General features: G+C 39.4%; 2 protein-coding genes across 8 annotated transcripts; one reads left to right on the top strand and one right to left on the bottom strand.

Annotated features, from left to right (window-relative positions):
• Positions 1-12,498: 12,498 nt before the first annotated feature.
• On the top strand, positions 12,499-57,653 carry Znf317 (zinc finger protein 317). Of its 7 annotated transcripts, XR_013052629.1 has the most exons (13): positions 12,499-12,729; positions 14,643-14,709; positions 15,445-15,525; positions 23,130-23,219; positions 28,131-28,191; positions 32,716-32,934; positions 33,767-33,906; positions 34,412-34,538; positions 35,440-35,535; positions 38,198-38,280; positions 39,714-41,463; positions 48,576-48,642; positions 56,763-57,653. XR_013052629.1 is itself a non-coding variant. In XM_042280474.2 (11 exons), exons 6-11 carry the CDS (start codon positions 32,904-32,906, stop codon positions 41,031-41,033), a joined length of 1,797 nt encoding a protein of 598 aa, XP_042136408.1. In that variant the 5' UTR covers positions 12,499-12,729; positions 14,643-14,709; positions 15,445-15,525; positions 23,130-23,296; positions 28,131-28,191; positions 32,716-32,903; the 3' UTR covers positions 41,034-42,714. The 7 variants fall into 7 exon arrangements, 3 of the variants coding, with proteins under 3 accessions (XP_042136408.1, XP_076431841.1, XP_076431842.1); XR_013052628.1 differs by lacking the exon at positions 48,576-48,642; XR_013052627.1 differs by lacking the exon at positions 48,576-48,642 and having other exon boundaries at positions 23,130-23,296; positions 57,124-57,399.
• Positions 48,720-54,496, bottom strand: LOC102925923 (olfactory receptor 7D4-like). Its single transcript, XM_076575728.1, has one exon. The coding sequence runs from the start codon at positions 53,843-53,845 to the stop codon at positions 52,808-52,810; it is 1,038 nt and encodes a 345-aa protein (XP_076431843.1). The 5' UTR covers positions 53,846-54,496; the 3' UTR covers positions 48,720-52,807.
• Positions 57,654-68,040: the final 10,387 nt, after the last annotated feature.

A 68,040-nucleotide genomic window follows, 5' to 3' on the forward strand; every position in this document is an offset into this window, starting at 1 on the left:
AATGAAACAAGAAGACTAAGTACAAAAATTAAACAGAACATTACACTATACTAAAAAAAAATAGTATCACTGAGAACACAGACCACAACATGGAAAATGAACAACATAATGACCACAGTTAACACATATATTCAATAATAACTTTAAATATTAAGGAACTAAATTCTCCAATCAACAGACACAGGCTTATGGAATAGATGAAGAAATAACATCCATCTATCTATGGTCTACAAGAAATACATCTTCATTTTAAAGATAGGTGCCACCTTGGAGTATAAAGGTTAACAAAATATTCCCACTAAATGGGACCAGGATCAAGCAGGGATTACTATCCTAGTAATATGGTAAAGTAGACTTCAAAAGAAAATTAATCAGAAGAAATAGAGACATCTCATCCTAATCAAGAAAATAATTAACCTAGAAAATATTACTGTCCTAAACATATATGCACCAAACTCTAAAGCAACCAATTTTATTAAAATGAACTGCTAGATTTAAGACAGATTAATATCAATCGATTAATAGTAGGTGATTTCAAAACCCCATTTCCTCTAATAGATATGTCATCTGGAATAAATAGTGAGACATCAGAATTAATAAGCACCATATATTAAATGGACTTAATAGGTATCTAGAGAACATAACATTCAAATATCAAAGAATGCTCATTGTACCTACCAACACATGAAAACTTTTCTAAAACAGGCTATATCTTAGGAAACAAAACAAATCTCTAAATCAGCATGATCGATGCAGTATTAACTCACAGAGACTGAGGCACCATGCACAGGGCATACATGGTTCTTTACCTGCTAGGCTCTTCGGGCTGAAAGAAGTGGACATATGCTCCCATCCCTAACCCAGAAGCATTTCCAATTGATAGCCACATACAAATGCAAATTCAGTTTCCTCCAAGGAGTTTCACAGAAGAAACAAACTATTCTTAAGGGTAGGCCCCAAGCCCAGCAGTAGATGGCCAAGAGAAAATGAATTTAATGATATCTTGAAAGGTTCCTTGTCTCATAATAGCATGTCAGATTTTCTTTTAAATCTTATTTTTTTATTTTATTTGTATATATTTGCTGTGGGATGTCCTTATGTATGCTGTGAATGTGTTGCTCTCATTGGTTGATAATAATAATAATAATAATAATAATAATAATAATAGTTTTGGCCAATAGTGAGACAAGATAAGGTTAGGTGATACAATCAAACTGAGGAAGGACATGAAGAAGTGCAGAGTTGGGGCAGATACCAGCCAGCCACTGAGGTAGCAAGCCATGAACCACATGTCAAAGTATAGATAAGAATGATGGGTTAATTTAAATGTAAGAGCTAGCTAGTTATAACCCTAAGCCATCAGCTAAATATTAATAATTAATATAAGCCCTGGTTGGTTATTTGGGACTGGTGAAAGGGAAAGTGCCATCTGTTTACATATTTTTTTCTTTTTTACCCTACAGGTCCTTTGCATATGTATTATGACTTCTGGCTTTGTATTTTTATGGGATTTCTGAGTGTGTGAATGAGTGGATCTCTGCATCTATACCTGCTTTATGTGCCTTTTCTTGGGCTCTTTTTTCCTTCTACATTTTTATTGTCCTATTCTGATGTGTTAGCTTTTGTTTTATCCTACTTCAGTTTACTTTGTTTTGTTATTATCCCTGACAATAATAATACTAATTAAAAATAATAAATAATGATAAGGATATAGACCAAGAACTGTTCTCAGACAGTGCTTACAGAAGTATAGGCTGATAGAAGCACTTTGAAAAACTATTTAGCAATGTCTGCTAAAATCAAACATATGCACCCATGGTACAGAAATTCACTCACAGGTACTTTCCCAGTAGAAACACATACATATATTCAAAATCAATAAGAAATGTAAAATGGTCTTATAGCCATTTAATTTCAGAATAGAAATTACCCCAATTCCCCATAACACTGTAATAGGTAAAGTGCAGTCTATTCTTGTAGTAACACTACACAGCAAAGAAAATTAAAAATCAATTACCACAATGTGGATACCACAGATAGCACTAAGGAAATCAAAACATAACATCATTGGATGAATCAAACTTAGATATGTATTAAAACAGGCAATTTGGTTCATGTTTTTAAGAAATAGTATAAGATGGTAGGTAGTGTGAGAACATCAGTAAACATATCAGTGTTGGGATCACAGCTGATGTAGAGAGGGATGGATGCAGAAATGATAGGCGCTCTGTCTTGTCCAGTGATAGATATAAGAAAAGCACAGACTCCAAGACTTCTACTCTACAGTGTATCATCTATTACAGTCTGCCTTCTGGTATAATCACTCACCACTCACAACAATAAGAAACCAGCAATTTCTAGGGCAGACAGTTTTTTGGTTAAAACAAACTAAAGAAATCTGATTTGAGGTTTGTGAGATGGCTCAGTGGGTAAAGGGACTTTCAACCAAGCCTGGAGTTAATCCCCAGAACCCATATGTCGGAAGGATGGAACCAATTACTGCAAACTGTCTTCTGACATTCACATTGCAGCATCATGTGCCCACAAATATGCGCACAATCATTAAACAATAAATGTAATTTTAATCTAACAAAAATACTCAAAATGTAAACAAGTGAATGAAGCAGCTAAAAAAGTTAGAAAAACAAGAGCAAATCCAATACACATCTAGTCAACAAAAAAATAATAAAAATCAAAGTAGAAATCAATGAAATTAAAACTAAAAGAACAAAAGTTAACAAATCTAACAGCTACATATTTGAGAAGATAAACAAGAAAAGAAGACCCTGGACCAATTAACCAAAAAAAAGAGAGTGCCCAAATTAACAGAATTCAAAATGATCAGGGGAACATGACATAGATACCAAAGAATTTCAAAATATTATAAGAGAATACTATAAAACCTGTTCCCTAGTAAGATAGAAAACAGGGAAACCAATGACTTCTGAATTCAGCCAAACTACCAGCTTGCCAAGAAGAAGTTCTCAATCTAAACAGATGCACAACCAATGAGGATATTGAAATAGTAATTAAAAGATGTCCAGCTAGACCTTAAGAAGTTCAGGGCCAGATGAATTCACAGCAGAATCCAGCCAGGATATCAAAGATTTATAGCCAACCCTTCTTCAACTGTTCTTGAAAACAGAAACAGAAGAATGCTCCCAAACTCCTTCAACAAAGCCAGAATCACTCTAGCACCAAAACCAGCTAAAGACACATCAAAAACAGAAAACTGCAGCCCAATATCACTGATAAGTGTAAGACTAAAAAATATTCAGTAAAATACTTGTGAACAGAATAAAGGCATATATAAAAACAGATCCATCTCTTGTATGGTTGGCGAGGGGGTGGGGCTCACAGACTCTGGACTGACAGCTGAGGAGCCTACATGGGACCAAACTAGGCCCTCTGAATGTGAGTGACAGCTGTGTGGCTTGATCTGTTTGTGGTGTCCCTGGCAATGGGACCAGGACAACATATCCCGGGTACATGAACTGATTTTTTAGAACCCATTCCCTCTGGTGGGATGCCTTACTCAACCTTGATGCAGGGGCAAGGGGCTTAGTCCTGCCCCAACTTGGTATGCCAGCCTGTGTTGACTACCCAAGAGAGGCCTTACCCACTATGAGGAGTGAATGGAGGGGTGATGAGGGAGGTGAGGGGAGGATGGGAGAAGTGAAGGGAGGGGGAACAGTGGTTGGTATGTAAAATAAAAGAAATTTAAATAAAAAAAGACATCTAAAAAATATGACCCAACATGACCAAGTTTGTTTATTCCTAAAATATAAGAATGATTCAACTTATGTAAGTAATGTATAGAAATATAATATAGTACATTTGTAGCCTGAGTACACATGAAATGAAATTGGCAACAGCTCCATGATGTGTCTTGGGCAGGTAGGTTACAACCACAAGCCCACAGGGAACCATTATAGGGAGTGAGTGCAGCTGGGAAATGGGAGAGAGAGAAATGCAAAATGGTTCATGGATTGGGGAGAAAAGCAAATCTAAAGAGGCAAGGTTGGTGAGAGGAACAGGCTGATATGAAGGCTGCTTGTCATCTGAGTCCAAGGTGGTCTCTGGGTCTGGGCTGTTGCCAAGGACCAAGTCATGGTCTGAGGCATTGACATGCCTCAGCAGGCCTATGGTGATGTCTGTGGCTCTTTTTTGCCACTAAGGACCATGCAGAGGCCTGTAGTATGGGCCAACACCTGAGGCCATGTTGATATCTGATGGTCAGGCTGCCCCTGGGGCCATACGAAACTGGATGACCTGTGACTGCCACCCAGGGCCATAGAATACTCTGGATCCAAACTGCAGTCATGGTCCATGTCTGGTTCCATTGCCCTACCGCAGACAGAGTCTGTGTTGATATCTGTGACTCCTGTCACCATTGAAGGTGGAGAAAATGCCTAGGGTTTGGGTTGCCACCTGGGGACATGTTGGCATTAAGAGGCCACACTGCCACTAAGGCCATGCCTATCTGGGTGACCTGTGATGCCAATTAAGGCCACAATGATATGTGGGCCCGGGCCTGGGCTGCTACCAAGGACCATATCTGGATCCATGGTCCTACCACAGCCTGAGTCTATGTTGATGTCTGTGGCCAGTGTTGCCACCAAAGGCTATAGAGATATCTGGGATCTGAGCAACCACTTGTAGCCTTGTTGGTGTCCAAAGGCTGTGCCGCTGCTGAACCCATACAGACCTGGGTGAAATGTGCTGCTACCAGGGCCATGGCATTGTCCAGACCTGGGCTGCAACCAAGGCCCATGTCTGGGTCCATGGCTTTGTGATAGCCATGGTCTATGTTGATGTCCATGGCTCCTGTTACCACTGAAGACAGGGAGGATAAGGATGAACAGAGTTGGCCCCACCCATCACTGACTGTGGCACTATGGAGAACTGGCCCTGTACCTTGCCTGAGCATCACAGTAGAGCTGTCCTCTGTGGTGGGAGCACAGGAAAACCATCCCTGAGGGTATGAGAGTGGGAGAGCTAGCTCCACTGTCTGTCATGCTGTGGCAAGAGAGAGGAAATGGATACCATCCTCACCTCTCATCCCTTGCCACCTACTGCAGGTGAGAAAACATGGTCCCAGGGTCACAAGAGTGGGAGAGCTGGTCCCGCCCCTCATCAGCCACAGTACTTGGGAGAGCAGAACCTGCACCTCACCTTGGTAGCACAGCAGGGCTTACCCCTATTGATGGGGGTTAGGCTAGAGTGGCATGGGTGATCTGGCCCAGAGAACATGCATGGGAGATTTGGCCCTACCTCTCATCTACCATACGGTGTAGTGGGTGAAGAGGGAATACTCCTCCCCCCCCACACACACACACCCCTCATCGCCTCTGATGGGTGGGAAAGCTGACACTGCCCTTCAGTGGCTGCAACATTTGGGAGAGCAAGCCCTGCACATCTCTGGGAAGCACACCAGAGCCGACCCTGTTGGTGGGGATGCAGGTGAGTCAGCCCTAAGAGTATAAGACCAGGAGAACTGATCCAGCGCCCCCCCACACACACCCTGTTATGCCACCTACAGCAATTGGAAAAGAGGGCCTTACAACTTGCCTGGGCAAAATAGCAGAGCTGGTCCTGGCTATGTGGCTGCGGATGAGCCAGACCCAAAGGCCTGAGAGCAGGAGAACTGTCCTGGCTTCTTACTGCAGGCTGCATTGGGTGAGTTAGCGAGGCAGTGCTAGAGAGCTCACCCAGGAAATGATCATGAAGTAAAGCTGGCAGGCTGAACAACCCAGCTATTAACCGGGGCTATGAGTTAGCCCACCTCCTCTATGAACTGCTGGCACGTGGAAGGGGACAAACCTTCAGATTCAAAACTTTATGATCTCCACAACACAGGACAACAGGGTATCCACCAAGAAGTCCCAGTGAGATCGCATTATCAATAGCATAGCAGAAGCCAGAGGCCTCGAACCAGACCAATGACTCATAGCAATGTACACTTACCAGTAAAGATATATGTTCTAAAGGGTAAAGCATGTGACTCGCCAGGCCACACTACAGCTTCCACAAAGAGATTCTTTTCCTTTTGTGGTTTTTGTTTCATTGGTTGGTTTGGATTTTCATTTTTCTTCTAAATCTTCTTTTGTTTTGGGAGGGTTGCAAGAGCAGAGGGTGGATGCAAGGGGGCAGAGAGATAAGTGAGATGCATGATGTGAAATCCACAAAGAATCAACTAAAGTAAAAAATATATAATAAACCACATAAATGGACTTGAGGACCAAAATCTCATGATCATTACACAAATTCTGACATTCTTCAATGATAAAAGTCCTAGAGAATGTAGGACTAGAAGGAACATACCTAAACATAATAAATAAGAACTGTTTATGAGAAACCCAAGACAACAGTGTCATAAATAGAGAAAAGTTTGCAGAGGTCCTACTGAAATCAACAGCGACATGGTGATGTCCACTATCCTCACTCCTTTTCTATAATCTGCTCAAAGTACTAGCAGATTACTAGTACTGAAGCAGAGACATAAAGAAGTAAACTGAATTGATAAAAATGGGAAAGAAAGATTTCAAAATATCTTTAATGGCAGATGATAGGGTATTATCCATTGGCTACTCCAAGAATCCCACCTGAAAACTTCTAACAATGATAAAGAAATTTGGCAACATGGCAGGATACAGAATCCACATGCACAAATCAATAACTTTTCTTAGACAACCAACAAACACACAGAGAATATGATTGTAGACACATTGTATTCATAATACCCTCAAAGAAAATAAAATATCTAGGAATAAACCTAACCAAGGAAGTAAAGACCTTCTATAACAAAAACTTTAAATATCTGAAGGAAGACATAGAGAAAAGCATAAGAAAATGGAAAGATACTTCATATCCATAGATTGGTGGAATTAACCTTGCAAAAATGACCATTTTACCAAAAGCTATGTATAGATTCAATGCAATAATGATCAGATCAAAATCCTCATCTCATTCTTCATAAAAATTGAAAAAAAAAACTATCCTAAATTCATCCACTTAATTTTTGACAAATATGTCAAAAACATAACCTGGAGAAAAGAATTTCTTTTTAACAGATAGTGAAGGGTAAAGCAAATGTCCACACAGAGAAAAATGAAATTAGACCTATGTCTATCAGATTTCACAAAAACTAACTCTGACTGAACCACAAAACTAAATTCAAAACCTGAAATGTAGAAAATGCTAGAAGAAAACAAAGGCAGAGCACTGCATGACATAGGCATAGGAAAGGTCTTTATGACTAGGATTTCATTTGTGCAAGAATGAAGTCTGACAGTTGAGAAGTGGGACTTCATAAAACTAAAAATATTCTGCACAGATAAAGGAACTGTCATTAGGGTGAAGAAAAAGCCCCTAGAATAGAAAAGACTCTTTTCTGACATCTGACAGAGTATTCATATCTAAAATATATAAAGAATTAAATAAACAGATTTGGTTAAAAAAAAGCCTATTCAAAAAAATGGGCCTTGTACCTGAATAGTGAGTTCTGAAAAGAAGAAAAATGGCTTAAAAAATATTCTCAAAAAATGTTCATTGACACTAGCATTTAGGGGAATACAAATCAAAACAACATTAAGATTTCTTCTTAGGGAGGGCTTTGGGGGAGGTAGGGCTTGTGGGTTACAGGGTCTGGTGGGGGATGAAGGATGATCCTACCTTAGATTACTAGCAATAGTTGAGAGGGTGCCTGAACTAGTCTACTCCAGTAATCAGATTAGTGAATACCCTAACTGTCATCATAGAGCCTTCATCCAATTACTGATGGAAGCAGATGCAGAGATCCATGACCGGGTACCAGGCTGAGCTCCAGGAGTTCAATCAATGAGAGAGAGCAAGGTCACACTAAGCAAGGGACATCGAGATCATGATGGGAAAATGTACAGAGACAACCAGACACACTAGTGGAAACCATGAACTGTGGCCCAATAGCTGTGGACCCCCATAGGACTCGACTAGGCCCTCTGGATAGTAAAAGACATTGAATTTTTAGGTGCTGGAATTTTAAGAACTATGAGATTTTTAAAGTGATACTATATATTTTTCTCTTTTTTTCATGAAATATATTCTGGTTTTCATTCTCCAACTCCTCCCAGATCCTCCGTCCCTCCTCTCCCATCCAAATTCCTACCCGTTTGTTCTCTTGTTAGAAAACAAACAGACTTCTAAACAATACCAATAAAATAAGATAAAACAAAACAAATAAACCAGAACAGGAAAAAACAACCATCAGAAGGAAAAGAGTCCAAGAAAAAGCAAAAGGAATGCACATAGACATGAGACGAACATGTTTGCTCACATAGAAATCCCATAAAAATACAAAACCAGAAAACATAACATATGAACAAAAGACTTACAAGATTAAAAAACTCTCCTGAGCCGGGCGGTGGTGGCGCACGCCTTTAATCCCAGCACTCGGGAGGCAGAGGCAGGCGGATCTCTGTGAGTTCGAGGCCAGCCTGGTCTACCAAGTGAGTTCCAGGAGAGGCGCAAAGCTACACAAGAGAAACCCTGTCTCGAAAAACCAAAAAAAAAAAAAAAAAAAAAAAAAAAAACTCTCCTGAAAAATCATCATGAGACAAAGAACCTCCAAAAATACTACAGGGTTTGTTTAGTGTTGCACATCAACTGACAGACTTGGGGCCTGCCCTTTAGAGTGGTTTGTCTCTCAGGTGAAAATCACTTGGAGAAAGCTAAGATTTCATTTGTAAATCATTATCAACAAGAGATAGCTTCTGGGTTATAAATTGCAGCTTGTGTCCACTTGTTCTCTCAGTGCTGGGACCTCGTCTGGCTCAGACCCATGTGGACACTGTACATGCTCCCACAGTCCCAGTGAATTCGTATGTGCCTCAGTCCACTGTGTTCAGAAGGCTTTGTTTCCATGGTGTCTTTCATCAACTCTGGCTCTTACATTCTCCTCTTCCATGGTGTTCTGTGAGCCCTAAAGGGAAGGACTTGATAGAGCAATACCATTTAGCACTGAGTGTTCCAAGGTCTCTAACTTTATGCTCATTGTTTGTCTGTGGTTCACTGTATTTGTTCCCATATACTGCAGGAGGAAGCTTTTCTGATGATGGCTGAGCAAGGCACTGATCTATAAGTATACCAGAATGTCTTTAGGAGTCATTTTATACTCTGTTCCTTCAACAGAACAGTTGTATTTGGTTTTCCCCCAGGTCGCTGGCCTATCTTGTCCCCCAAGTTCTTGGTCACTCAAGCAGTGTTGAGACTGATTTCATCTTATAGAGTGGGCATTCAATCTAATAGGATATTAGTTGGTTACTCCCACAAGCTTTGTGCCACTACTTCACTAGCACATCTTGCAGGCCTTCTACAAAGGATTTATAGCTGGGTTGGTGTTTGTCTTTCTCCTTTGATAGTATGCAGAGTACTTTCCAGTACCAAGAGCACTAGTCAGTAGAGATGAAGGTTCTGGGTAGGTACAAACTTGACTTTTCCATGTTCAATGAGTTGTATAGGTATTATCTTAAGCAATAGAGCCTTATCATTAGTTCATAGGTACCAACCAATAGCTTTTTTTTTAAGGGATTCCCATGGGGCTCCTATGGCCAAAAGCCACATTAAATATAATCCATACCCAGAACTGGAGACTTTGTTTGATGAAAAATGTCTAGTTGGGGCTCTGTCTCCTCCAATATTTGGCTATTTTATTTACATTGCCTTCATATATGTATATGTTTTAGGAAGACTCTACTGTGTTACAGTTCCTTATGAACCCTCTAATGGTCCTTGGTTTTAATTGTTCCTCTCTGTTTTTCCAAACTCACCCTTCCCCCTCCCTCCCAGATCGAATCTCCTTTCCATGTCCATTTATAACATTGTATTGTGTTTCTCCTTATGAGGGATGTCCATCCCACTATATCTTACTCTATCTTGAATCTCTTTGGTTATATGAATGTATTCTAACATCCACATAATTGAATATGTACTGTATTTGTCTCTTTGGTTCTGGGTTTCCTGCACCAAGTTTTGCATAGCCCTTTGATCCTTGGGGGACTCTCTGATCCTTGACTCTCAAACAAGATTCACATAGGGTGATAAAAGAAACAAAAGGAAAGAGAAACAAAAGGTGTGTGCTTCAACAAAGGAAGGATTAGGGCTAGGTTCTGCTCTCTGGAGCCAAGCCAGGAGCTCAGCAGGAATGCCACCACAATGGTTCTTTTGCCATACACAAGCATTTCTGTTTCATGAGGTCCATTTATTAATTATTCTTATTTCTTATGCTATTGCTGTTCTGCTCAGAAAGTTTTCCAGTTACAGTGAGTTCAAGAATATTCTCCAGTCTCTCTTATCAGATTTGGTATATCTGGCCTTATGTTGAGGTCTTTTTTCATTTGGAGTTGAATTTCATGGAGAGTTATAAGTATGGATAAATTTGGATTCTTCCATAAGATGCTGTCTTTTCTTCCAGTATGTGGGGTTTTTTTCTGCTTTGTAAAAAAATCAGTTTTCCATAATCACATGGACTTAGGTATCATCTTCAAGTGTATTTCATTCATCAGTGTGTCTATTTTTGTGCCAGTTTCATACTGTTTGTGTTAATATAGCTCAATAGTACAATTTGAGATCAGTGAGCATGATACCACCAGAAGTTCTTTCATTTCTCAGGATTATTTTAGCTATACTGGACTTTTTGTTTTCATATGAATCTGAAAGTTGTCCTTTCAAGTTTTGTGAAGAATTTTGATGATAATTGCACTAAATCTTTAGTTTTCTTTTGATTGGCTGGTCATTTTTACACAACTCTATTAGTAACTTTCCTTGTAACAACATAAGGAACAAGAAGTAACAGAGTTGAAGAGCCATTTGGCTTACAGTTTGAGAGGATACAGCATATTTGGTTGGGAAATCCCGGCAGCAAGGTGATCTAATTTGCATCTGCACCAAAGAAGTGAACAACTTGGAGATGGTGACGCACACCTTCAATCCCAGCACTCGGAAGGCAGAAGCAGGTGGATCTCTGTGAGTTCAAGGCCAGCCTGATCTACAGAGCGAATTCCAGAACAGCCAGGGCTACACAGAGAAACCCTGTTTTTGAAAGAAACAAAAAGACAGAGAACAAACAGAATTGGAATTAGACTATCAAACCTCAAGCCCCACCCACTCTAGTGACTCTCAAAGTTTCACTTCCCAAAGATTACACCTTCCTGTATTGTTCAATCATGTGAGCTTGTGGCTGTCATTTCTCATTCAAACAGTGACAGGGTTCTAAGCAAGGGCCAGGAAATAACTACTGCAGGCTTCAGATGCCACCTGGTGACATTTTCAGCTTCCAGTGTTTTAGATGCTAATGGTGAATATACATACTCATGGTAAAATGAGTGATGTTTTGTGTATTATTGAATGCAGGTAGACAGGTAAAATTATGAAAAAATGCTGACTGTCATAAATGAAGGTTACCTACTGACAAAAAGAAAGAAATAATTCAAATGTATACCTACTTTGCAGATTTTTCAGTCTTGAATGACTTCATGATTTTCAGTTTGGTGTCATGGCCCATGCCAGGAGGATATGTTGAAAATGAAGAGATACTAGGGTCATAAGAGTTTCAAAATTTATGCGGAGTTAGAATATTGATCAAAAACTAAAATACTTTGGGCAACTTTCAATATCCTTATTTTATATCATTGCCCACCCCTGTGTTTGGTTGAACAACCTTTTATAAAATTCTTCAGTGTGTATTATTAACGGGTGAATATTCTCAACCAATCCAAAAAACTAAGAATGCTATTGGATAGCAGCCCAGACGTATAGCAGTTTTCTCCACTTTTCTGCAGATATTAATCTATGCAACTTCTTGATGTTCCACTTTCTTCGTTCTTCAACTAATGAAATCTCATGTGTGCCGTCCTGTGGTGAAACACATCTTTTGTGACATCCTCAGTTGGTGTTTCTAGGTCATGGTCACTGGTATTTGGTTCAGAACAAATTTATCTGAGGCAAGAGCTATTTTGTGTTAACACTGATTTTGAAATAGACAAGTAAATAGAGTTGCTATTATTTTATGTTGGGCATCTATTTTCAGTATTTTAACATGTTTATAAAATATCTTCTAGCTAAAATAATCTGGCTTTGGGGGTAGAGGTACGGGTTTTGAGTGAAAATTTGAACTTAGTGATTGCATATAGAATATTTAAAGTGGAAAGAGTCACTGCTGACAGATTGATGATTGTATAAAGAAGAACAAGCTGAATACAGGCGCATATGATGCTGTGGGGCAATTAGAACTTGGGAAAATATGCCTGATATACACAATAGACTTAACCGTCCTTTTCACAGCTGCCAAACTTAAGAACTACATTTCCCATAAACCATTTCGATTGTAATTCTTCTTAGAAGCCATTGATTGGTTTCCCCGAGATTTCTCAGTTCCTCAAGACTGCAGGGTTCATCGAAGCTGTCAAACTTCATTTCCCAAAATGCACACCGTGAATGTTCCCCGTTATAAACAGCCAATGAACTTCCGCGAGATTTCGGAAGAGGAAGTGAAATTGAAGCCATTAGCCTAAGAAAGGAATTGAAGTGAGACACATGTGTGAAATAATGTTTAGGGGCTTCTCCCCTGTATCTATCCGGACCCATTTGTTCGCTCAAGCGTTGGGGACCTTTTACATGAACTTTTACTAAGAACTTCGGTCTTAGCTGCGGAGACTTCCGCTTCCTGGATTCCACCCTCAGTCCCTCAGTCCGGTAAGCAGCGGTCTCATCCCTTAACCCTTTAGCTCCAGGAAGCAGAGGGAGGTAGTTGGCAGGGATGAGGACACCAGAAACCGCAGGAGGAGCGCCTTTCGGTCCCCATAGCTGGACCAAGGAGAACTGGGGTTAGAACACTTCATAGGTGACAAAGGGAGGTTCTGCCGACCTGGTTTTAAAATTCGTACAGCAGGGTGTTCATGGGTGACCGGATGACAGGAATTGTTCTTTCTAAAACCGTCGTTGATATGAGCACACTGTTTTTGTTACTGTTAAACTTGCATAATACCTTTTCTATTTTAAGTTAAATCTTCAGTTACTTTATGCGTTTGTTAGCTGACAGTCCTCATGCGAATAAATCACTTGTAAAAAATAGTTGTGATTTAGTTTTACATACTGCCAATTTAACTCGAAAGTTAGTTCATTTAATACTTTATTCGCTAATGTTTTGTCTTGAATTTTTCCCGTTATGTCTGTCCTTTATCCTTTTACAATAGACATGCAAAAAAGGTCATAACTTTCATACTCAAAATTATAATTAAAGATACAGCAACAGGTATATTCTCTGCAGAGGCCAAATTTTTGTTTGCAGTCTAGCAGATGACAACAGTATCTGTAAACAATCAGCATGATTATAGAGATCAGTGATAATGGTTACACAATGATGGACGTACTAGGTGCCAGTGAATTGTACACTTCAATTGAAATAAAATGGTTATTTTTATATTATGAAAAAATTTAAAAAGTAACCATTGAGCAAATTTACAAACTAGACTATGATGGAGATCATTAAACCTTAAAAGCTTGTATGCTCTTCTTATAGTGCATATTTCTCTCTCTCCTATAACTAACTATGTGGATTTTACTGTTCCCCAAATAAGCACTATTATGTATTTTCATAAAAATCGTGTTGTTCGTAACAATGCAAGCATGCCATTCTTGTGATGTAGAGATTTCTAAGTATCTTGTACTCAACAGGTAGTCGTCATTTTTCAGCGATGTCATACCTTATATTTTCAAATGAGATTATGAAATCCAGATATGGGATTTCTGTTCCCAAAGTTTGTTGAATCTGTTTGTAAGTCTGTAGAATGTTGGCATTTTTGTGCCATTGAGTTTTATAGTTAATCTGTTACTATTTATAACTAAGAACTTTGACTTTGGGTGTCCAATTACATTTTCTTCAAATTGTACTCACTGAATTTGAGATCAACATTCTTGATAAAAAAAATTTCTACTAATTTAGTATAATATTTTGGATGTTATTCAAAAGTAGTTTTATCACCTGACAAAAATAAGTAAATATGTATGCTTCCCTTGAATTATACTTGCTGTATTCTGATTTGGCTGGAGACTTGGAATACATTAATGAATTTGTCTAGCAAAATCATAGATGGTCCTGTTTCCCTTCTGACTATAAGTGAAATGAACTTCCCATGTGCTTGAATTTTTTTCTTTCTATGTTTATTTAGGTCAAGGAACTTGTCTTTTTCTGGAGGTGTTTATTGAATTTTATTTATCTATTTATTTATTTATTTATTTTGCCCATTTGCTTGCTTTTTCTTCTTCTCTTTTTCTGGTTTATTGCTGTGGTCTTTTACCAAGTATTTTCTTTTTTTCTGTTCTTTTTTCCCACTGTCTTTCTAGTGTTGATAAATTCAAGTACCTTGTCTCAGCCAATATAATGATGATATAGTGAATGAATAGACAAATAACTGTTTGTTCATTTTCTTTTGTTGTTGTTGTTGTTCAAAGAATAGTGGAATTAAGACAAATGACTTCAGTGGTACACTGAATTCATATAAGTAACTAACTTATTTAGAAAGGACACATTCTCTTGATATTTGGAACTTCAGTTTGCTATTTTTTTGTGTGCATGATTTATGATAAGTTTTCCTTTTCTATTTCAGGCTTATGCCAGCCATCCTCCTAAAATGAGGCAGAGGCTTTTCCTGCTCTAAATCTGGAATATTTGGGGTAAGAATATCACCATTTATTGGACATGTTGATGCACCACTATGATTTCAGCACTTAGGAAGCAGAGGTATGAGGATCAGGAGATCAGGGCCAAGGTAGACTGTGTGCATCTCTGTAGTCCAACCTGGGCTGCATGAGACCCTGTCTGGTGGCTCGAAGAGTGGAATCACTTGCAGAGCAGGTCTGACTGACAACCTGAGTACACATGCCAAATCCCAGCACCCCTTAAAGGAAAATGGAAGGCTAAGACAGTAAAATGGGCTAGAAGTATGTGGGTGTGGGAGGGGGGTGTAAGTGTCCTAGCAAACACAGCACTGCAGAACTAACAGAGAGCCCGTGACTCAGCAAGGTGGAAGGAGAGGACTGATCCCCAGTAGTTGTCCTCTGGCCTTCGTGTGTGTGCCTAGACATGCTTACACGCACTTTTTTGTCTTAAAGGTACAGTCTTCTTTTGTAGCCTCCCAATCTTCCTGCTTCAGAGGCCTGAGTTCTGTAAGGGGTTTTGCCATCATGCCCAGCTCGGGAAAACTTTATTTAAATCTGTACTTGAGTTTCTGAAAGACTATGTTGTATCCATGTTTTCTATTTTGTTACAATAATTTCTTTAGCAAGTTTTTATTTCCACATAATGTTTAAGTTATGTAATCAAAGTTTGTTCACAATCACTTATATTTTATTGTGTTCTACATATTCCTAATATTTATAATTAATCTTTTTTTTTTATTATTTAAACAGGCTCTCACAATGTAGTCCAGACTGGCTTCTCAAACTTATAATCTTCATGTTTCAACTTTCCTCTGTGCTGGAATTATACAGGTGTGTACCACTCCTGTTTAGATACTTATTTATTTTATTTAAAAAAAAAAAAAAAAAAAAAAAAACATTAGAACTTTACTTGACTTAGACAATCCAATTTATTAAATGTAATTTCTGTTTCATACGTTTCTGGCTTTTTATCTAATTTTGTGTGGCAGGGATAGGGTCTTTGAAGCCCAAGCTGGCCTTGAACTTCTTGAATTTCTAAATATGCTTATTGTATATTATGAATCCTTTGATATATGGATTAATGTAGCAGTTTCTTTTGAATTTCATTTCTTGACATTTTGTTGGAAACATATCTCACACTATTTGTGCAAAAAACTATTGCTGACAATATATTGTCAAAACTAGACCAGTAGGACACAAATAAGAAGTGACTGCTGAACATTGCCAAGACAAGGTAAGACAGTCCTTGAAAATTCCCTGCTTCTCAGAAAAGTCTCTGTCAGTTATTCTAGGCCTGTAAGCCAAAGATGGATGCCCCAACGTTACAGAGGAAGCATAGGGTGACTGTCTAGGCAGCAGATGTCCCTGCTGTTAGGTAATATTATATCCTTCTGGTGCCTTTGATGGAGTTGAAGACTGTATTGTTATAGTTTTCATTAGTTAGGTAAATTAAATGTAAAAATGTAAACTCACCAAGATAAGATAGATAATAGAGTATTTTCTTTAATTTTGCCATATACAAATGGAGTGGATATTATAACTAATTCTCACTTGATAACTATTTTGTTATGTATAGTTTTACTATGTTTAGATTAAAACTTTCCATTTTAATTAGACAAAAAGGGGGAAATGCTGTGGAATAGTCCTGTACACTGAAAATATGTTGTTGTCATTGTTAATAAAAAAACTGATTGGCCAGTAGCCAGGCAGGAAGTATAGGCAGGACAACCAAAATAAGGATGCTGGGATAAAGAAGGGTAGAGTCTAGAGTTACCAACCAGACACAGAGGGAGCAGATGAATGTGCTGTACTAATAAAAGTACCTCCATGTGGCAAGAATGTAAATAAGGAATATGGGCTAACTTAAAATATAAGAGCTTGTTAGTAATAAGTCTGAGCTATTGGCCTAGCATTTGTAATTAATATTAAGTCTCTGTGTAGGTTATTTGGGAACTGGTGGGTAAGAAAGACTGCCAACACTCTTCCCTTTTAGCCCCTGGGACATGGTCTAGATCACAGTGGATATATTGATATATTATTGATATATTGAGAATACAACTTGTATTGTTTTTTTCTAGTCTAGGTCATCATGGAGAGAAAAATGAATTTGAGTAGTAGTGGAATTGAAGAAACAATAACATGTCGTGTTCTTCACTGCTTTGTGTATGTTTGCATGCATGAATAGCACTGATTGAAATAGGCCCAACAAGGGCAAACCTCAGTAAAAGTGCTGTTCTGTATGTAATAGTTGCAATTAAATACGAATGCCCTGACACTGTTTTGTCAAGTCATATGTGGAAATAAAATTGAACATTGGAAGAATTGCAGCCACCAAAAAAAGGAGTTTATAATGTATAGTTTGGAATCCCAAAATCAATTTTGGATCATAAATTTAGCAAATGAGGTATAGCTGCTGTCATTGTGAGAAGGAAGGCATGGACAGGAGTAAGTTCTGCTAAGTACCGGGTGAAGTCCTTCCTCGCAGCCAACACCTGATACTCAAAGTATTTGTTTGGGTTCAGTACTCTAGTGAAAGGAACAAAGGTAGTTCAATGTAGCACCTTTCTTATCCTGTGCATTCCAGCTGGGATAGTGGCACCACTCCTAGTTAGCCCCATTTCCTCCTAGTTAGCCCATTTCCTCCTAGTTAGCCCCATTTTCTCCTAGTTAGCCCCATTTCCTCCTAGTTAGCCCCATTTCCTCCTAGTTAGCCCCATTTTCTCCTAGTTAGCCCCATTTCCTCCTAGTTAGCCCCATTTTCTCCTAGTTAGCCCCATTTCCTCCTAGTTAGCCCCATTTTCTCCTAGTTAGCCCCATTTTCTCCTAGTTAGCCCCATTTCCTCCTAGTTAGCCTCATTTTCTCCCAGTTCGTAATGAAGAGAAAAATGTATCTGAATAGTAGAATTGAATAAACAATAACCAGGGGGATAATATTCATTGTGTTAAAAAGCAGGTACCATAGAATCTAAAGTTTGGTGTCTCTGAAAACTCTGCATCCCACTTCATCCATGATGCTGTCGTTCTGATTACCACTGTCTTGTTCTATGTATCTTGCAGAAAACTTCTGGGTTAATAGTCACTGTACCTATATCTCGATATGCCCTTTACCCGGCCAATCTTCTGCTGCAACTGTATTCGAGGTCTCTTGTTGGTGACCTTCATTCTTCACCAATAGTCTCTCTGTTGGCCTCTTGAGTTTGCATTACTGTAGAACATTGAACATATTCCACGGGTCTTGCTTGGATGTTGGGGCATTGTCTCAGTTTGAGCCACCTGGCTAATTTGCTCCATGAAGTAGATGATGAGGCTTAGGGTGCTATGCTAAACTGTAAGTCTGCCTTAGCACCATGGTTACTGTTCATATCGCAGGACCTTTGAAACTATTCCCAATCCTTCAGATTCTTTATACACCTTTTTGTTGTTGTTGTTTGTTTTTGGTTTTGGTTTGTTTGTTTGTTTGTTTTTTGTAATCCTTGCAAGCCACTTGCCTCATAGAAGCTATCTTGCTATGCAAGTAAGTGAGGATCGATTTCTACCCATTTTTTATTGACTCTTTACTTTTATGTTAGGAGTTTTCACTCCAGCTCCAGAACAGTGAACAAGGAAGAGAAGTAAAAACTTAACTTGGAGCGTATTGCCTGTTTGGAAATATAGAGAAAGAACTAACCAAGTAAACTGTGTAGTATGTTAGAGGCACGGCATCCTAGTCTTGTTTCTCTTGCTGTGACAAGGACTCTAACAAAAAACAGCATAAAAGGAGGAGAGGCTTTGTTTGGTTTACACTTCCAAGTCAGTCTTTGCAGGGAAGTTGCAGAGGTGGTGGTGCAAGGCAGCTGGCCATATTATATCCACAGCCAAGGGCAGAGCGAAAGGATGCATCCATGCTGCTGCCTACCTGCTTCCTAGTACTCAGCTCGCTTCTTAGACCCTTACACAGCCCGTGAAATAGTGCTGCCGTAGTGGGCTGTGTCAACTAACAGTCAAGCTACTTTTCCTCCTGCATGACCACAGCCCAGCCTGGGCCAGAGAATTCTTCACTCGAGGCTCTCTCCCAGGTGATTATTAGTTGTGGAAAGATGACATTTTAAACCAGCCATTGTAGGAAGCAATGCCTCCTGGCCATTTTCTATGGATCTTTGGAGATAGCAGGAGCAATAGCCTAACTCTGATCAGTTTTCTGTAAGCATTTGTAGGCAAAAGTGTAGAAGAAAGAACAAACAGTTCCCCAAGTGCTACCTTCTGCCTGTACATGCTCAAAATGGTGAGAGGCTTCAGTGATTCAGGAACCAAAAGATATTCCTGGGCAACTCAGAGTATTCACTACTATGGCAGCTTGAACTTGCAGTATTGCTGGAGTTAGTGCCAGAGGTTGGATCCTACCAGTTTTGGCAGACTAGGCTTAGTCAACATTCTCAATAAGACATTTGAAAAGATACTAGTAAAAAGTGGGAAAGGGATATTCATTCACTGAGTCCACAGTAGAAAAAGAAAGTGTTGCATTGACTCCGGAAGTCCATCTACTGGTGCTGACATGAGGTTTCAGCTTAAGCAGAGGGGGCAAAGTATGCATAATTAACAATTCCAGTGAATGTGTGGTGTTTCCTTCAAGGTGATCTGATAAATTGTCAGAAACCTCATTTTATATATCTATATCTATATCTATCTATCTATCTATATATATATATACATATATATATATATATATATATATATATATATAGAGAGAGAGAGAGAGAGAGAGAGAGAGAGAGATTTGTATAATTTATTTCTATTTTATGTGAATTGATATTTTGCCTATGTGTGTCTTTTCGGAAGCCCTGGAACTGGAGTTACAGTCTTGATCTGCCATATGAGTGCTGGGAATTGCACCTAGGTCCTGTGGATAAGCGGCCAGGGCTCTTAACCTCTGAATCATCTCTCTAGCCCCATCAGAAGCCTCTTTATTGAAGACTAGTTCCCTTTCTGAGCGGCACTAGGCTTCAGTCTATTCCTTTTCCCAGCATGAGATTCCTGGGCAGATTTTGTTTTGTGGATTGAATTGTCTCAGTAGTCCAGTAATAAAAGGGAGAGTATCAGGGACCCTTTCGAATATCTTCATTTCTCTGGGGATGATCACAGCAAGGTTTACAAGACCTTGTTTCATCCTTCCCTCCATCCCTCCATCCCTCCTTACCTTTCTTTATTGTGTTCAAATTTTTGTGGGTTTCTTTATTCTGGGTTCAAACTCAGGGCTTCATGCTTGCTAGGTAAACATTCTGTCACTAAACTGTATTCCCAGTTCTAAATTCTACTTTATTAATTATTCACATCCATATTTATCTATTTGTAGTAAAATATAGCCTGTTGTAACTTAGTAAAGTGTATTAAGGGGACATATGTATTTTGGGGGAAAATAAATGTGGATGAAAACAGACAAGGGTCTGCATAGTAAGTGGAGTAGATAGAAAGTACTGTTTCAAAAGCCTTAATAAAGAAACCTGAAGAGAAGAGCCAAGCAGACACAGTGTAGGGAAGAAGATTGGAAGGAAGAGATAGCAATTGCCAGGGGCCTAAAGGATGTGCATGTCTCGGGGTATGAGGCTCTGAAGAAGTCAGTGTGAGCTGAGTAGCATAAGCTAGTGACTGGGAAGATAGTCATGGTGGGTTGGCAGGGGTATGAAACCTTGTTCTGAGGAAAATGAGACACCATCAGAAGGTTTTCAGCAAAGATGTGATATTACCTATATTTTACAATGTTGATGACAGCAACAGGATTTAGGAGACCAGTTAGGGACCATTCAGGCTTATTTAGAATTAGAAGAGCAGTTACAGTGTAGATGCTGAGGAATAGCCAGAACTTTGCAGATATTTTGAGTGTGAAATGACAGGATTTGACCATTTGGATAGAAAAGGTAGGAAAGAAAGACAAAGGACAAGGTTGGCTACATAATTTAAATACGTTGGTCCCTTCTTTCTTTCTCTGTGTCTCTGTTTTCCTTTCTTGTTTCACCTGTGTCTATGTGAATATGTGCACATGTCTGTGTATGGGTATACTCACTCATATACGTGTAGGCAAGAGGTTGATGTTGATGTTGGGTGTCTGCCTTTATCAATCTCCACCTTATTTTTCTATGTTGAGACAGAGTCTGTCATTGAACCCAAAGCTTGCTGTTTTGGCTAGACTGGCTGGCCAGTAAGCCTCCCAAGGTCCTAAGTTGATACCATCTTCTCATTTCCAGTGATATGATCATGGACTTGCACTGCCATGGCCAGCTTTTTCTGTTGGTGGTAGAATCTGAAATCATGTTCTTAGGTGCGTATGGCAAGCACTTTATTATTGTGCCATCTCCCCAGACATTTTGTTTTGCAATGCTGAATATTAAACCCAGAGCCTTTACCAATGCCAGGCAAGCTCTCCCATCATTAAATTACATCATCCATTGATACCTTTTCTTCATATTTTCATGTTAACAGGCTAGCTATAAAATTCTGTTCTGTTCTTAACTATTACTTTGTATCTCTTGCCCAGTTTTAATGATTCCAAAACAAATTCATCAGCTTGGCAAGTCAGGTGTTTTCCCTCATGTGTAAGTAATATGAACACAGCTAAAGGGGCTGCAAATGAAACCATTTCAGAAGATAGTTTTCCAACACATAACAAAAGGCTTAAGCATGTTCATAAATACTGCTCAAGCATTTTGTCATCTAGATATTCATTCTAAGGGGGGAAAGGTATATTAATAATATTTAATTAATAATATTTAATATAATATATACTTTCAGCTTCACAGATTTATTGTAGGTGCAGTTTTTATATTTGTGAAAAATTATAAACATTCTAAATATTTAAACATAGAACACAGAGCATTTAGTAGAGTAACATGTAAACCCCTGCGCCTAAGCTTAGGAATGGTTGGAGAAAACAGTTCTGGGGCAAAGCATGAGAATCTAATAATTCAGTTATAGTTTGTCAGCTTCTAAAATTTCCCTAAGTTTTTCTTCTTAAATAATTTGTTCCAGACCCTATGTCTCATGCTTATTAATACCATTTAATTAATAAGTTCTATGGAATACTCAATTTTTTTCATAGCTAATTCTCCCAGGGAATCACCATAAGTGTAGCTGGAAGTTTTCCTGTGTCCTGGCCAGCTGGCAGTCGGGACAAATCTTTCCGACTCGCATCCCCCAAGTACACACACAGAGACTTATATTAATTACAACTGCTTGGCCATTAGCCCAGGCTTATTACTGACTAGCTCTTACACTTAAATTAACCCATAATTCTTATCTATGTTTAGCCATGGGGCTTGGTACCTTTTCTCAGTTTTGCCTTGTCATCTTGCTTCCTGTGTCTAACTGGTGACTCTTGACTCAGCCTTCCTCTTCCCAGAATTCTCCTTGTCTGCTTATCCTGCCTATATTTCCTGCCTGGCTACTGGCCAATCAGCATTTTTTTTTAATCAACCAATCAGAGCAACATACATTCACAGCATACAGAATGACATTCCACAGCACGTAAGTTTTACTCTTAACATCGGCTTTTATAAGAATTCTTACGTTGTCCCAGTTCTCGCCCTTGGTGAGGGGCCAAAGACATAGGCGAGAGTTGTGCAGCAAATTCCACCAAGGGCAGGGAAGGGTCAGTCCACGTTGTCCAAGCACTGTGATCTTTGTCAGGCAGCAGCTCCGAGACACTTGGCATTGCCAAGGAAGACTGAGAGCCTGAGATGAGGATATTTGCTTCAAGATAGTGTATTCTTTATAAAAATTATGACATGAATTACAGGAGGGTAGGGAGAAGGAGCTGTGGGGTAGTGTGGGGAGTATGATCAAAATACACTATGAAATTCTCAAAAAATTAATTAAATATTATTAAAACTGAGAACCATCAAGAATGTTTTATTTTACAAATGCTTTAGTTGATTCTAAATTCCATTTTCAATAAAATATACAGGAATGTATATTTTGTATACAAAATATGTATTTGTCTTAGGGTTTTCATTGCTATGAAGAGACACCATGACCACGGCAACTCTTATAAAGAAACATTTAATTGGGGTGCCTCCTTTACAGTTTCAGAGGTTCAGTCCATGATCATCATGGCAGGGAGCATGGTGGCATGCAGGCAGATGTGATGGAGAGATAGCTGAGATTCTTACATCTTGCAGGCAACAGGAAGTTGACTCACAGTCTGGGAGGTACCCTAAGTTAAGGAAACCTCAAAGCTTGACTCCACAGTGACACACTTCCTCCAACAAGGCCATATTCCCTCCAACAAAGCCACACCTTCAATTAGTGCTACTCACTCCCTATTAGATTATGAGGACCAATTACATTCAAGCTATCACAGAAATGTATGTAATTTTTTTATTTTCGTATTTTATTCTCATTGTATTAGGCCGAAAAGGGAAGTTTGAGTCATAGTTATGGATTTGTGCTGTTCTGTTGTCTTTCAGACAAGATTGGGATCCCGTTGAGATCAGTGTTCTACAAAGTTGCCTATGGCTGCTGGAAGCAGGAGTTCCTGGGAAAAGGAAAAGAAGCAGGTGTGCAATTGGCCATGGAGGGTTTCTGTGCCAGGGAACCAGTTCAAATACCGGAAGATCCTCCACAAAGGCCACAGGTGATGAGGCCCACAGTAGGTTCTGATAGCAAATGTGATGTTGTAGTCCTACGGATACTGGCGGAATGGAGCATCCTCACAGAATTCTTGTCCTTTTGGTCTGTGTCCTGAGGTACTGTGCTGTATTTTTCCAAGGACTTGCTGCCTGGTTTCTCCTTGGATTTTCAACCATGCAAATCTTACAAAGTTACCAGCATGTAGAAACAGTCTTTTACATTTTTCCTTCTAAACTCTTCTATATACCCCTCCCCACTCTCCTTCAAATCATGGCCTATTTTTTCATTAATTATTATCACATGCATATATGTATGTACATATTAGTCTTAAACGTAGCCTGCTCAGTCCATATAATGTTACTGGTATATATAGTTTCAAGCCTGACCATCTGGCACTGGACAACCAGCTGGTTTGCTCTTCCCTGGGGAGGGCCACCCCTCCTGTTTCCAGCTTTCCTTGGTTGCCTGTAGTTTGTAGAGTTGAGGCTTTATGGACTTTTCCCCATCCACTTTGGTGGTGCATTGGTGCCGTTCTCGTTCAGCTCACATTTGAGCAGTCATAATTGTGAGACTTTATTGGGGGGGACCAATAGGAAACAAAATCTCCTAGCAAGCTTCCTGATCTTCTGGCTATTACAGTTTTTCTGCCCAACTTTCCTAAATGATCTCTGAGCCTTAGGTGCAGGAGTCTTTTGAGTCTGGACTCTACAACTCATTTTTATTGGTTGTAGTTTTCTGTAGTAGTCTCTGTTGCAAAGAGAAGTTTTCTTGATGACAGATGAGGACTACACTTATCTGTAGGTATAAGAATAAATGTTCAGAATGTAGTTAGAGACTTTGCTTTTTTATGAAGTGTGGGTTATAGGTTCTCCTCCAAGATCCATTCATGACTAACACTGAGAAGTTAGTTAGGTTTCCAGTATTAGCCACGGTTTCCCTTTATTGGAGCAAGTCTTAAATTCAATTAGAAAGCTATTGGTTACCGCCAAGGTATGTGTGCAACTGCTGCCCCTTTAGGGTTATCATATCATGCTGGTCTTGTGGATCATGCGTCATATCTGAGTAAGACTGTAGGTTGCTTCTCTCCTATAGTAAAGGAGGAAGCTCACCACACCATAAATCCTGTACAATGAAAGCTCTCCTAGGAAGGCATTCAGGTCAATTCCAGCTCAGGGGCCTCCGGAGCCTGTGTCTCAAGTGCTTGGTACCTTCAGCAATGGGCTTCTACCTTGCACCTTTGCAGGGCGACTAAGGGCAACAGCAGTACTCTGTATATTTGGGGAGTCTCTTGGACAGCCATGGTCAGCAACCCAAAAGAGGGTTCCCCTTGTCTGGTATTGGGGTTTTGGTTAGTGTAAATGGTGCAGCTTGAAACTGTTTATTAAAAACAAAACTTGCCGGACTGCCTCAGACAGTGGAGGACAGCACCCAGCTGCAAACGCTTGTTAGGTTTTATAAGGGTAGATGAGGGGGACCTTGAAAGGTGGGACAGCCAGGTGGGTAGCCTGGGGAATCTGTCAGACTGCGGTGGTGCTGAGAGTTGTGGTCAGGAGCACTCAGCCAGCCTTTAAGGGCTTCTGAGAAGTGCTTTAGGTTTCTGTTTCCTGGCAGAACCAGCTCAGGTTAGAATTGAATCATTGTCATTAGCACGGCCATTGGGGGGGGGGGCGGGGGTGCTGTTTTGTGACCTAACAACAGTTAGGTGGTTTTTGGCTCTTGGAAGGAGAACACACAGACCAGATGAGAAAAGTTCACTAAAAATGTCTGTGTATATTTATACACAGATTATGTGGACTATCGTTTTTTTTTTTAAGGAAAACAGTTAATAGTATGATTTTTATTGTGGCTTTTTTAGACATCATTATTGTTATTTTACCCTGCTCCCTCATCTTCTGAATTTACCTCCCTCCCTGCTCCTTAAAATTTCCCCTTTTCATTCTACCTATCAGATCACTTGTATTCTGCTATTCCCCTCTGCCCTGTACCTACCTCTTCTGTATTTACCTCCTTTCCCTCCCTAAAGAGCCCTCCTTTTGCTATTTCCCTGATTAGGTCATTTTTACACTGCCATTCACTCTCTATTATAGCTTCCCAAACTACCTTTCTTGACAATAGCCTGGTTTTACTTTTCAGGTTCCTATAGTTACTGTAGGGTATACACTCATATTTGAAGATTTTGAGTTAGGAATGTCCAATGAGAGAGAACATGCTGTTTGTCTTTCTGGGTCTGGGTTTCCTTAATTTAGTATATTTTCTAGTTCCATCTGTTTACTTGCAATGTTCATGATTTCATTTTTCTTTGCTAAATAGAATTCTATAGTAGATATGTACCAGTTATACATTCATCAGTTGTAGGACATCTAGGTTGTTTCCATTTCCAAGCAACTGTGGATAAAGCAACATTGAACATGGCTAAAAAGAAACAGCTGTGGAGTTGGATGTCAAGTCATTTGGGCATGTGCCAAGGAGTGCAAAGGCTGATCATAAGATGAATGTATTTTGAGATTTTTGAGACTTCTCATTAATTTCTGTAGTGACTGCGCCAGTTTGCAGTCCCACCGTCAGTGGATGATGGTCCTGTTTTCCTCACACTCCAACCTTTGTTGTCGTTTGCCATTCTGACTGTGGTGAGATGAAATCTCAAAGGTTTTTCTTGATCTTTATTTCCGTCTCTAATCACTAGGGACAGTGAGCAGTTTTTGAGATATTTCTTAGCTATTGTCTTTTCTTCTGATGAGAACTTTATTTGGTTCCCACTTTTCAAACGAATCTTTTTTTTTTTTTTTTTTTTTTTTTTTTACTTTTTGAGTTCTTTGTATATTCTGGATATTAATCCTCTGTCAGATTTGTACCTGGCAAAGATTCTCTCATTCTGTGGGCTTTCTCTTCACCTAGTTATCTCTGTAGTTGTGCAGAAGGTTTTTTGTTTCATAAGGTCCCATTTGTCAATTGTTGGCCTTAATTCTTAGGCAAATGGAATCTTATTCAGAAAGTCCTTTTCTCCACCTCTCCTATGAGGTACTGCCTGTGTTTGCTTCTAGCAGTTTAAGAGTTTCATATTTCACACCTAGGCCTTCAATCCATTTGGAGTTAGTTTTTGTGCAAGGTGAGAAGCATTTGCATGTGGACATCCAGTTTCACAGCACAAGTTTTTGAAGAAGCTTTCTTCAGCATATGCTTTTGGACTACTTGTCAACTCTTTAGTGGCTGAAGTCATGTGTGCTCATGTTTGTGTCTTTGGTAGTGTTCCATTGGTTTACACATCTATTTTGGTGCCATTACTATGGCTCTCTAATGTAGAAGATTTGGAATTGCAATTTTTCTCACATTTGTTCCTTTTAGTCATTTTGTTTTGGGTATCCTTTTGTGGTTCCATATGAATTTTATAATATTTTTATTTCTTTGAAGAACAATGGAAGGCTTTTGGTTGGGATTGTATTGACTCTGTAAGTAGCTTTTAGTATAATGGTCAGTTTCATAATGTTAACTCAACTAATCCATTTTCTAGTATCTTTCTCTATCTCTTTCTTCAGAGGTTTAAAGCTTAGGTTTATTCCTAGATACTTCATTTTCTTTGAGGCCATTATGAATGGAAGTGTGTCCATGATCTCCTTCTGTGTATGTTTGTTGTTGGTGTATAAAAAGGTATTAAGATGTTCAGCTTGATTCTATATCCTACCATATTGCTGAATTTGTTTTTTGTTTTTGTTGTTTTTTTCTAGAAGTTTTCTGGTAGAATTTTGGGGAATCTGTAGTCTGTAGTATCATGTCATCCATAAGTAGGGATAGTGTGACTTCTTCCTTCACTATTTGTATCCTTTTAATTTCTTTTTCTTGCCTATTCCTCGGGTACTTTGAGCATATCTTGAAAAGGGGTGGGAACAGTGGATATCCCTGTCTGGTTCCTGGCTTCAGTTTAATTGCCTCAAGCTTTCCTGCACTTGGGATGATGTTGGGCATTGGTTTCTCATAAGTAGTTTTTATTGTGGGAGGTAATTCTCTGGGACTAAATTCTCTGGGACTTTTATAATGGAGTATCTTTTCCAAATGCTTGTTCTCGATTTACTGAGATGATCATGTGATTTTTGTCTTTAAGTCAATTTATGTGGTTTATTAGATTTTTTACCTATAAAGCATCATATAAATTTGAAAGAAGAATGCAGGTTTATGCAGGAGGGATTGAAAGGAGGGGGAAATAATGTAATTATACTGTAACTTCAAAAAATTAATTTTAAATTCTCATATTCAGTTAAAATTGTACATATTGTCAGGGTAACAATGAAGGGAATTAATACTTAAGTTGAAATAAATATTTCTTTAAACATTTGTAGTAATTGCAAAAATGCCTAAAACATTTTCTTCTAGGTTTCGAAATGTGTAAATTTTTTTATTGCTATCTCTAGTTATCCTTCCGTGCAATAGTTTTTAACACTTTAAGTGTTGAGATAAAATAAGTGTTAGGAGGTCTAGTTCAGCAGGTAAGAGCACTTGGTATTGCAGAGGACTTTTGTTTGGTTCCCAAGACCCTGTGGCAACTCAAAACCATTCCTCCAGTTCCAGGGGATATGACACTGTTTTTTTTTTTTTTTTTATCTTTACAGGTACCAGGAACACATGGCACATACATATATGCAGGCAAAACACTCATACACATAAAAATCAATCAGTCATTTTTTTTTGAGATGAAATAAAACAATAGCCCTTATTGTTCAGTTCAGAGGTGGTCCATACATTCACAATGGACTACATTCCCTAATGTAACTTTTGAACTTTTCTATCATTTTAAACTGAAACTGGGAATTCAGTAAAGAGTAACTCCTCCCTTGCTTTCTCCACAGCCCCTGGCGAAAACACTCTGCTTTTTCCCTTCATGAGTGAGTCTGACTTCATGAACCTCATGTAAGTGAAATCACACGTCTACCCTTCTTTGCCTTGCTAATGTCTTTTAGCACAGTTGTCTACTTCCATGTGTCAGAGCGTGTATCAGAACTTCATTCCTTTGAAGACTGGTTAATATTTCACCCCTTTCCGTATCACACCTGTTGCATACTCCTTTAAATTGTTTTCTTCTTCCTCTGTTTTCCTCTATCCCTGCCCTTCCTCTGTCTCTCCTTTCCTATCTTACCTGCTTGCTCTCTCTCCTCCTGCCTCCACCTCCTTAGTATCTGGGACTACACATGTAGTAACCTAAATTCTTCAAGCTGTTGAAGATAATCTTTATTGGAAGATAATCTTTCTGATTGTATTCTTGGTGTTGTATACTTGGTGCATAATTAATCACTAAAAAGAAAACCTTTTTAGTGATTTGTTTTTTAACTTAGAACCATTTTTGTGTCTGTAATGAAAATAAAGGTCACCTTACTTTTTCAAATAATGAAATGAATAAATCTTCTAAACAGTGATCATAAAGGTCCTTAGGTATTGGATTGCTTTGTGCTCTTATTGAAAAATTATTTGTTGCTGGGAGTGGTGACATACATCTTTAATCCCCGTACTTGGGAGGCAGAGGCAGGCAGATCTCTGTGAGTTTGAGACAGCCTGGTCTACAGAGCGAGTTCCAGGACAGCCAGGACTGTTACAAAAACAAAACCTTGTCTTGAAAAAGCAAAAGGAAGGAAGGAAGGAAGGAGGGAGGGAGGGAGGGAGGGAGGGAGGGAGGGAGGGAGGGAGGGAGGGAGGGAGGAAGGAAGGAAGGAAGGAAGGAAGGAAGGAAGGAAGGAAGGAAGGAAGGAAGGAAGGAAGGAAGGAAGATTATTTGTCTATACATGCCATGCCAAATTTTTTTCTAGCCCTCTTGTGTTCCTTTGACTTTTCTGTGTATACTGTAGTCATTTTTCATGTTGTTAAAGACCATTATTTTGAATCTTCTAAGTTTCCCTACGTTTAACATTGTTATGAATTTTTGGCAGTTTTTTTAAAATCATATTTACTATTTCTTCCCCCACCTCTTTTTGTTCCATTTTCTGTTGGTTATCTACTGCTGGCTCTGAGGCCTACCTGTAGCAGGAATCTTAGAGAGTCTTATTAATAAAATCAAACCTGACGCCAGTTATTGGGGTAAACTCTGAAAAATCAGAGAGATAGAACAAGCCACAGCTAACCTCACCTGGCCAACTTCTCAGCTGATCTTCTTTCCTCAGACTGGAAGCCTCTGTGTCCTCATATCTGAATGGATCTCAGCCGAACTGTGCTGCTCAAAAGCCTAAAAGCTTAACCAGCCAAATGCTTCTAGTTTCTGGGCCTCACGCCTTATATACCTTTCTGCTTTCTGCCTCATTCCCTGGGATTAAAGGCTCGCTTTCTGAGATTAAAGGCATGAGTCACCATGCTTGACTGTATCCTTGAACACATGAATTTCTGCCTCTGGAATGCTAGGGTTAAAGGCGTGTGCTACCACTGCCTAACCTTTATGTTTAATATTGTGGCTGTTCTGTCTCTGACCCCAGATAAGTTTATTAGGGTGCACAATATTTTGGGGAACACAATACCACCACACCTACCCTTAAGAGTGATTTGTTTCTCCAGTGAGACTCCATTGGAGAAAACTAATATTTCTTATGCAAGCAGTTGTCAATTAGAGATAGCATCTGGGTTATGGATGGAGCTGGTGTCCACTTTCCCTCTCAGTGCTGAGACCCCATCAAGCCCAGACCCATATAGGCCCTATGAATGCTACCACAATCTCTGAGTTCTTATGTGCATTGATTGGTCTGCCGTGTTTAGAAGGCCTTGTTTCCTTGGTGTCCTCCAGCCCCTCTTTCTGGTACAGTCTTTTCACCTCCTCTTCCATGGGATTCCCTCAATCCTGTTGGGAGGGATTTGATGGAGGTATCCCATTTAGGATTGAGTGTTCCAAAGTCTCCCGCTTTCTGCTCATTGAGGGTGTCTGTATTTGTCCCTGTCCACAAGAGGAAGAAGCTTCTCTGATGATGACTGTGCAGACAGTGATCTATGAGTATAACAGAATGTCCTTAGAAGTCATTTTATTGTTGCATTCTATCAGAAGAATAGTATTTGGTGTTCCACTATGTTCCTGCCTGTGTAATTTCAGGTTCTTGGCCACTCAAGCAACATCAGGGATATATTCCTCTCATGGAGTGAGTTTTAGTTCCAGTCATTTATTGGTTGGTTGCTCCCACTAGTTTTGTGCCACTGTTGTGCTAGCACACCTTGTACACGGGACACCGTTAGGATTTGTAGCTGACTTGGTGTTTACCTGTCTTGTTTGGTAGCGGGCAGAGTACGTTCAGTACCATGAACACTAGTCAGTAGGGGTTAAGGCTCTAGTTGGGCCCCACCCAACTTCTCCCTGTTTAATGAGTTACTTAGGTGTTGTCCTCAGCAACATCAGTTTGTAAAGAGCAATAAATAGCCTTGGAAATAGCCAGGATTGTTTAGATATTTCCATGGGGGTCTCTTTGGTCAAAAACTCAATTATATGTAACCCATCCTCAGAACTAGAAGCTTGACTTGGTAATGAGAGATGCCAGGTTGAGGTTCTATCTCCCATTATTTGGTGATTCCTTTTAGATCACTTTCATACGTGTATATATTTTATAAAACTTCTACTGTGTTGGGTTATGACAGGACCCTTCAAATGGCCCTTAGTACTGACTGTCCCTCCTCATATTTCTTCCCTCCCTCTCCCTATTTGATCCTCCTGTTCTAGACCTACCCCCAATCCATCCATGACCATCTATTCTATTTTTTCTACTTGGGGAGATCCATTCCTCCCCTTGTAGTACCTAATCTCTGTGCTTATGTGGATTGTGGATCGTTGCCTCCTTATTGAAGATTTAATAGCTAATATCCACATATAAGTGAATACATACCATAATTGTCTTTTTTGGGTCTAGGTTACTTTACTTGGGATGACTTGTTCTAGCTCCACCCATATACTTGGAAATTGCATTAGTGCTTTAACAGCTGAGTAGTATTCCATAGTGTAAATATACCATGCTTTCTTTGTCTATTCTATTGGGGGACATCTAGGCTGTTTCAATTTCTGGCTATTTTGAGTAGTTGAACATGTGTCTCTATAATAGGATGAAGCATCTTTTGGGTATATGCCCAAGAGTGGTGTAAATGTATCTCAAGGTAGATATATTCCCAGTTTCCTGGGGAACTATATTGATTTCCATTATAGTTGTATAAGCTTTCATTTCCACCAGCAAAATGGATGAGTGTCCCCCTTACTCCATATCCTCACCAGCATGAGCAGTCATTTGTTATAGTGATCTTGGCCATTCTGACTGGTATATGATAAAATCTCAAAGTTGTATTGGTTTGCATTTTCTTGATGATTAATAATGTTGAGCATTCTTTAAGGGCTCCTCAGCCATTTGTGTGTCCTCTTTTAAGAATGCATACTCTGTGTAGATTGGTACCTCATTTTTAAATTGGGTTATTTGTTTTTTTTTTTTTTTGATGTCCAGGATTTTTTTTTTACTTCTTTATATATTTGAGATATTAGCTCTCTGTTAGAAATGTTGTTGGTAAAAATCTTTCCTCCAAGTGATGGTATCCTTTGCCACACATAAGCTTTTCAGTTTCATGAGGTTCCATTTATTAATTATTCTTGTTGCTTCTGCTGTTGTTGTTCTCTTCAGAAAGTCTTCTGTGCCAGTGAGTTCAAAACTATTCCCTATGTTCTCTTCTATCAGATTCAGTATATCTGGCCTTACGTTGAGGTCTTTGATCCATTTAGAGTTAAGTTTTGTGCAGGTGGAAAGTAGGGTTCTGTCTGAATTCTTCTATATGCAGCCATCTAGTTTGACCAGCACCATTTGTTGAAGATGCTGTCTTTTTTCCCAAAGTGTATTTCAATTTTTTTTTCAATCAAAAATCACGTGTTCATTGGTGTGTGGACTTGTCTGAGTGTTAAATATGATTCCGTTTATCTGTGTATCTTTTTATGGCAAATCATGTTGTTTTTATTACTGTAGTTCTGTAGTACAATTTGAGAATTGAGAATGGTTATACCTCCAGCAATTCTTTTATTATTCAGGATATTTTATATTCGTAATCTAGCATATATACATGTATAATATATATATAGGATATATATGCTATTGTTAAAGGTATTACTTCCCTGATAATTCTCACAGTCCATTTGTATTTGTGCATAGGTAGAAACTAATTTTTGTGTAGTAATTTTGTATCCTACAACTTTACTGAAAGTGATTATCAGCTGTCAGAATTTCCTGGTGGAATTTTTAGGGTCACATATATATATATATGTATATAAAATCATATCTGTGGTTAAAAAATCCTTTAACTCCTTTTACTGTTTGTATTCCCTTAATCTCCTTCAGTTGTATTATTGTTCTAGCTAAGACTTCAATTGAATAGGTATGGAGGGAGTGGGCAATCTTGTCTTGTTCCTGATGTTAGTGGAAATGCTTTGAGTTTCTCTTTATGTAGGTTGATGTTGGCCCATTATCAGACAGCTTATGGGTCAAAAGGAGATGGCAAGAAACAAAACTCAGAATTCTCCTCGCTGAGTAAGAGAGACAGCCTTTGAAGTGCCCTTGTGCGGGTTGTCAGCTGTGAAACGCAGTGCCTCGGCAGGTACTCCTACATTCAGCTAAGGTTGCCTGTGCCCCCAAAGGATGGCTACCCTGGGTGTGTCTCCCACGTTTGGTGAGTTCTTTTGTTCTTGCCCTCAGTGAATGAGCACATATGTCTCTGGCCATGCCTAAGATAGAGGAGACGTGTCTATGTAAGCTGTTGAGCCAGGATGGGTGAACTGAACGATGGTAGTTCATGTGACTGACTATGGGCATGTGTGGGCTTGGGACAAAGAAGAGCATGTATATAGTTGACATAAATAGTGAAGAAGGTAAAGGTGAAATTTCACCTCATGTGATCTATTGTTTTGAAAAATTTGAGAGAGGCAACAGCTTTAGTCTTGGGACTTCAGTTTTCTCAATGAGAAAAATGGGACATTAGGGATTGAGCATCCCTAATCTGAAAATCCCAATTCTGAATCTTTGTGAGGATAGCTATGATGCCACTTATGGAAAATTCTATATCTTACCTCAAATGATAGGTTGCAGTCAAAATAACTGTGTTGGAAAAGTACCTAAAATGATCTTCAGCTATGTGTATAACTGTAAAGCATAAATGAATCTTTTTTGTTTATACATGAGTCTCACATCTTGAAGATACGTCATTATATTTATGCAAAGATGCCAAAATTTAAAAAAAAAATACCTGAAAGTCATACATGTACCTAAGCAAGTCATGTACAGGATACATTGCTGCTCAGAGTTGTATATCACCAACATCCTCTTTTCTGTCCTTGTTTGTGAATAAGCAGAGGGGTATATGGGGTGGGGTGTGGTGTGTGTGTGTGTGTGTGTGTGTGTGTGTGTGTGTGTGTGTGTGTGTGTGTGTGTGTGTGTGTGAGTTTTTTTGAGTATGCTTACTGAGAGAACAGATGAACCTCAAGGATTTTATTTTCTTGTCTTAGCTATGTCCTCTGAGGGCTCTCCAGGTAGCCAGGAATCAGAACTTCCTCTTCCTTCAAAATACCATTCCCGTCAGCAGAATTTGGGTTGGTTTGCTTGCTGTGCTCCAGAGCCTGATACACCAACTCAGGTTTCTTCTCAGGTACATAAGATTTCAAGGCCCAAGGGTGGGACACGTACATTTAGGACACCCTCACCACCACCATTCCATGTTGGAACGCTTTTAGATACTCATCCAGGTCAGTGAATGCCTGGTCAAGGACCAGGACAACAAGAAAGTTAAGTGACTGTAATCACCACTAGGGAAGTTAGAGGAAGTGATTTATGAAGCAAGTGTTTCTCTTATGTTTGCATAGTGCTCAGAATCAACTGTAAGTCAGAAAGGTAGTAAAACTACAAGCTCTCAGCTGCCCTAGAAGATGAAAGCAATTTTCTTCTTGTCAGAGTTGTATTTGTAGCTGTAAGACAGATTAAGATCTCCTCAAAAGGAAGAGACATTGTGGGAATATTCTTACAACACATATACAGAAACCTTCAGCAGACCATATCTTGAAGTCACATATCAGATCTCTCATGGTCATGTTCTGCCCCTGTTGTCTTCTTATGAGCAGGTTGCTCACTGACCCCAAATGTGTATGGTATTCCAGGAGTCCGTGACATTCCAAGATATTGCTGTGGATTTTACTGAGAAAGAGTGGCCCCTGCTAGATTCTTCCCAGAGAAAACTATACAAAGATGTAATGCTGGAGAATTATAGCAACCTGACTTCACTGGGTAAGGCTACCATCATTCCCTCACTTGTTTAGGGATAAGATGTTTTATCTAGTACTTGTTCTGACCCAAGACATTGATGGAGTTTGTAACAAAGTTAAGAACAAGCAGAACTGGTACCCACCCTCATAGGTTCTCTGGTAGTAGGACCTGTTCGTTACATTTGAGCTTGGAGGTTTTCAAGTATATGACTGAGCTTAACCGTAAGTTTCTAAAGTAAGAAGTCCCCATTCTTGTTGATGGAGAATGGTCAGTGAGTAAGATGATTTACTGTATATTATTATTACCTGAGTTCAAATTCTTAGCAGCCACATGCAAAGCTGGTTATCATTGCAGATAACATCTGTAAATTCCATAGATATGGAAGGTGGAGACAAAATAATTGCTGGAGATTATTGGACAATAGCCTAGTTCCAAGTTCAGTGAGACACCCTTTCTCCAGAAAATGAAGTAGAGTGATAGATCAGGATGCCCAATAACCTCATGTGACCTCTGAATATGGGTAAGCACACACACAGAAAAAAATTAATTTATTAAAATAAATAAAATTTAAAATTATAAAAACTTATCTTTAAAAGTTTCCATTCTTGTCTGAGGTATAGCTCACTGGTAGAGTTGTTTTCTAGATTATGTAAGGCCTTGGTTTCCATTCCCAGCACTTAAAACAAAACAAAACAAAAATCCTCCTTCTTTTGGATGGCAAAATGTATGAGTATATGTGGGTTTGGTTTTTATGGAAGATTTTTACTGTGTTCCTTAGAAATGTGACACCATCATTTTGCTGCTCCTAAGTCAGCCTGTCCACCTTCAGAAAACCCTGAAGACCAAATTGTTGACCCCAGTCTAATGGAAGGGTTGTCCTCTGCAAGGTCTTCCTTCAACATGTATCTTTCCCCGTGAGTAGGGTATCAGGTTGGCAAACCCAACCTCATCTCACACCTGGAGCAAGAAGAGGAGCTGAGGATGGAGGAGAGGGACATTCAATGGGGTACTTCTCCAGGTGAGTAAACACAGATGTGATTTTGGCTGTCAGCTCTCTTCAGTGATTGGAGTGGAGGGAATACATTGCTGCTTTCCTGTTTCTGTTACAAAATAACCTGGAGGATTATTTAGCTCACATTTGTATCAGTTCAGGAACATGGTGCCATTGTCCTGGTGCCAGCTATGACATAACCAGACAGCCTGCATTTGTATAGCAGGCACACAGTGACTTAAGGGAGAAAGAGTTTTTTTGGTCACAGTTTCAGGGTTCAGTCCATCATGGCAGGAATGACCTGGCAACAGGAAGGTAAAGTGACTGATCACTTAGTATTTGTCTCCCAGAAGTAGAGAGGAGAAAGAGACAGAAACAGAGACAAAGAGAGAGAGAGACAGAGACAGAGGAGAGAGAGGTAGGGGAGAGAGGAGAGAGAGAGAAATGCTGTACTCAGCTCATTTTGTCCTTTTCATTCAGTCCTTGCCTCCACCTCCACTTGTCTGGTAGGATGCTACAGACCACATTTAGGGTGGATCTTCCCCCTCTTCAGTTAAACTTTTTTTTTAATTTTATAATTTGATTTAATTTTACATATTGGCCACGGATTCCCCTGTCCTCCCTCCCCCACCCCGCCTTCCCCCCATCCCACCCCCATTCCCATCTCCTCCAGGGCAAAGACTCCCCTGGGGATTCAGCTCAACCTAGTAGATTCAGTCCAGGCAGGTCCAGTCCCCTCCTCCCAGGATGAGCAAAGTGTCCCTGCATAAGCCCCAGGTTCCAAACAGCCAGCTAATGCACTGAGGACAGGTCCTGGTTCCACTACCTGGATGCCTCCCAAACAGATCAAGTTAATCAACTGTCTCACTTATCCAGAGGACCTGATCCAGTTGAGGGCTCCTCAGCCATTGGTTCATAGTTCATGTGTTTCCATTCGTTTGGCTATTTGTCCCTGTGCTTTATCCAACCTTGGTCTCAACAATTCTTGCTCATATAAACCCTCCTCTTTCTCGCTAATTGGACTCCCAGAGCTCCACCTGGGGCCTGGCCGTGGATCTCTGCATCCGGTTCCCTCAGTCATTGGATGAGGTTTCTAGCACAACAATTAGGGTGTTTGGCCATCCTATCACCAGAGTAGGTCAGTTCGGGCTGTCTCTCGACCATTGTCAGTAGTCTATTGTAGAGGTATCTTTGTGGATTTCTGGGGACCTCTCTAGCACTTTGCTTCTTTCTATTCCCATGGGGTCTTCATTTATCATGGTCTCTTATTCCTTGTTCTCCCTATCTGTTCTTGATCCAGCCAGGATCTCCCGCTCCCCTAAGCTCTCTTTCCCTCGAACCTTGCCCTTCATTACCCCCACTCACGTCCAGTTTGCTCATGTAGATCTCATCCATTTCTCTGCCATTGGGCAATCCCTGTGTCTTTCTTAGGGTCCTGTTTTCTAGGTAGCCTCCCTGGTGATGTGAGTAGCAGTTTAGTCATCTTTGTTTTACATCTAGTATCCTCCTATGAGTGAGTACATACCATGTTTCTCTTTCTGATTCTGGGTTACCACACTCAGGATAATTTTTTCTAGTTCCATCCATTTGCCTGCAAACTCATGATGTCATTGTTTTTCTCTGCTGAGTAGTATTCCATTGTGTCTATGTGCCACAATTTATTTATTCATTCTTCAGTTGAAGGGCGTATAGGTTGTTTCCAGGTTCTGGCTATTACAAACAATGCTGATATGAACATAGATGAGCAAGTGCCATTGTGGTATGATTGAGCATTTCTTGGGTATATGCCCAAGAGTGGTATAGCTGGATCTTGGGGGAGATTGATTCCCAATTTTCTAAGAAAGTGCCATATTGATTTCCAAAGTGGTTGTACAAGCTAGCATTCCCACCAGCAGTGGAGGAGAGTTAGAATCACTCTCATAGTCACACCCAGGGTATGTTTCCATGAATAGACTAAATCCAGGCAAGTAAATAATAATATTATCCATGACAGCATGGTAGCATAACCATATTCAAAACTAATATCACATTGTGAAATAGGAAGCAAGAAAGCTAGAGAGACCTGTGCTGGTGTTATGTAACTGCCCACTATTTGTTTCTTCTTATTTTTCTTTTTTACAGGGTCTCACTGTAGCCCAAGCTGGCCTTGAACTCATGATTCTCTTGCCCAACCCTCCTCAATGTTGGAGTCATGTACATGGGTTATCATATCTGCCTTTATGAGACAGCCTTCTCTTACAGGAGGTAATTAACCTTCTAAGACAGCATTGATTCCGTCTAAGAACAGTGTAATAGTGACCTAATTACCTCACAATTGACCCCACCCATTTAAAGGTTCTGACATGTCAGTATCACTATACCAAGGCCAACTCTTTACCACACAGACTCTTGAACAAATACATTCAAAACATTAATATGGGAGCACATAATGTTAACTAGGAAATAAGGAAGTGTTCTTTGTCTTCTTATCCATCTGCTCTTTCATAAACCTTTTGATCTGTAGACTTTGTCTCTGTGGTCCTTTAGCTTTGAATTTGACATTTATATCATTTTATTCATTTGTATGTTCTTCCCTTTTGCCTCGCCTTTCCTTGCATATCATTATAATTTACAAAGAAGTCTACTTTTCATTATTACCGTCTCACTTTCTTTTTGAATGAGTCAAATTTTCCAATTTTTTTTCTTTCAGATTGGGGAACTTCAGCTAAAATAAAATGGTCCATTGTTATGGAAGATATTTTTGGGGAAGAAACATCTAATGGAGTGACATTGGTAAGATTTTCCTAGGATATATTTTTGTCTTTCTGGAGAAACCAAGGCAGCCACTAGTCAGCTCACTCAAGAACTAGTCAAGTGACCTACTCTAGAGGAAACAGGAGTTCCATAGTGCTAAGTTACAGTTGTAACTTAGTACCTGAGTTCTAGTGAGCTGATTCCACTGTACTCACTGTGGATACCAAGCTCAAAAAGTGCATAGTTTCTTTGTATAAAATGTCACTTTTCATTGACTGCATAAAACCTGTACATATTTTGCTATATGCTCTACATTATTGTTACATTGCCTATGATACCCAATACATTGTGGTATGTAAAACATGTAAATAACTTTATTATTATGTGTTCAGTATTAATATAGTTATTTTTTTCTTTAAATAGTTTAGGACTAGGATTGCTGAAATCTTGATATTCAACCCATCAGTATTAAAATGAGACTCACTGTATTGTCAGTTTAGACAGGATCCCAATCTAGCCCCAGACTTTCTCTTTTAGAGTTCAGATAAGTAAATATTTCTATAATATGTGATAGAGCTTAATTTTATTTTAAACAATGAACAAAGATTGCATATACAAAAAGCATTATAATATAGTACACATGGAGCCTAATGGCACAGCAGCCACATTTTCTGCTTTTATTTATTTTAACAAGACAAGATCTTGTTGTATAATCCAGACTAGCCTGGTATTCAAAATTCTTCTGCTTTAGCCTTCTGAATTGGGATTGTGAGTGAGTGCCACCATCACCTCAAGCTGCTTTTTAATCTTTGATAAAGCTCAAATGAAATAAGAACAATGACATCATTGGTCATTCTCTTTGTTTGGGTACAATTGCTGTGATAAAACACGATGACCAAAAGCAAGAGCAGTTTGTAGAGGAAAGGGTTTGAGTTACACTTTCACATCCATAGTCCATCACTGAAGGAAGTCAAGAGAGGAACTCAAACAGGAAACCTGGAGGCGGGAACTGATGGCAGAAGCCATGGAGGGGTGCTGCTTACTGGCTTGCTCCCCAAGGCTTGCTCAGCCTGCTTTTTTAAAGAACCCAGGAGCACCAGCCCAGGGATGGCACTACCCACTACAGGCTGGGCTCTCCTCCATTGATCACTAATTAAGAAAATGTGCTACATTCTTGCCTATAGCCCCATATTAATGAAGTATTTTCTTAACTGATATTCTCTCCTCTCTGATGGTGTTAGCTTGTGTCAAGTTGACATAGAACTATTCAACACAGTCATAGTAATGTATTTCTATTGGTGCTACTTTATTCAAAGATAATATTTAAAGAGGCTGGGTCTATAGACTAATGCTAAAGCCCAAGCTGTGTATTTACCAGGTAGGCCTTTGTTTCAACTATCAGCACCAAAAACATAAAATGAAATAAGGGCTGTTATAAATGCTAAAGTCAGCTCTCATCTCTTAACCAACAGGAAAAATCTCATCTTTTGGAGAAATCTTCTGAATTCACCCATTTGTTTGAAATCTTCAGTATTAGCCCTCACCTTACTCAGCCAGTAGGAAGGTCCACAAGCAAGAGGCCCTGTCACCGCCACAGCTGTGGGGCTGCTTTCAAGAACAGGGCTAACCTGACTCAGCACATGAGCTTGTGTGGTGGGAGAAAAATGCATGAGTGTCACCAGTGCCGGAAAGCCTTCACCACCAGTGCCTCTCTTACGAGGCATCGGAGGATTCACACTGGGGAGAAGCCTTATGAGTGCAGCAACTGCGGCAAGGCCTTCAATGACCCCTCAGCTCTAAGGAGCCATGCACGAACTCACCTGCGAGAGAAGCCCTTTGACTGCAGTCAGTGTGGTAACGCCTTCCGGACCCTCTCTGCTCTGAAGATACACATGCGCGTGCACACCGGTGAAAGACCCTACAAATGTGATGAGTGTGGCAAAGCCTATGGCAGGAGCTGCCACCTCATCGCCCACAAGCGGACACACACTGGAGAGAGGCCCTATGAGTGTCAGGACTGTGGAAAAGCCTTCCAGCACCCCTCCCACCTGAAGGAGCATGTCCGGAACCACACTGGGGAAAAGCCTTATGAGTGTACACAGTGTGGCAAAGCCTTCCGATGGAAGTCCAACTTCAATTTGCATAAGAAGAACCACATGGTGGAGAAAACCTATGAGTGCAAAGAATGTGGGAAGTCCTTCAGCGACCTCCTATCAAGGAGGAAACACATGAGGATTCATATTGTAAAGAAACCTATTGAGTGTCACCAGTGTGGGAAAACCTTCCGAAACCAGTCTGTCCTGAAGACACATATGAACTCTCATACTGGGGAGAAACCTTATGGCTGTGATCTCTGTGGGAAAGCCTTCAGTGCAAGTTCCAACCTCACTGCACACAAAAAGATACACACTCAAGAGAGACGCTATGAATGCACTTCCTGTGGGAAGGTCTTTGGTGATTACCTGTCACAAAGGAGGCACATGAGCATCCATCTTGTCAAGAAGCGTGTGGATTGTTGGCAATGTGGAAAAGCCTTCAGGAACCAATCCACCCTGAAGACACACATGAGAAGCCACACAGGTGAGAAGCCATACGAGTGTGACCATTGTGGAAAAGCCTTCAGCATAGGTTCCAACCTTAATGTACACCGGAGGATCCATACCGGGGAAAAGCCCTATGAATGCCTTGTTTGTGGGAAAGCCTTCAGTGACCATTCATCACTTAGGAGTCATGTGAAAACCCACCAGGGAGAAAAGCTCTTTGCCACATCTATGTGGAAACGGCTTCAATGAGTGCTCAGATGCAAAGGAAGCCTGGCAAGTTTAAGAAGTCATAAATCCTTGATGAACTCTCCACATGCAGAACACAAGGGATCATATGGAAATTAGGAAAAATCCAGTTTGTGTAAAGATTGAGAAGACTTGAGTTGGTATTCAGCACTTGGGGTCTCAGTGAGAAAACAGGGAATAGGAAAAATTTTGCATTGAGTATCAAGAAACTCAGCATACTTTATGCTCGCAAACACACAAGAACTTAAAGAATCTTCAGCTTGGGCATTTGGTGTTAAAGTCAGCAACATTTTGTAGGCACAATAGAATGGTTATTATCAATAACAGTGACTAAGGGAAGCTTTCCTCACCTCACATTTGTTCCTCAGGGCAGAAATCAGAGTAAAGAGAAAAATCACAGAAGTAAGAAATATGGAAAAGTCCATAAAAAGAGGTGAGCAAACTGGCCAGCTGTTTATTGTTGTTGGCTCATAAGCCAAGATGCTTGTTCTTTTTAAAGAGAAAAGGCATCTGGCAGAAATGCTGTGTGGCACTCAAATTCTGACATACATGCTGTTTGTGAAAATCTTTTCAGGCAGCATTGGTTCTCAACCTGGGGAAGTTTTGCTCTTTAGGGCATTTGTCAATGTCTGGAAAGATCTGATTTTGAGAAAGGGGAGGGAGGTGCTACAGGCATATAGAAAGATGACATCAGAGCTACCAAAATAGCCTACGATACACAGAAGTCATCCATGTCAAAGAATTATGTGTACTACTATAATAGTGCTGAGTTTGAGAATAATACTATTCATTCCTTGGTTATTATGATCCCTATGAACACTCACAATAGGAGAAAAAATTTTTTACAGCTTTTTAAAAGAAAAAAATGCAATTTGCAGTTCTTTCCAGAAATGTGTGAGAACTTACACTATTGCTAACTCTCTGTGAAAATGCTTGAGCCACAATCGCCTTGTGTATGAATATAGGGTTGTATTTACAAGTCTTTCATAATGACAACAGAGTCCAGCTCTTTAGTTTTCTTGATCTTTTTATTTTTAAGGTTATCGTCCTCTGAATAACTCTGAGCCCCATCACAAACAATATGTATATAGCTTTGTTCCTATCCTAATTTCCTTGTGGGAAACTTAACCCAACCAATGGCATATTTAGAATTGTGTGGTGCTATGCATTGGGTAATGTAAGTATTTTTAGTATGTATCAGATTTGTTGTGGTCAAAGCATGAAGCTTCCTAATGTAGATCCTTTGGTTGCTTGTGGCTTTCTTCCCAAAACAATAACAGAGATCTCTAGTTGCTTCCCCAGTATGCATTTTAAACTCCTACAGCAAAAGAATTATGGTTTTATATGATTAGTAAATGGTGCTACATTAAGAAATCTTTTGCAGTTTTTCATGTACTAGTATTGTCTACATTCCATGACCCTGGCCAAATGACTGATAAACAGAAGTCTTTGTGTGGCTTTCTGAGAAAAAGCTCTTGAAAAAAAAAAAGTCTGATTTTTTTAATTCATTGTGTGACCCTGAAGATGAAAACCCAGTCTAAAGAGGACACTCTAGAGAACTCACAGTGATTCTAGTCTATACTGTGACTTGTGACTTGTGAAAGAATTTACGTTGGTGCTCAATGGATTACATCTAGAATTTCTATTACCTGAGAAAACAATAAAATTGATTACAAGTTTATAATGGGATGGTTATTTGTTTCTGTTTGCTTTATTGGTTGGAAGTGAGTTTCCTATCCTGTTGGATGCTGTCCAGGAACCATATCCCTTTCCTGGAAAGTTGATCACTGCTACTTTTACGTAAAGTTTTAGTGAATATTCTTGGGATTATTAGGTACAGACTTTTAAGTACTTTAAGTCAAGTATTCATGTGACTTTTCAAGTTGTTCATGTGCTGTGCTATTGATAGCTGTGTATAGATGTACTTCAGGTTACTACAAGAGTACATCCCCATAACCCTATCATACAGTCAAACATTAATTGTGGTAGTACTTCTTAGGACTGAGACATTTAGTTTGATCCAAGTACCTCCCTACCTCTCATTATCTCTTACTTCACCTGGCATCTGGTAACCCTATTTAAGAAACTTAATAGAGCCAGGCAGTGGTGGTGCACACCTTTAATCCCAGCACTCGGGTGGCAGAGCCAGGCAGATCTTTGTTGAGTTCGAGGCCAGCCTGGTCTGCAAAATGAGATCCAGGACAGGCACCAAAACAACACAGAGAAAACCTGTCTCAATGGCTAGCCACACTAGTGGAAGCCCATTAACTGTAGACTAGTGGCTGTGGAGCCCCCATGGGACTGGACTAGGTCCTCTGGATATGGAAGATGGTTGTTTGGCTTGAACTGTTTGGGGGGTACCAGGCAGGGGGATCGGGATCCATCCCTGGTGCATGGGCAGGCTTTTGGGAATCCAGTGCCTGTGGTGTGATGCCTTGTGCAGCCTTGGTGCATGGGAAGGGGCTTGGACCTGCCTAGGCTCTATGTGCCAGGCTCTGCTGACTTCCCATGGGAGACCTTCATTTGGGGGATGTGGGGTGGCTTGGGAGGGAGGGGGGGAGGAGAGGAGGGAGGCAGTGGGATCTATGGGTGGTATGTTGAGTGAGTAGAAAATTTCTTAATAAAAAAAAATGGAGGAGAAAAAAAAAAAAAAACCCTGTCTCAGAAAAAAAAAAAAAAAAAAAAAAGATACCTGTCAATAGCTAGGTAGGTCTGTTCTAACACCAGATGTCCACTGTGATGGGAGTGTTCACACTGTTCTGTAAAATCTGTTACTTAACTCTGACCTTGCTACAAGGAAGAGCAGCATCAATGATCTGAACACATCCCAAGGCTTAGTATGTTTTCAGGATAGATGATCACAGGAACAGGGACTGGACTTTGAATTTGGTCATGTGTTTGTTAGTTGATTTTCTTCTATTCTTTGGTTGTTTGGAGGTACTCAGTACCTTCTCAGCAGCCTTGTGCATGTGCTCTATCATTGCACTAGACAGTGAGGCCTATCAACACTCAAGTGTCTACCTTGTGCTTCATTCACATGTACCTTTTTGAGGGTGCTTGGCTTATCACTTGGTTTTCACACCCTTGTCCACACCATATAGTAGGTGTCAGTGTTGTTCTTCACCAGAGTTAACACAGAGGAGATGCACTCTTTATACATTTATCCTAACATGGTATGAGATTTGGCTATATGAAAAGATCTGTATGGTATACTGCCTTTCTCTTTTATAGGAATCCTTGGGGAATGTCAGGTGTGTATTGTGAGCCTGGATATGAATATATTGAACTATAGACTCCCAATCATTTTTCTGCTGTTTTCCATGTTTTTTTTTTTTGGATGGGGGAGGTGTTTAAAGTCTTGAGACTTCAGTATGTAGCTGAGGATGACTGAACAAATCCTCTGCTTTTATCCAATTCTGGAATTATACCTGTGCACCACTATACCTGGTATTTATATGTGTTTGTAGCAGAAAACCTAAGCATTTTTAATTTGATATCAATACTTTGTTTGTTTTTTACTCAGAGACTATATTATAACAAATAATGTATTTGCCTGTATCACTTTATTTTATGTCACTGAGAGAACAATTACTTTTCACATGATAATCATGTGAACCTAGCTAATTTTCCTCAACATACATCATCTACATGTGACAGATATATGGGAAGAGTAACATCTGTTCTGTACAGATACTGACCCATTTTGTATGGCGAACATGGATATCCATAGATTCTTATATTTACAAGGTTTGGGGGAACCAGTCTCCTACAGATAACTGTGGTGGTCATAGGCATTCCCAGGTCCTTCCTAGGCAGTAATATGAAAGTCATGTACATATGAATCTACATTAAGCTTTTGGATTCACAATACAAGCTGATGTATATAGCTATGTAATGATAAGTTCTCTGAGGAAAGGCAATGTAAAGGTTTACATAGAGAGGTCTAATATGTTAAATCTCTGCTATGGATAGTAATTATTGGCTGCCTGGACTTTTCAAGAAACAATCTTATACAAAAATCCTTAGGAGATAACTACATTTCAGCTTTCTAATCCTTTAGAATAAAGCAAGTAGGAAGAGGGTTTGTCATGCCTGCTGAATAATTGCATAAGTATTTATTTCGATATGACAGCAATTCCAATTGTCTTTGTAGTACTGCATTTGCTTTATTCTAGTGTTGTAGGAATTAAAAAAGGGTTACATAACGATGTCAAAACTTGACTTTCCTTGCTGTTTTTAAAGGCACCTGGATCTGTATTTGATTTACCTTTTTCCAGTACTAGAGATGGAATCCAGGGCTGTGGGCATACAGTACTTATACTGTACTCTCAAGTGATACCCTCGCTCACTTAACCCATAAGTGTTTTCACTGCTATTTGCTTTGGTCTCACAGATCTAATTTTTGCCCCCTTCTGACCTCCCTCTCCCCAAAAATCATTCACTTTAAGCAATGTGGGGTCTTTTTAGTTGCACATTGCAAACTGTCTTGATTTCAGAATGATGGTCAATTTTGAAATGAATTCAGTTAGTGAAAATCTAAAATATTTAAATTACTTTCATAGACAAATTCTAACCTTGGACTTTTATAACAATCTCACTAACATGATCTTTTTTTTTTTTTTCACTAGACCCATGGGGGAAAATGGCAAACTTGAGCTCTTTTTGTGAGTTATCTGGTCTCTATCCCAGATTGCTGCAAGGTAGTCATTCACCTCCTACAGAGGGAGAGATGGAGAAACAGTCAACTAGCTGGAAATGAAAGAGAGCAGCGAGTGCTCACCGTTGATATTCACATCTCCAGCTAGTGGAGCCTTTGAGCTAGTGTGTGCTGGTGTTTCCACAGCTCCGAGTCTTGTCTTTTGTTAGGAGTCTGTTATGCCCTCTTCTCCACTCATCAGTACCACAGTTCTCAGGTACATGAAGCTGGGTAGACAGTTGCATCTCACTGAATTAAAGTGCTGGATTTTTAGTGGGCCTCGGTCAAAAGTTTACCCAAGCTCATTAGTGAAAGAATAGCAGTCACTTACAGGTTCTTGCCTAATGTTAGAGGAAGAAGATGTACCCAGAGGCTTGGCCTAAGGGAAGAAAACACTTTCTCAGCTTTGAGAAGAACTAAGCCATTTGTTTAATTAGGAGGCTTGGGAGTGCAGTGCTACTTCTCCCTCGTGGCCAATTCCTCCCTTCCTCACATCAGCTAGGGCAGACAGAGCTAATGAGTTCTCATGGGCACTTAAGTGGCCCAAGGCTCTTGCATCTCATTGCCCTTCCCTGCCAGTTCTCAAAACAAAGTACCTTACTTACATGTTCCCTCTGAGGGGAGCTTCTAATTGAAGGCTCATCTAGTCACGGTGTGTATTTTTTATTCCTGAGACTTCTCCAGCATGGCCCATCTGTCTTGTGTAACATTATTCAAACTTCTGATCAAGTTGAACTTTTTCTCTCTTGGGACTTCAGTATGAACATACATTGAATATCAATTAAATTCTTGGCACTTAGCTTTGGGCAAAGAAAGGTCAATAAAGCATTGCCTTATCCTTAACTGAGTGAAAGGCTAGGAACAAAGATATAAAGTAGTTAACTATAGGAAGTTAAGGATACCTAAAGAGGGGGTGTTGGGCTTTGGGCTGTCAGACACATGGAGAAGTGAGGCAAACGTTGTGTGTTGAAGGCTTATTGAAAGTAAAGAGAAACAGCTGGTGAATACATGAATAAAGCACTTGCCTAGAGGGCATGAGGCCCTGGGTTGAGTCACCAGCACTGGTGGGGGAAGCCAACCAGTAATAGAATTGAGGAAGTATATCAACCCTGAATGCAGAGATATAGGAAGGCTTTAAAGAAATCGCATTATTGGAGTAAGTAGGGAGTGAGGGACTTTATAGTAAATCCGGAGGGAGGTGGACAGCTTGCACACTGTATCAGTGTGCTAATGCAGCCTCGGGTTGTTTAGTGTTTTGGTGGAGGGCTACAGAAGATCACGTGCTACACTGCTCTTCAGAGTCTGCACTGTCCTTTTGTTCACACCACATTAGAGCCTTCCACTCACATTACTGACCCCACATGGAACCTGCTCAGTTTATTAGAAGAGGTGTGGATACAGAGAATTTTTTTTTCTTGTAACAAGATCTCTTGTAAGCCGGGCAGTGGTGGCGCACGCCTTTAATCCCAGCACTCGGGAGGCAGAGCCAGGAGGATCTCTGTGAGTTCGAGGCCAGCCTGGGCTGCCAAGTGAGTCCCAGGAAAGGCGCAAAGCTATGCAGAGAAACCCTGTCTCGAAAAACAAAAAAAAAAAAAAACAAAAAAAAAAAAAAAAAAAAAAAAAAAAAAAGATCTCTTGTAACCCTGGCTGACGTCAAACTGTAGCCGGGGAGGAGAGGATATTCTTGAACTTCTGATCCTTCTGCTTCTACCTCCTAAGAGCTAGGTTTACCAGCCCGTGTCACTATGCCCAATCACACAATGCTGGAGATCTAGCCCAGTTTCAAGCATGAAGGAAGCTCTCTATCCCCAGCCCTGTGGTAGCTATTCTTTTTGCAGTGTACCACAAACCATTTTGTTTACATTATGAAAACCCAAGTGAGAGTGAATAGTTTTACTGAGATGTCTTTGGCATATAAGAAATTGCATATATTTAAAGTGTATAATTTGTTAAGTTTTAAGGTCTCTATGCCCATAAAACCATCACTATCGTCAGGATAGTCTCAAAAACATTTTGTGATTTGCCTATTATCCCTCCCCATTGTTCCCTAGCCAACCAATCATTTGCTTGAGTATAAGCAGATCATGCTTCTTTGTGGCTTTTGTTATGAAATACCTCAAACCATGTTTTTCTTTGAGGAATCAAAGGCAAATTTCAGCGTACTAGTTTTCTTTTCTAATTTTTAATTTCCCCCAGTAGATTCACATGATGCTCTGGTATAGCTCACAGGTAAGATGAACAGATCTGCACAGACACTTAATTAGAGTCCAGAATTTGGAGACTGCCACATAGATCATCCTAGAAATGGGAAGGAAACAGTTTACAGTGGAAGGAAACTTGGCTTATGATTCTAAGCAGGTAGATAGAATTGTCTAGGAGACCAGGGCCCCTTTTTTTATAAGACAAAATTTTTGGTAAAGCCACTGAGATCCCATATATATATGACTTCCAGTTTTGTATTTTTATGGGATTCCTAAGTGTATAATGAGTGGATCTCTGAATCTGTATCTGTTTCTTGGACAGGGTTTCTCTGTGTAGCTTTGCGCCTTTCCTGGGACTCACTTGGTAGCCCAGGCTGGCCTCAAACTCACAGAGATCCGCCTGCCTCTGCCTCCCGAGTGCTGGGATTAAAGGCGTGTGCCACCACTGCCCAGCCTATCATGGTCTCTTATTTCTTGTTCTCCCTCTCTGTTCTTGATCCAGCTAGGATCTCCCACTCCCCTAAGCTCTCTTTCCCTCGAACCTTGCCCTTCATTACCCCCACTCACGTCCAGGTTGTTCATGTAGATCTCATCCATTTCTCTGTCATTGGGTGATTCCTGTGTCTTTCTTGGGGTCCTGTTTTCTAGGTAGCCTCCCTGGAATTGTGAGTAGCAGTCTAGTCATCCTTGTTCCACATCTAGCATCTTCCTATGAGTGAGTACATACCATATTTGTCTTTCTGAGTCTGGGTTACCTCACTCAGGATGATTTTTTCTAGATCCATCCATTTGCCTGCAAACCTCATGATGTCATTGTTTTTCTCTGCTGAGTAGTATTCCATTGTGTATATGTGCCACAATTTATTTATTCATTCTTCAGTTGAAGGGCATCTAGGTTGTTTCCAGGTTCTGGCTATTACAAACAATGCTGATATGAACATAGATGAGGAAGTGCCCTTGAGGTATGATTGAGTATTCCTTGGGTATATGCCCAAGAGTGGTATAGCTGGATCTTGGGGGAGATTGATTCCCAGTTTTCTAAGAAAGCACCATATTGATTTCCAAAGTGGTTGTACAAGCTTGCATTCCCACCAGCAGTGGAGGAGAGTTCCCCTAGCTCCACATCCTCTCCAGCATAAGCTGTCTTCAATGTTTTTGATCTTAGCCATTCTGACAGGTGTAAGGTGATATCTCAGAGTCCTTTTGATTTGCATTTCCCTGATGATTAGGGATGTTGAGCAATTCCTTAAATGTCTTTCAGCCATTTGAGTTTCCTCTGTTGAGAATTCTCTGTTTAGTTCTATAGCCCATTTCTTAATTGAACTGTTGGGCATTTTGATGTCTAATTTCTTGAGTTCCTTATATATTCTGGATATCAGTCCTCTGTCAGATGTGGGGTTGGTGAAGACCTTTTCCCATTCTGTAGGCTGGCTTTGTTGACCGTATCCTTTGCTCTACAGAAGCTTCTCAGTTTTTTTTTTTTTTCTGGTTTTTTGAGACAGGGTTTCTCTGTGTAGCTTTGCGCCTTTTCCTGGAACTCACTTGGTAGCCCAGGCTGGCCTCAAACTCACAGAGATCCTCCTGGCTCTACCTCCTGATTTTGCTGGGATTAAAGGTGTGCACCACCACCGCCTGGCAAAAGCTTCTCAGTTTTAAGAGGTCCCATTGATTGTTTCTCTCAGTGTCTGTGCTACTGGTGTTATATTTAGGAAGTGATCTCCTATTCTAATGCATTCAAGACTACTTCCTACTTTCTCTTCTAGCAGGTTCAGAGTAACTGGATTTATGTTGAGGTCTTTGATCCACTTGGACTTAAGTTTTGTGCATGGTGACAGATATGGATCTATTTGCAGCCTTCTACACGTTGATATCCAGTTGTGCCAGCACCGTTTGTTGAAGATGTTTTCTTTTTTTCCATTGTACAGTTTTGGCTTCTTTGTCAAAAATTATATGTTCATAAGTGCGCAGACTAATGTCAGGGTCTGCAATTTGATTCCATTGGTCCACATGTTGGTTTTTATGCCAGTACCAAGCTGTTTTTATTACTGTAGTTCTATAATAGACCTTGAGGTCAGGGATCGTGATGCCTCCAGAGGTTGTTTTATTGGACAGGATTCTTTTGGCTATCCTGAGTTTTTTGTTTTTCCATATGAAGTTGAGTATTACTCTTTCCAGGTCTGTGAAGAATTGTGTTGGTATTTTGATGGGGATTGCATTGAATCTGTAGATTGCTTTTGGTAAGATTGCCTCTTTTACTATGTTAATCTTGCCTATCCATGAGCATGGGAGATCTTTCCATTTTCTGACATTTTCTTCAATTTCTTTTTTCAGGGACTTAAAGTTCTTGTCATATAGGTCCTTTTACATTTTATCCAGAACCAGTCAAATGCTACTGTTAAAGAAATTTTCCTTTCTTAATCTCTTAAATTCTTGGAGTGATTTTTCTCTGGAAAGGCATATTAATTCTGTAACACTTCGGCATTGCTTCTAAATCTCAGCCCTTCTCTAGGCAAGGATTCCTGACTAGCGGCCAATAGCTTAGTGTACCCTGCTTTAGGTCTCTGTTGTTGACACGTCCCTTACTACTTGTCCTTTTTTCTGACTTCTGATTGATAGATCAGTAGTTCTTACCAAAGGGGATTTTGCTCTGAGGGTGCTCTAGAGACATTTTGGGTGAATGGCCATGACTTAATGGGAGAACCCCTGTTATTGTCATAAAAATATACTGTGTTAAATAGCTAAATACAGAAAACTCAGGGAAGGCTGTACCACAGGTTGGAAAAGTGATCTGACCTCAAATACCTATAGAGTCCTGTTTCATAAACATTATAGTAGAGTAATAATTTCTAGAACAGGAAGTAAAAATCAAGGTGAACAATCCATGCTCATGAGAGTAAACATTATTTTGCTCCCACCTCCACCCCTAATTTTAGACCAGGTTACCAATGCCAAGAGATCTGTGTATGAAATGTAAGATTTTATTGCACTAAGAGCCGGTCAGTTTATGTCTTACTCTCAGGTGCTTCTTGGGTATCATAGCAGGGCACAGCTTTTAGGAGTGGAGGGTCTGCCATTAGACTTGCCTCTTACTGACATGAGATAGAAGGATAAATAAACACTGTGTTCACAAAAATGCCTACCATTTACCAAGCATCTATGTATTAGACACATAATACTGATTCTTTAATCAATCCAATAATTATTGCTGAGAGACAGGAATTTCTTTAATAAATGGTAAAGTTACAAGTAAAACATTTAAATTTGACCAAGTCTGTACCACTTCTCACCAAGTGGGTAGGTGGTTCAGCAGTCCTCAAGCCAGCTCAGGGTAGGTTTCAGCTTTGGGGTCTGTCTTAGGGTTTCTATTCTTGTGAAGAGACACTATGACCACAGCAACTCTTATAAAAGAAAACATTTTAATGAGTTGGCAGCTTACAGTTCAGAGGTTCAGTTCATCATCATCATGGTAGGGAGCATGGTGTTGTGTTGGCTACATCTTGATCAAAAGTCAACAGGAAGTGGACTGTAACACTGGACAGTATCTTGAGCATATGAGCCCTTAAAGCCCACCCCCACAGTGACACACTTCCTCCAACAAGACCACACCTATTCCTAACAAAGCCACACCTCCTAATAACTCCCTATGAGCTTATGGGACCCATTTGCATTCAAACTACCACAGGGTCTAAGTTCCAGAGTATTTCCCTATGAAGTTAAAGATATATATAAAAGAATGTTTTGTCCTATCAGCTCTTTGGTATAGGAGAATCCTTGAATGGAGCTACTTTTAATTTCTTTTTTTTAAATATTTTATTCATTTGACAATTTGATACATTTGAAAGTTACACCTTGATTAGATCACCTTCAACTCCTCTTATTCCCATAACCAAATCCTTCCCTACGTGTTTCCCTCACATATTCAGATTTTGTTTCATTTTATAACCACTTGCCTTCACTTAGTGCTGCACACATGCCCATGGGTGTGGGGCCATCTAGGCATGTGCAACTTACCAATTCCCAAACAACCAAAGAACGATGAAGACTGACTGCCCCCACTACCACTTTCCATAAACTGCCAATAGCGCTTTACTTTGAAGTAGGGCCTCACAAGTCCCTCCCCAGTCTGTGCTGGAATTTTGACTGGCTTGATCTTATATAGGTAACAATAGCTGTTGTAAATTCATAAGTGCGACTCAACTTTTATTTCGTGTTTCTGAAAAGGAGTGAAATGTGAAGTTTTGAGAAGTGTGTCTAGGCAAGAGCAATATTGAGGAAATTATTTTCTATGTTTTATATACCACTGTGAAGTTCAGGATGACTGTGAATTCCTAAATTTTCTGCCTCTACCTTCTGATTAGTAGGCACTCTGTACTTTAATTTCATATCAATTATAATATGCTGATATATATCTGTATATATAATGTATATCATATATGTGTATTTAAGTATATGTGAATGTATGTGTGTGTGAGAGAGAGACAGAGAGACAGAGAGAGAGACAGAGAGACAGAGATTCTTAGTATAATTATTTTCCAGACAGAGGCCAAAGAAAAACATTGCCCATTAAGTATTGTGTTGGAAACAACAACTTAGAGGAGTTGAGCGATGATGTGTAGGTATATGTCTTTTTATATCTCTCTTTTTACTTGCTGTGTTTTCTACTTGACCCCCTACACACTTATAAGTATATATCCTTGAAATTGTTTGCATAAGAGGTATAGTTACTGGCTACCCACGTTTCACGTTTGTTGTTTCAAGTTTATCTTTGGCCCTGGAATATTTTAGTCTTGTATTTCATGAGTTGTATTTCTTTTCTGTGTCTTAAGAATGCAGGAAAATGTAATGTGTGCAGGAATATACTAATCATCAAAACTCTAGATTCATGTATCCATTTTTATATTATCACACTGAGACCTATCTCCTGTGCTATGAAACAGTCTTCTAAGAACCTGCTTCAGATCCCTATTCCTCAGGCTGTAGATGAAGGGGTTGAGCATGGGAGCAACCACAGTATACATCACTGAGGCTACTGAACCCTCTCTGGAGTTATAGGATGTTTGAGAAGTGAGGTAGACACCAAGGCCTGCACCATAGAACAATGAGACCACTGAAAGATGAGACCCACAAGTAGAAAAGGCTTTATACTTCCCTCTAGCAGATGAAATGCCTACTATGGAGTTGATGATTTTAGAATAAGAGAAAAGAATCCCAGACAGAGGAATAATACCTAGCAAACCAGTTACACAATAGAGCAGGATATCATTGGCATGGGTGTCTGAGCAGGCAAGCTTGAGCATCTGAGCAAGTTCACAGAAATAGTGAGGGATTTCTGTTTTCTTGCAGAAAGACACCCTCAAAAACATTAATGTTTGTAACAATGAATAGGCCAGGCAGATTAGCCAAGACAGTAGCAGTAAAAGAACACAAAGGTAAGGGTTCATGATAATCATGTAGCGCAAGGGGTGACATATGGCCACAAACCGGTCATAGGCCATTACGGTCAGTAACAAACTATCCAGTCCAGAAAAAAACATAAAAAAATACATCTGGGTAACGCAGCCTTCATAGGTGATGGATTTATTCTGTGCCTGGATGTTCACTAACATCTTAGGAACTGTGGTGGAGATGAAACAAATGTCTGTGAAAGATAAGTTAGAGAGGAAGAAATACATTGGAGTCCAGAGGTGGGAGTCAGAGCCAATAGCCAGGATAATAAGCAGATTCCCTATGATGCAAACCAAGTAAATGAACAGGAACAGCCAAAATAGAAGTGGCTGGATATCATTTTCTTTTGAAAGTCCCAAAAGAATGAATTTTGAAGTGGCTGTTAAGTTCTCTGGCTCCATATAATTACAGTCTTTGCCTGGAAAGAAGCAAGCATAGTTACAATGAGAATGCACCATGAATTTCAAAATCATTTATGAAGCATTGTATTTTATCCCAAATGTTTTAATTTGCTTTACCGCCCAAGATTGCTGTTTCCACGACCACTTCCTGCAGTGTCTTGTCCATTGCATCTTTCCTGCCTGATAGCAATTGATTTCCTCTACAAAGTTTCTGGGAAGGAACCCATTTTCTGGACATCTCCCCTCTGCCTTGTAGTAATTGCCTCTTTAAATCCCAGGAAAATGTTGAGATAGGCAGTTATGGGATGTAGAATTTGACAATATTTTATTATCCATATATTTTCCCCAGACTATCCTGTTTCATTTGATCAAAAGAAGGATAGGTTGAAAATATTTTGTAGGAAATCCCACTATTGTTACTTTAGTATTGTGAGTCCTCTCCATCCTTCTAGCTCCATCATAATATTTCTTAATCCCAAAGATCAATTCAAGAACTCCATCATACATTTACATTTTCCAAGCGTGTTTACATTCTTCTTCAATTTCCTTATATTGAAGCAACTGTGTCTTTTCTAGTTCATTTTCATTCCACATTTCCTGTACCACAGACAGTATTGGATAATGAGTCCTACACTTTATGGATTTAATAGGCCACATATCAGAAGTATTTCAGTTGCCTATTATGCAGATGGCTTTAATTTTGATCTTCAGCAATTTGAAGAGAGACACAAAATAAAACAAAAATAAAAACTAAAACAAGAAGAGCAAATCATGCCAGGCATGGTAATACATTTCCCTAATTGCAGTACTGTGGTGAATGAAGCAGAAGGGTCGCAAATTTGAGGCAGCCTTGGCTATGTAGCAAAACTGTATCTCCAACAAGAAGAAAAAATCCCCAAATATATATGTATATAATGTATATTGTGTATATATAATGTATATGTATATATACAATTTATACAATATGTTATAGTAATATATTAGAATAATGTCTTCATTTAAAATGTTTCTTCTTGCAGTTTCTCAAAGTCACAATAAAACTACTATAGTGTATATATTATATTAGTATATAATATATTACCTAAAAGTTATTTAATACATACAGAAGTATATGGAGCTTCTACACAAATGCTGTACCACTTTATAGAAGGGATTTAACAGCCACATATTTAGAGTCATCCAAAGGGAATTTCATTGTGTGCAGATATAGGGGAATGACTATAAAATAAAACCTTTTTCTATAAATGTTTGTTCACTGGAAGATAATTTAGAAAAACACTCCAAGTGGGACTATAGGCAATTCCTTATTCACAAAACCCTTTAGTAAGTTTGGAGATGGTCAGTGGTAGTGGGTACTCAGCATGTATATGACTTTGAGTTTAATCCTTACCTCTATAGAAACAGAAGAACCAACATGAACAACTTTTTAGCCAAAAAGAAAGGCACCATTTATCATTAAGATGTGTCAGTTGAACATAAAGGGAATGGAAGCTTACTATATCTTTATCTCAATTTACTGCTTTTTAAAGGCCTTAATTTGTGTTTAGATACTAATTTCTGGCTCATAATGGAATTTCTTAGCTCCAGTATGAATGTCTTCATTTTTATCCATATGTTACATAAGAGATTTCTTTCTTTAAGTTGAAATGCCTTTTGCAGAGTGCATGGTCTTAGTTTCTACCTCCATGAAGATAATTTATCTTGATTGAGAAAGTCTTTAGATATTTGGTGATATGTATATTTCCAGCTCCACCTTCTTATCTTTTCCTTAACTCACAATTAGTGGACTTACCAATGCATGCCACACCATACAATAAGACCATGGATAGGGAAGAGAAAACTGCACATGCCACGCATTTGTAAAGCAGTACTTGGGAAGCTAAGATGGGAAAATATCAAGTTTAAGGCCAGGCTGAGCTGCATAGACACTGTCTCAAAAAGAAGATACATAGGTCCTTCCTGACTTCCTGGAGCTTTGAGTGACACAAATGTAGTCTTTGACCTGCCTCCAGTAGCTCTGGTCAAGATCCATGTGATCCAGTTTAGCAATAAGATTATTAACTATGTTAGGAATAGTAACTGCTCAAGATAAAGAAACACTGTATCAACTTTATCAAGATGCAAATTAAGACTGTTTTGAGATTCTATCTCTTCCCCCATCAAAATGGCTATCATCAAGAAAACAAATGTTGACAAGGATATGAGAAAAGCAAAACCCTTATTCACTGGTAATGTAATCTGAAGCATTCACTGTGGAAGCCAGTTCAGAAGTTTCTCAAATAACTAAATAGAGAACTGCAATATAGCTCTGCTCTACTACTCATCCATATACCCAAATGTCTCTATATTTTACCACAGAGACCTTGGTACATCAGTGCTCATTGCTGCCATATTCATACTGTCCAGTACATAGAAACAGCCTCAGCATTCTTCAGCTGATAGAAGGATAACAAAAATGTGGTACATTTGTATAATGGAATTTTATTCACCATAAAAATAGATGGAATTTGAAAAATATTGTTAGGTTACCAAATCCCCAAAGGAGATAATGCTTGTTCTCTCTTGTTCTCATCTAGCTCCTTCCCCTCCTCTCTCTGTGTATGCATGTGTGTGCATCTGTATCTGTGTGAGTATATGTGTGTAGCAGCCAGAAAACTAGAAAGGAACCTATGAGAGGAAAAATAAAGACTTCTAAAGGAGAGAGTGGGGAAGTTAATAAAATGCATGTAATATGAAAACAGGAGGAGGAAATGAAATGAAGGAATAGAGAGGTGGGGACTAGAAACAACTAAAATAAGTGAACAAAAACCACACAGAAAAGTTCTTTATACAGCGATTAAGCAAAAATCCACTCAATATTTTACAATTCCAGGATTATCTTAAATAATTTCATAATTTAGTCCTTACCTACCTTACCTACTGTCTTCTCCTGCAGTCCTCAATGATCAGCAAACATTACGTCCTTTCACTTTTGTGTTTACTTTTACAGTGCTGGAGATGGAAGCCAGGACAAGAACTCCTTCACAGAGCTATATCCCTGCACTCCTTCTATACTTATGCTGGGTTCTTCACTGATGCGCTCAATGAACAGGGGGCACCGTTCGGCTTCCACTGTTCCTTGCAGAATGTAGGGCTATGCATGCAACAGTGTCCCCTCTCGGGAACACATTCAAATGAGTTTGTAAAGGACTTCAGAAAGGAAGCTCTGAATCTTAGATGAAACTGAAAGGAGATGAGATCTAGAGATGGAATCAGGGCTGTAGGGCATAGTGAGGCTGGGATAGTCTTGCTCTGTTGTTTATTTGGCTTTAGTGTACATTATCTACCTCAGTATTTCTGACTATCCACAGGAAACTGCATACTTGGAATCTTTGGCGACTTTCTTACCTCCGCTCCATCATCTTCCTTTCAAAGCTCCGGTACCACCATGGAAATTCTGAAAACTGGAGTTCTACTATGATTCCTTTCCCTCAATGTATAACATTATATGCCCAGCAGAGCAGATTCAAAAGAGGCTCTGGGTGAAACTGATACCTGGCAAGGGCTATTATCTAGGGTAGAAGTTATGGAGTTATTACTTGGAGAGTTACTTATCTCATTTCTCATTAAATAAATTACTGTTTTGATTGTGCGTTTCCATAGTTTCCTTCATGGGAGTGAGGGAAGTAATTTATCCTTCTATGTTTCCCCTGTGGGAACAGACTTTGGAGCCTTCATAGAAGATTCACCTTCTCCCATGGCACAGTCCAGTTCATTTAGGCTTTTTCTTCATATAGTAATTTTCTCCTTGTGTGGCCTCTGAAGTACCTAGCTTCCTTTAGAAACTTTGTATCCACACATCTCTAGATCTCTACAATGCTAACCATTAAAAAATCCTTTTGGATCAAACTTTGGTCTGTGTCCAGATCCTAAAGAATTCTCTAAGAAACCCAAAAGAAGGAATGTACAATTTTGTTTATATTATTATGAACATCCACCAGGTATGTCTTAAATATAATAGAGTTCTACAAGGTAAAATCAGAATAAAAGATAGACACTGAATGTTTTATAAACAATAAAAATAAAAGTGTTAGGCTTCTTTGTTGGGACAAAATCACAAAATAAAGGAAGGAAGAAAGAGTATATAAAATTCTTTTAGAAGTTTCAGCTCTTGGCTAAAAGACAGAATTGCTTTTAGGCTATGGTGCAGCCCCACATCATAGTGGAAGATTTATAGGAACAACACTGTTTACTTCATGAACAGAAAACAGAGAAAGGAACCTGGAGATGATTAGCCCACTTTCCACAATCATGTTACACATGCTACAGTTTCTACAAACTGGCAGTACTCTCTTTAATTATTCACATTTCAGTGAATGAACCAATTGATGAGGTCAGAATCTTCACAGTCTGGTGACCTCCACAATGCCCTGCTTCTGACAATTAAATTGGGGCCCAAACCTTAACCACTTAAGCTTTGCAGGATAATTAAGAGCCAAACAACAATACAAGCTATATAGATTTCTCAATTCTACTTCTTAATATAGAATTTTGTGACTCCCATGCTCTTTGTTGATGTTATTTCAGAGATGGACATCTTCATTATCTTTTATAAGCACAGACTGAACTTTCCAATATTGGTCTCATTGCAAAACAGGTAGCTGATTTAAAAAATTTATTGAAATAAGATTTTTTCATGCACTATATTCTAGTTATGGTATCCCCTACTCCAAATCCTCCCAGTTTCTCCCCACCTGCCTACCCATACAGATCCACCCCTTTCTGTCTTTCTTTATAAAACAAACAGCCAACTAAGGTATCATAATGTAAAATAACATTTATATAACAAAACCAGCAATAAATAAACAAAAACAATTATAATATGACAAAACAATCAGAAATTAAAGGGTCAAAGAACAAGCAGAAGAAACTCATATAGATGCAGAGACATACATTTGCAAATACAGAAATCCCACAAAAACACAACTGGAAGTCATAATAAATACACAAAAGGCCTGGGGGAGGGAGTGGAGAAGCAGGAAAAAAAAAGTCTTGACATAACATTATGAGACAAAGAACCTCCAAACATATGCTAGTTAGGGTTTCTATTGCTATGATGAAACACCATGACCAAAGCAATTTGGAAGAGGAAAGGGTTTATTTGACTTACTCTACCACATCATAGTCCACCACTGAAACAAGCCAGGACAGGAACTCAAAGAGGGCAGGAACTTGAAGGCAAGAGCTGATGCAGAAACCATGCAGGGATGCTGCTTACAGGCTTGTTCCCCATGGATTTCTCACCCTGCTTTCTTATAGAACCCAGTACTGCCAGTCCAGGTATGACAACACCCACAATGGAGAAGGGCCCAGCAGAATCTTATGGAGGCATTTTCCCAGTTGAGGTCCCTCCCTTCAGATAACTCTAGCTCGTGTCAAGTTGACATGAAAGGCATGTCAAAGATGTTTTTTTTTTTTTTTTTTTTTTTTTTTTTTTTTTTTTTTTTTTTTTTTTGCCATCTACTCCTCGGGATGTGGCCTACTGTTAGTAGTTTGGTGAAACTCCCTTGGGGAAACTTTTTTTTCCATTTGTAAGTTGTCAACTGGAGATAGCTTCTGGATTAGAGTGGAGACATGTATTCATTTCTCCTTCCAGCTCTAGGACCCTAGGTGTCCAGATTTGTCCTGGCCCAGTGCAAATTGCCACTGTCTCTGAAAAGTCAGTTCTACTGGGTTTAGAAGGTCATGTTTCATTGGTGTTCCCCATTATTCTGGATTTCTAACTCTTTCAACCTCTTCTTCTAAAGAGTTCACTAAGTCCCAAGGTGAGGGATTTGATGGAGACATTCTATTAAAAGAGAATGTTCCTAGGTCTCTCACTCTCTTCATGTTAGATGTGGTTCTGTATTTTTTCATATACTCTGCTGGAGGAAGATTTTCTAATGATGGCTTAGCCAGGTACTGATCTATGAGTATAGCAGAATGCCACTAAGAGTCATTTGATTACTAAAGGAATGTAGTAGTTTAGTAGAACAGTAGTATTTAATTTTCCTCTAGGGCACTAAACTATCTAGTCTCAGATTCCGGTCACCTAAGCAGCATCAGATATAGATTCCATCTCATGGAGTAGGCTTTATATCAAATCAGACATTGATTGCTTACTCTGAAAAGCTTTGTGTCACCATTTCACTAGCATACCTTGTGAACAGGACACCATTGTAGGTCAAAGAGTTTATAATTGGGTTGGTGTTTACCTTTCTCATTTAGTGACCTGCAGAGTAGTTTTCAGTACTAAGAACATTATCCCATAGGGGTAAAGGCTCTAGGAAGGTAGCAGCTCTACTTACCCCTATTTAATGAGTTATGCAGGTGTTGTCTTCAGAAATAGGGCCTTGCTTTCACTTTGTTGAGAACAACCTTTAACCTTGACAAAAGCCTGGATAGTTTGGGGTATCCCACAGGGTCCATTTGGGACACAACTTAATTAGATATAACCCATTTCCAGTACTGGAAACTTCATTTGGAGATGAGATGGACAGTTGGGGCTCTTTCTCCTCCATTATTGGGTGATTTCATTTATACTGCCCTTACATATGTGTACATTTTAGGAAGCTCCTACTGCATTAGGTAGGTTACCAAACTATTCCTCAAATGGCCCTGAATTTTAGATTTCCCTTGTCACATTACCTTCTTCATTACTTTCTTTCTTCCCCCTCCTGATTTGATCCTCCCATTCCAGGCCTCAACCCCATTTAACCATAACTATCTATTCTATTTCCCCTTCCTAGGGAAATCTATCCCTTATAACTAGTTCCTCACTCTATACATAATCTATTTGGTTCTCTGTTTTGTAGCTATTCCATATCCCAGGATATATTACAGAGCCATAGTAATAAAGTATAATATTGGCACAAAAAAGACATGTATAACAATGATACAAAATCAAAGAAACAAATATGAATACATGTATCTTGTGCCAGAATGGCTGGCAAAGATGCAGAAATCTTAAGCTGGAGATTAAGCTTCAACAAATGGTGATAGGAAAACTGAAAGTCCACATGCAGAAGAATGAAAATAGACCTGTATTTATCACATTGCCTCCCCCCAAAAAATAACTTTATATTGATCAAAGTCTCAAACCTGAAACACAAAACTGCTAGAAGGAAAAAATAGCCAATAGCCAAGATGATATAGGTATAGGAAATGACTTTCTGAATAGAACTCCATTTGCCCATGAATATGGCCAACAATTTACAAGTGGGACTTCATAAAACTAAAAATCTCTGAACAACTAAAAATATATCAATGAGGTGAAGAGAAAGCTACAAAATGGGAATTTTTTGCCAGGTATATATCTGATGGATAATTAATATCCAGAATTTATAATAAACTAAAATATAAAGAGTTAAAAAACAAATGACCCATTTGAAAAATGGTCCTGGAACCTTGTGGTGGTTTGAATAACAATGGCCGTTTTCTCCAATGGAGTGCTGTTGGGTATATCAACCACACACAGAACAGTTCCATGCCCAGGACAAGTTAGCCAGCTGGCCAACACAGAGTGGACTTCATGTTTTTTGTGTACTTTTTGTTTTGTCTTATTGGTTTTATTTTAAAATTTGTTTTGTTTTGTTTTTTAAGAGCAAAACTATGAGAGAACATGAAGTTGGATCGTTACAGAAGTGGAAAGAACATGGGAGGAGTTGGGAGAGGGGAAAGGATATGATCAAAATATATTTTGTGAAAATTTTTAACTAAAAATAATTAAAAAAAAAAACGATGACACCATAGGCTCATATATTTGAATGCTTGGTCATTAGGGAGTGATGCTACTTGACAACGATTAGGAGATGTGGCCTTAATGAAGGAAGTGTGTCATTGGAGGTGCACTTTAAGGTTTCAAATGCTCAAAGCAAGCACAGTGTCACTTTCTCTTCCTGCTGCCAATGGATCTGAATGTGGAACTCTGAAGCTACTTCTCTGGCATCATGTCTGCCTGCATGTTGCCTTGCTTCCCACCATGATGACGATGGACTAAACCTCTGAAACTATAAATAATCCCCAATTAAATGCTTTCCTTTGTAAGAGTTGCTGTGATCACGGCGTTTCTTCACAGCAATAGGACAGCAACTGTAAAAATTCTGAACAGAGTGTTCTCAACAGAAGAGAAAATGGCTAAGAATATCTCAAAAATATGTAATTATGGAAATACAAATATTGAAGTTTGACCTGACTCCAGTCAGATTGGTAAAGATAAACAAAACAACCAACAATAAATGCTGGAGAGAGTGTGAGTGAGGACTATTATCTACCATTGGTCAGATTGAAAACTGGTCCCACATATGTTGCAATCAGTGGGGAAAATTCTTAAAAAGCTAAAAACTAATCTACCATATGCCCTAGTTCTACCATTTCTGGGCATATTACCAAAGGACCTAACATCTTAGTCCACATATACTTGGTAAGCTATGCTCATTGCTACTTTATCACAATAGCTAGGAAAGAGAATTAATCTAAATGTCTTTCAGTTGATTAATGGATAGTGAAAGTTTGGTGCATGTACACTATGGAATACTATTCATCTGTAAAGAAAAATAAAATCATAAACTTTGCAGAAAATGGATAGAACAAGCAAAGGTCATGTTGAATGAAGTAACCCAGACCCAGAAAGACAATCTCTGCTTATTCTCTTTCATCTGAGGCTCATAGCTCCAGATACTCAGGTGTGAGTTCATATACTGGAGAAACTGCAGAAACTAGTAAAATAACTGGGACTATTACCAGTGTAGTAGTGTTGGGTAGTAGTAGAGAAAGGAATAACAGGGAACAAGTGATCTGATCAGGGAAAAGGGAAATGTGGGACATCTCTTTAGGGAGTAAATGCAAGGTAATGCAGAAGATGAAGAGAGGAGGGTAAAATAGCTGAAAGGATATCAGAAAAATTCATAAAAACACAATATGATCTAGAATCGAGATTTAGGTTCTAGTTAACCTCTTACTGAGACTTCCAGGTGATTCTAGTTGTTTCAATTTGATAATTAAAACTAATAGAAACCTGTTTTCTTCTTCTGATGGAAACTAGCTGTTATATGGTCTGCTTCATCTAGAGACTCATAGAGCAAAAAAACTTTTGAAGGGCTCTAAACCTCAGAAGGAAGACAAACCAACAGAGAACAAGACATGGAAGAAAGAATCCCAGGCATTGAAGACAAGGTAAAAAAAATTAATAACTCAGTCAAAGAAAATGTTAAATCTAAAAATTTCAGGCATAAAATATACAGGGAATTTTGGACACTATGAAAAGACCAAGTCTGGGGATAATGGAAATAGAGAAAGGAGAGAAGAAACACAGGGTAATGGCACAGAAAATATTTTCAACACAGTAACAGAAGAAAATTTCCCTAACCTAAAGAAAGAGGTGCCTATCAAAAAGCATATAGAACACCAAATAGGACCAGAAAAGTAAAGTGCCTACAACACACAATAATCAAAATACTAAGCATACAGAACAAATAAAGAATATTCATCACTACAAGAACAAAACATCAAGTAATATAGACCCATTAGAATAATAACTGACTTTTCATTGGAGACTCTGAAATCCAAAAACACCTGGACACACATTCTACAAACTCTGAGTGACCACAGATGTTAGTCCATATACCTATATGAAGTCAGGAGATAGATATGATCAGAGATCCTGAAAGAATTTGGAAGAGGGAATGAAGGGTAGATATGGTCAAGATACAGTATGTGATTGTATGACATTTTAAAACACTAAATCAAAAAATAAAAATGTAAAAGATCTTCATACTCTTCATATATAATTTAATCAGATTGAATTGAGGTGACTTTGGGAAGAACATGAAGATGTTTGTTGCATTGTAATGATAAGGAATTTGTTATCCATTCTTATCAGAACTTCTGTTCATAGAAGATTATTAGATAGTCATGAATGGTGGAAGAGCCCTATAATCCCAGCACTGGTGAAGCTGAAAAAAGGATCAGAGAGCTTTAGCTTGTCCTAGGTTCTCTGTTTAGATGCCCCTTGACATGCAGTATGTATCTATATGATAAACTCATTAAATGTTGAAAATGTTTTAATGTAATAATGCATTTAATAAACTTCACTTATAGATTATTGTGGCCCAGCAACATAGCACAACATTGAGTATTAACTATTTACACTGTAGTTGTGTGTCTGAGTTGGAGTGAGTACTCATGGCTGCTGTGTATTATCTCAAAAATATTTTTTAATCTCAGGAAATAATAAAAATTACACCTGAATTGTCAGAGTATTTTCTTAGTGGGCATGAAACCATAGGCTTGATTCACAACAGTGCATAACATGGATATAGTAGTAGTAAATGTCTGTAACTCCAGTATTTTTTTAGGTATAGGGAGGAAGGTCAGAAATTCAAGGTCATTCTTGGTTACATAGGCAATTTGGGGATGGTTTGGTATCTATGAGACCCTATCAAAATCAAATCCAAATGAGACCCTATTAAAATCCAAATTCAAGTTTCTATTGGATGCCTGTTGCCTCTGCACCACTGTACCCTGGGAAATACAGGGTTCTCTTATTTAGAGTCTTAGTATCCTTTCTCAATAAACTTAAAAACAGATGCATAAGGAAGTCCCCCTTTAAAGCCTGAGAAAAAATCAATAGGGAATATGAACTGTCGCTCTTGGCAACAGCCAGGATGAATGAGATAAAGAAGAAAAAGAAAAGGAAAGGAAAAATCATGCCTTTTGCAATGGAGGTAGACACGCAGCAATGTGGCAGGAGCAGGTGGAGGGCTTCAAAGAATGAGGCCACAGTGCTCAGGAAAGAGTGCATAGGCTTTTAAAAAGTATCTGAAACAGATGATGAGAAGCAAAAGAGAAAGTTAGAGGCTCCACAGTGCTATCTGACAGAAGCTCCAGCAAATGTCTACACAGAGAAGGACTTCTAGTAATGACAAATATATTTTCCCATTAAGGAACTAATTAGTCCTCCTTTGCATGTTCACATTTCTTGGCAGCGGGGGGGGGGGGGAGTGTCTGAATTTCTTGTCAGGTATTTGACAGACTCAGTTGAATTAACTCTTAAAATGAAGAAGGAGTAGTATGTTATTCCTCAGATAGTTTAGAATATCAAGACTCTACCCATGGCCAGAAGAATAGATTTCCCTTAATGGGCCTTAACAAAGCTCAGATACCTCCAACTTTTCATATTTCAATTTAAATACTAGAGAGGAGTGTCTCTTTCTGATGTTACTAGGAAAACAGGAGATGGGGTCTGCAGCCATGAGGTAAAGGTTCATCCTCAATGTCCACCAAGGCTATTAATATGTGTCTAGTTATCTAAAACCATCAGCTTGAAAAAAATATAACTTGGAACATCAAATGTCAGGAACCAGGCATTAATAGAATGCCTCAGTTGTAAAACAGGATACCTCTGATATTACAGCTGACCTTGCCCAACCTTATCAGTCAGCCACAACCAGAGGGGGAGGTTTGCAGAGACAACCTGTCTCCAAAGATATTCGGTCTTTCCTGAAGCAAATAATGCCAGCAAACAGAGCCCACAGATCCTCAAATAGTCTCCACAACTGCTTCAACTTTCCCTTTCCCGTGAACCTCCTCTACCCCTGTAGGATGTCTGAGCCAGCTTTTTCCCCTTGGAGGCTCCTGTAATTCCCATAGGAGAGAGGCTGCCTCTCATTGTATATGCTAAGAAACACTGTCACCTGTTGAGGTCAGACTGTGTTCTCTTTCTTTCTTCTTTTCCTTTCTTCCTTTCTTCCTTTCTTCCTTTCTTCCTTTCTTCCTTCCTTCCTTCCTTCCTTCCTTCTTTCCTTCCTTCCTTCCTTTCTTTCTTTCCTTCTTTTTCTCTCTTTATGCTGTCTCAGAAAATCGAACAAGTACCATGAATCACTGGGCAAAGATGCCACTACTGAGGCTTAAGACTTGTGTTCAATCCCTGGGACACATATGATGAAAGAAGAAAGTAGACTCTGGCAAGTTGTTGCATGATCTGAACATGTCTGAGTGGCATTTGACCAAACAACAACAACAACCAAACAGACAGACAAATGAAAACAACAACAACAACAAACATATACAAGCAGACATATAAAACCACAAATAATAAATAAATATTTAAAAGGTCAGGGAACATTTTTATACTCAAGGCCTGCCATCCTGAAGGCAACTTTCACACATCTTTGCTCATTGTAATGCTGAATGAATTTCATCACCTTAAGGTCAGGTTCCAAAGAAACTATGGATAAGTCTCATTCAATACCTGTGGCTCCTCCCAGCAATTCCCTCCCTGCCCTCCCCCCACACACACACCCTACACCTCTCCAGACCATGGGCTGGGCTTTGCTTCCCTTCCCCTCGCTTCTCACCCCCATAGAAACTTGCCATTTTGTCTGTGTGCTCTCTTGGCTCTTGGCTTGTTCCAGGTCCCTTAACCTCTTGGTTCTCAGCTCTCTCTTGGTTCATTCCTCTTTCTCTCCCTCCCACTTCTCTGTCTCTCCATAGTCTGGTTCAGTCTGGACCCTTCCAGATGCCTATTCCACACATCCACAATAAAATCCTTCTCAACCATATCTAGGAGTGGTCATGTCCTCAATTTCATTCATCTGTTGCTCTAAATATGGGAGAGACATATATGATCTCCCTTTCATGGTACACACCCTCTGTGATGGCTATCTCCTGGTTTATGTTGCAATCAGAAATGGTAGTTCTGTGAAAAGAGGTCCTCAGTCACGAAATTCAAAAGCCCCAGCTCAGCTTATACTATACCCTCCCAGCCTCGGGAGGCTTTGAGCCATTAGACATCTTATGTTTTAAGTTTAAATTACTGTGCTTAAGAGATCTACCTTAGGCTTATGCATTCCACAAACACTGTCATTATTAAATCTCTTTAAGGTCCTGGATCCAGGTCACACTTTGGACAATGGAAACAGACAGGAAACTGCAACTTTAGCCACCTAGGCCTATGGGAAAGTACACAGCAAATTCTGCATATTTCTAGAATTATTTTAGTTAACTAATGTTGTTCACTTTTTAGTAGTTATTACCTGAGGTCATCATGCCCACCTGGCAGAATTATGCTTTGCTTAAGATGAGAACTTTATGGCAGCCTTTATGGAACGCCAGGACTTAATGTTGGTTGTCACCCTGTGTTGACACTTGAGTTATTCTTTAGAGGCATGTTCCCTCATAGAGAAATGAGCCTAATGGCTAGTTGTCAGACTGTGATATTTGCTATGGAATATGCTATGGAATTGAAGCATAATGGCTGGGTGTATGTCCTTTGTTATGGGAATGGAGTCTAATTGCCGGTCAATCCTGGGGAACAAAAATCTGCATCTTGGCATTTTTATTGACACAGGCCATTTGGATTATACTTCCTCCTCTAATTTCCCTTTCTCAGATCTCTGATAGTGTGGCATGCATAAGCCTAAGGTGTGCATTTTTAGTTCAAATGTAGGACCCCAAAAATTGCAGTACTGGAGACAATGTCCTAAACAGGACTCTGACTATGTAAAGGTCTGTTATTAGGCAAAGAGAAGCCCAAATTTGGCATTCCTCAGGAATTTCATAAGGTGTATTTCTGCTTACCAGGACCTCCCTTAATGTGCCTCCAAAGGTCAACTACCTCTATTAAGGGCATCTAGTTCCAGTCAACTGAGGAGACTGTATCACCCCAAGGACTCCCATCCTGCTGCCTGCCATATAATATCCACTTGCTTTTTTTACCATTTTGTTTCTCTCAGTCTATGGTGATATTTTATTTGTACTGAAATGTGATTTTATTTGTATGCTACTAAATACAGTTGCCTGGGGGTCAGAGCTGATAGCAAGCCATAGCAGAAGTCTGGTAGTGGTAGCTCATCCCCTTAATCCCAATCACATGACAGACAGATCTCCATGTGTTCAAGGATACCACCAGCATGGAGACACAAGCCTTTAATCTCAATACCAACTATAGAAGACCTGGAGGTCTGTATAGATGGGCAGTGACAAGGAGGTCATGTGGTTGGGTTTACAACCAATGAGAAGGCAGAACAGAAAGTCTATAAAAAGACAGACACACAGGAAGTAGGTCTCTGGCTGAGGGAAGGACAGCAGCGGCAGGAAGGGTAAGGAGTTTTTTAGTCTTAGCTCTTAGCTACTGCTCTGACCTCTTGGCTTTTAACTCTGTATTTAGCTCTGTGTTTCTTATTTAACAAGACGGTTACATCTACATCTGGCGCCCAACGTTTTTGGTATGAATTCATGAAAAAGCCGCT

Source organism: Peromyscus maniculatus, chromosome 7, assembly GCF_049852395.1.
Source record: "Peromyscus maniculatus bairdii isolate BWxNUB_F1_BW_parent chromosome 7, HU_Pman_BW_mat_3.1, whole genome shotgun sequence".
Classification (NCBI taxonomy): Eukaryota; Metazoa; Chordata; class Mammalia; order Rodentia; family Cricetidae; genus Peromyscus; species Peromyscus maniculatus.

What these genes read in the sequence shown, in the direction of transcription:
- Znf317 (XM_042280474.2), top strand. Translation starts at nt 32,904, where the DNA reads ATGGCTACCCTGGGTGTGTCTCCCACGTTTG. An exon ending in CAACTCAGGTTTCTTCTCAG is followed by an intron (nt 33,907 to 34,411) that starts GTACATAAGATT and finishes ATGGTATTCCAG; the next exon opens with GAGTCCGTGACATTCCAAGA. An exon ending in CATCTAATGGAGTGACATTG is followed by an intron (nt 38,281 to 39,713) that starts GTAAGATTTTCC and finishes CTTAACCAACAG; the next exon opens with GAAAAATCTCATCTTTTGGA.
- LOC102925923 (XM_076575728.1), bottom strand. Translation starts at nt 53,845, where the DNA reads ATGATTTTGAAATTCATGGTGCATTCTCATTGTAACTATGCTTGCTTC.